The 72,089-nt window shown below is 40.2% G+C and overlaps 3 protein-coding genes and 1 long non-coding RNA gene across 4 annotated transcripts in view; 1 reads left to right on the top strand and 3 right to left on the bottom strand.

The window, feature by feature from the left end:
• Positions 1–13,862: 13,862 nt before the first annotated feature.
• On the bottom strand, positions 13,863–24,175 carry bmp16 (bone morphogenetic protein 16). The gene is made up of 3 exons (XM_040129909.1): positions 23,697–24,175; positions 17,896–18,269; positions 13,863–16,484 (listed from the first exon to the last, which is right to left on the bottom strand). The coding sequence occupies exons 2-3, from the start codon at positions 18,260–18,262 to the stop codon at positions 15,409–15,411; spliced, it is 1,443 nt and encodes a 480-aa protein (XP_039985843.1). The 5' UTR covers positions 18,263–18,269; positions 23,697–24,175; the 3' UTR covers positions 13,863–15,408.
• Positions 24,176–52,523: 28,348 nt separating this feature from the next.
• gemin7 (gem (nuclear organelle) associated protein 7) lies at positions 52,524–53,788 on the bottom strand. Its single transcript, XM_040129999.1, has one exon. The coding sequence runs from the start codon at positions 53,768–53,770 to the stop codon at positions 53,384–53,386; it is 387 nt and encodes a 128-aa protein (XP_039985933.1). The 5' UTR covers positions 53,771–53,788; the 3' UTR covers positions 52,524–53,383.
• Positions 53,789–56,495: 2,707 nt separating this feature from the next.
• On the bottom strand, positions 56,496–57,795 carry LOC120792507. Its single transcript, XR_005707824.1, has 3 exons — positions 57,687–57,795; positions 57,272–57,395; positions 56,496–56,623 (listed from the first exon to the last, which is right to left on the bottom strand). It is a non-coding gene; the product is annotated as an uncharacterized LOC120792507 (long non-coding RNA).
• Positions 57,796–68,377: 10,582 nt separating this feature from the next.
• si:ch211-195m9.3 overlaps positions 68,378–72,089 on the top strand; it is a 17,645-nt gene continuing 13,933 nt past the window's right edge. Inside the window, exons 1-6 of the mRNA XM_040131266.1 lie at positions 68,378–68,418; positions 69,196–69,332; positions 69,784–69,918; positions 70,165–70,353; positions 70,885–71,019; positions 71,880–72,068. Coding sequence (XP_039987200.1) covers positions 68,378–68,418; positions 69,196–69,332; positions 69,784–69,918; positions 70,165–70,353; positions 70,885–71,019; positions 71,880–72,068 — 826 coding nt within the window. The remainder of the gene's footprint in view (positions 68,419–69,195; positions 69,333–69,783; positions 69,919–70,164; positions 70,354–70,884; positions 71,020–71,879; positions 72,069–72,089) is intronic.

The following is a 72,089-nucleotide window of genomic DNA, read 5'->3' as shown; positions in this document are numbered from 1 at the left end:
GAAATGCTGTATCTCCACTGTCCATAGCCTCTGTGACAGAAATGTGCATAAAGGCAGTAACTGTCTGTTCATTGTCACAGTCACATTGAGTGCAGTTTAAAAGCTAGTTCCAATCAACTGTTGAGTAGGTCGGACTTTAGGACTTTTACCTCTGCTACACATCTGCTCTGATACTTAAAGATCATGAAGCTGCTTATTGGAATATCGCCTTTATCATCACGGCCTGTTAAGTAGCTCTTCTCTACATCTTCCCTGTTCTTGGTCATAATTTGCTTCCTCTTCTCCATCTGCCTTTTCCCGCTCTTCCGCGATTTCCTTTCCTCCTATCTGGGCCACACCATGCCTCAGGTCGGTCACCACCTGCCAGTCAATAAATACAAAAATGACTGGTTGCAGGATTCAGGCCCATGTGCTGACATTTCAAGGCTGTTGTAAAGGCTTTTGTTTGTTTGCGGACATGCCTATGTATGTTTGTGTGTTTTAGAGGGAAGAGCAGATGCTCTTGTAGCTGCAGGCTTGGTTTTCTCATTCTGGCTACAAACAGACCTGTGATTAATGTCATTGTGCTGTTGCTTTGGTCAAAGCAAGACTGGAAGAGGGATGAAGGAACAGAGGGATGGATGGAGGGGTCACTGGACAGAGCAAAGTGTCGATTGCTCAGTGTTGGCTTGGCAGGAACCTGAGATGTTAATTGGTGGTGACGGCTTAATCACTGCCGTTACACATTACCAATGTAAGTTTGGTGTTATTACAATGTTTACGCTTGAATAAATGACTCACTGAAATGTGCATTCTCAAAAGAAAGCGCAATCTGTTTGTTATCCATTCATTTTGGTGATCCATCATCATTCATTTGACTCACAATAGTCTTACAAAACGAAACCGAGGGCCACATTTGAGCATATGACAGTGGTACAATCATTTTTTAAAGGGCACATCATGCAATCAACAGGAAAACAATTGTAAAAAAAAGGAAAAAAAAAAAAAAAAAAGGAAAACTAGTGAAAAAGAAAGAAATAAATTCAAACAAAATTGGGGATAAAATAATTCTATGTCATTATCTGTTCAATTAGTCTATCATTTCAATTCTATCTAGCAGCTGTTTAATCCTCTTTGATTGACATGTAAATAGCCCATAGTCGACTGATTTTTATGAATGTTAAAACAAACAGAAGTAGTTGCACACTGGCCAGAAAATAATTTTCATGTCTGATTTGCTATGATTTGCCTTTTGCTGTATACTTTATAAGTCTGTATAATGGATATACTCACACTTCCTCCTGCTGTGGTTACCATTGTCTGTGATTTAATGGAGTCAACCCTCCCTGCCGTCAGTTCCTGAACAGCTTCCTAAATAAATTAATTCAAATGGAGTGTGAAGGATGTTTATATGACATGTTTTTTGTGTTTTCATGCTGTGGCCAAACCATACTCAGGATGTCTCTCTCTCTCTCTCTCCCAATAAAACATAATACTATTTCATATTAAGTAAGAATTTTGTAATGATTTTCACTCAGTTTTATTGCCAGGCATCTTCAAAACAAGTATAATATGGACACCTGCTATAGTGCTCATTGCTATTACAACAGACTTTGTTGATGTCCCGTAAGCGCTCAGATGGAAATGCTCCATGGCCTCTTGGCTGGCTTTTCCTCTTTTCCTTCCTACTAGCTGTTGTCGCAATCTGCCAAATGTGAGGTACATAGCATCCCCACATAACCACACACACTTTCACACACACATTCACACACCCCATATTGACTCATACAAAGTTTTGGGAATCCGTGGGACCATGTGGCGGCTTGTTTTTATTTAAGGGGGTAAATGCTTCCAGTAAACCAGTGATCTCGGCTGGACATCTGGTTGATGGTGAAATTGTCTGTATTGGTGGCTGGATTTTGAATTAAAGTGAAGTTTGTGTTTCAGTATGCCCAGAGAAAGGTAGATATTAAAAAAGGAGGGGGGGGGGGGGTACAACTATTAAAGTAATGAGAGGAGATTTAGCAGGCCATGACGAATAATGTGCTTCAACATTATTTTTAGAGTAGCCAGCTTAGCCCTGCCCCCTCAGTTACTGTTGCTAGGCATGTCAAACAGTAGAATTACAACTCTTAATTCTTAATAATTTTTATAACAATTGGCCTTTGATTTCAGGCAGAGATAGACAAAAGTCGAACATCAGTTTTGCAAGTTTAGCCTAGCTAGCGTTACCTCCATGAATTGGTTGAAGACACTAGGACTTACTCATTACATAGTACGCCAAGCACAGATTCACGTGCTTGGGAGTTGGAACCCGGCAAGTTAGACTTGGGCACATATGAAATCTTCGAACAGCTCACCTTTATGTAAAGGCCGTGCAGGTAAGAGCAGGTATGGGCTTAGGCGAGGGAGCGACGACAGCAGGCAGAGGAAGAAGGCACAAGGCCAAGTGGGTGTGGGGGAATCAGGTGACTGGAAAGGCGGGAAGGGCTGTGGTTACTGCAGGTCAGGTGGGAGTTGCAGCATATGAAATGACAACACAGTGAATGAATGGTGGGAAATCATACAGAGAATAAATGAATCACTGAATGAACTGTGACAAAAAATGGGTGTTTAATTATTTCCTCAGGCACCCAGAAACCAACCAGTACTACAGAGCTGAAATGATTAGTTGATCAATCGATTGATTGATTGATAGAAAGTTAACGGCACTATTTTTGATAACTGATTAATTGTTTCAACCACTGTTTGAGCCAAAATGGCAAAAAAAAATCACTGGTGCCAGCTTCTCAGATGTGAATATCTGTTGGTTTCTCAGTTTTCTATGATAACAAACTCAAAATCTGGGGGGTTTTGCTGGGCAGACAAAATTAGGTAATTTAAATATATTAACATGGGCTTCATGGGTTTAACAATCCATCAATTATTAAAGAAAATAACTATAAGGCCTGTTGGTAATGAAAGTAAGTTGGTTGCAGGCATACAGTTCTCCAATGATGGAATAATACAACTGTGCCAGAGATTTTCTGTGTGTTAATTACTTGACATACAGAAAATATTAAAGGAATTTGATAAAATGCAACTTTACAAAAAAGGAGCTCAACATAAACGAAGACAACAAAGGTCTTAATACTAGATTTTGATACAGAATCCCTCTACGGGACCAGGGTCGCAAGATAGAGGATAGAGGACTTGTTGTGATTGATATATTTCTTTAGTCAAGCATATTTCTGGCAGATTTGTGATTGATCATGAGATGCAGTCAAAACATGTGCTATTGTGCATTCAGTTTACATATATTTACTTATTTTTTTTAATTCAATTTGATTCGACAATCGCTGATCGTGGAGGGAATGGTCAACTCTTATACTCTAACTTATTACAATTATACTGCACTTTGTGTCATGTGTTTTTTATTTGTGTATAATGTTTTTTAATCATATAATAAGATATATTGTTGTGAATAAGGTGTACATTGAGTTACAACCTACGAAACTGTCCGTGTGAAAAGGTGGGGTGGTCACTAATGCACAAATTCTTCAATTCAGTTGTGGGTTCCTTGTCTTCCTTATGCAAGTACCACACACAGAGATTCAAAGGACTGGACATCAGTGATTTTTTTTTTTTTTAAGGAACAGTTTACATTTTAGAAAGCTTTTGGGCGTGCCAGTGAAGCTTTCTTGAGATATCATGCAGTTAGTTCATTGAAGAGTATATTAAGTTCAAATTTGTGGTTTGGGATTGGCATTCCTGTGGTCCCCTTGGGAGTCTCAGCTCATCTCTTCATTTTCAGACAGAATAATTGAGTCTCCATCAGCCCACCACCGAAGATTAGAGGGTATATATCAGTCTTTCCATCGCTTTGTCTTCATACCGTTCCCACCCTTCCTCCCTTTGGAGTTACAGCTAGTGCTGCTGGAAACAAGCTCAAAGCTAAACGGGAAAGGAACGAAGGAAACCCTTTTCCTCCAGACCAGGCCAATGCTTTCTTCCCAATTGGTGCATAATGGTGATGTGAACAGAGTTAGGAGGCATGTCGGCATATACTTTCGCTTGCAGGGAAGGATAGACTGGAAGAGGGTGTTTAATGTAACACACATTATCAAACCTTAAAAAAAAACAACCCTCTGGGATGGTGGGGGTGTTGATGCTGCAGCGCTTCATAGAAAGCACTGAGCTGACATACCAGTGTTTCATACTATTATTTCATCATCAGGCTCTTCTTCATGTGTGGGATTGAATTCCACTGTTGTTCAAGATATGGCTTTTTTTTTCATCTGTCACATCTGTTGTATTTGCATTATACTGACAAGCCTTTCTCTTATTTTATCCACCCAATTTATAACAATGAGGATAGGCTAAATAAAAGAAACACCTCTCTGTAAAATGTGATTCAGTTCAACGGCACCACAGACTATGTTGTCTAAAATGACCATGAAGTCACCTCTTTAAAACAGTTTCAACTCGACATTATGACATTATAACCTTCATGAATTTAAAGCACGACTGCATTATTCCTGCCAGTACCTAGGCGTACCTAATAAACTGGCATCTGAGTGTTTGTCACCCATTGATGGGGTGTTTTTCTCTAATGTGTTTGTAGTAGTTTTTAGATGACAGCGGAGTTCAGTGGCACAGAGGCATGAGTGAATCAGACACCCCTTCTCAGTCAGATAACTCTAATGTTCACTGGTTTCTCATCAGGGGATATGCTAATAAAAAAAAAAAAATTACTAATAAAAATAAAAACTAATGAAACTACACCAGCCTAACCCCTGAACTAAAGGTCAATAACAGAATGAAACAGAGCAGACAAACCACAAAAAAGAGGATGAAGGAGGAGGAGCAAGAGGTGAAGAGCAGGGGAGGGGAGGTGGAGGAAAGAAAATGTGAGATCAGGCCCAAATCTGTGGGGAAGCGGTAGCTTGGGCCGGACGAATTCACAGATGTTTTAAAGTGCTAATCTAATCTTTATGCCAGGCCTTCCCCCCTCCTCTCTCTTTTTTCTTTCCCCTCTCCCTCTGTCATTTTTTTTCCTTTTCCTCTTTTACTTTTTTTGGAGGGAGATTGGAAAGGCTGCAGCCTTTGTTAATGCATCTCAAGAGCATCATGTACTGCTGCTGCTCGGTTGATGGGGCCCAGTTATACGCCTGTTATCAGCCCTGTTTTCAGACTCTGACCAACGTGCAATTGCAATGAAAGAGTGTTGAACTGTGAAACAGTATAATGAAAAATGACCTTGCTCAAAGCTGCTTATAAGAAAGGATGACAGTGAGGTAAAGTAGCAAGAGGGAGGGTTGTGTTGTTTCTTTTTTTAATAATATCACCCAATATCATTCATCAAGTTCAATGACCTTCCTTTTTTTAAACTCTGACACTTTATTGGTCCACAGACTTTGTCTTTTATTTAAGCTCTACGAAAAGTGTGTTGCATTGGTATTTTACAGCTTCGATACAGGATGAAAAGGGATTACATTGACCTCTCATGTTAGTGAAACTAATAAATTTTAGGCCCCACTTTGAGTTTTTACTCATTTCCTCCCCTTGTTACCCTCTTCCTTGATTCTCCCTTTTGCTTTGTGCTCCTTCCTCCCTCTGGTTGCCCGACAAGGGGGAGACTTTGTGTCAGAAAGTGGCTACATTGAAATACACCGACACCTCCCTCAGATTCAGCGGATGTACTTGCACAGGAGCTAATCTCACTCTGCAGAATTTAACAGCAAACCTCCTCACCCGCCGGACGAGAAACGAAGAGGCTGCTGCCAGAAAAATCCCCTGGGTAACAAAACCTGGAAATCTAGCCAGAGATTAGAGATACATGTGGAAGTGTAAAAAGAAATAAAACACTGAATCATTTTTTTCCCACATGATGACATGAATCGTTATTTACCTATACGTTGACAGATCACATCCCCATTGTGATTTTCACTTTACTTTTCAACTTATTGTTTTACTTCTCATGGTGATTTGAGGGAATCAGTGGAGTCCTTGTTGTTGAGCTTTGGTGTTTGTTTCCTGTGATATCCCATGACAGAGCGTTGCTACCACAGGCTCCTGGTTGCCAACCACGTAGCGCTTTGAGTGTGCAATCATAAAATACGCCACGATGAGTCCGAGCTGGCAACCGCCACTGAACCTCCAATCACTCACGTCTTTCTGTCACTCTCTCTCCTTCACCCCTGCCCTTCTCTGTCTCCCTTTTCCTGTGTGTGCTGCTAAACATCTGGAGAAGAGAGGTATCCTCCAAGTAAACACACCAACAGCTGTCCACCAGCGCCTCTCTTTCCCCTCGCCATCTCTCTCTTCCTTCAATACTTGATTTCTCCTCCTAATATCTCTCTCTCCATTGCTTCAGAGGCTGTATGACAGTTTCCGCTTCAGTCACACTGTCCCCTCCTCTCTGTTTGCTTCTTGTCTATTTACTCATCAACAGGTAAACATCAGTGATAGATGCATTAATGCTTGCTGTTACCCTGCTGTTATGGGCCTGGTCTGATCGAGCGAGGAAATGGAGGACACAGACTGAGTGAGGATTACCATTAAACGCTGATAATTCTGACTACACTGAAATAGATTCCTGGACGTTTGACACAGCAGCAAAATTTAAGGGATAATTCCAATTTATTGCGACCTGAATCGAACTTTTGTACTTTTGCCATTTCATTTCAGTCGGTAACAATAACACTGTAGAACCCAAGTTAATTGCTGAGAGCTGGGAATACACCTACATTGTCAAAAATAATTCTGATGGGGCAAAAAACATTTTATAATGAACCGAAAATAACCTTTAGTGTTTGCTGTTCCAGGGGAGAACTAAGAGGCAGATTTTCCTGTGCGACAGACCCCACGGAGTCAAATCTCTGCCTCCATCCTCAGCATCTGTCTAAGTAAAACTAAACTTAAGAATATCAACTCCCTCTTGTCGACACCAGTGGTATACTTCCCTGAACACATGCCTCGAGTGTCGAAAGCGAATCCTAGGCGGTGAGAGAAGGCAGGAATAGCAGAAACGAGGGAAGGAATGAATGCAATTTCCATTCAAGCAGGGACAGTATCCGCATTGTGAAACACCTGTAAAAACACAATTTTTCATTCTTGAACTGTAAGGGAATGGGAGGAAAGGAGATGGAGGTGAGATGAAAACATAAATGAGGAGATGGAAAGATGACAAATGAGGAAGAGAAAGAGTGGATGCGTAGGACATACCTGCGGTTGATTCATTCACTGTTTAAGCTGCTATCACTTTTGATGAGGATGTTATCTGGTACTTACATATGTATTCAGTCCGAAACTACTGGAAAGGATGACTCTAGGACAACAGCTGGTCCTTATGCAACCTTTGGACCACTACATCAAACACACATGCACACAGAGTTGGAGAAAGTGGGACATACGTTCAGAGAGAAGGACAGACACAGCAGTCCTCTCTTGGCTTCAGGGGTCAGCGTTCTGGCTTCTGACATGCCTGCTTCCGGCGAGCCTGCCTGGCGTTTTGACATGCTGCACCTGCCTCACTCTCAGTTTCAGCCTGAGTCTGTCTTTGAAGCGCAGAGACGAAACCCAAAACCCTCACTATCTGTTTTATGTGTTCCAGACTGAAACCACCAACTCGGCAGCAGCGGCAGCAGCAGCACACAACTGGTAGATACATTCGCATCTGCTACAGTGATTTGGGATACTATCATTTTATTGTATGACACACTATACGTATCAAACTGCAATTTAGTGTACATAAGGGGTTAGCATGATTGAAAACTGTTTCTGATGTCCAAAAGTGAATCTTTTTCAGCCATTAAGGGTTTGTGACCCTGGCAGTATAAGTGGTGCTCCGGTCCTTCTGCTGCTGGTATATCACTGTCATTTTGGCTTTTATTTTTCAGGGCTTTTTAAAAAAACCTGCAGACACACACTGTTTGTAGCTATGCCTTTTTGCCAAACCCACAGATTTTCACAACTATAACTTATGGTCTCTCAGAAAACATGCAAAAAGAGGACATTTGTGACTTGTGGTGAAGCAGAATAGCCAAAAGCGTTTCCAATTTTCTACGCCTTCGTGTCTAAATATGCTTGTGTATTTTTATGTTTAAATTTATTTGTCTGGCAAGTAACTTCTGATTCTATTACTGCTAGTATTACAAAACATTCTTCAGGCAGGCACTGTATCATTAAAAGTTTCATATGTACAGTGGGTGGGCTACACCGTTGACCCAGCAGTTAAGCCCAGCAGTCCACCAAGGAGGCCTGCGGGGGACACCAGGGACAATGAGGCTGCCTTTTGTCTGTGGCTCACCCCAACTCTGTCAGAGTGGGTGGTAGAAAAGTGGCAGGCAAGTCCTAATGAACTCTCTCTACCCTGAGATTGTGTTGCAGTGAACCACAAATCAATCCCCCCGCCTGCCATCCATGTATGAAATAGCTCGCGTTCAACTGCTTTTGGTGATATATGATACTGAATATCTGGGACATGCTCCAAAGTTCAACTGTTGCACTGTTTGCTGACACACTTTAAAATATTGACAATACAGTTCGGGAGAGCGGGGTTTTTTCAGCCCGATTCTGACGGGGTTAACTACATCTCCCAAAGTGCATTTTGGCGAGAAACAGAGCAGAAATAACAGAGCTTAATATTCTGTTATGTGAGCGTCTAACGCCAGGCAGAGTAATATGGAGGACATCCTCAAAAAGGGAAAATGTAAATAGTAATTCAGAGCGGGGAAAAACACATCCAGTACTCTATCGAGTGGGGAAGTTGAATTAGCTATGGCCTTAGCTGTGCCATTTTCTGTTGTACATACTTAAATTTTGTTAAATGCACTGTGCTGCCTTAAAAATGTGAGTTCACCGAGCTTAAAAAGTATGTTAACATTATTTTCAAAAAATTTAAAGCTAACAGTGTTAAGTTGACTGAACTTGAAAAAGATTGATTTGAGTGTTTAGTTACAGGGACAGTCATTACAGGCAGACTTTTTTATGTCCTTTTACATATTCCCAGCTTAAAGAGTCAGTTTTCATTTGACTTGAAGAACTCACTGCTGCAGCTGTGAAGCCATTTTGTACCAGAATCAGTACAGAGGCAACACGTGTTGCTGCTCCTAGTGACTTTATTGAATTGTGAGTGTATGGATTGAGGAACTGAATTCAGTACTAACCGTCATCGTTTTTAACATTGTTTTCCTTATTATGAAAACAAACAACAATGACTTACCTACACATGTATTAAAGACACATAACAAGTTTACATCTTGGCTGTTTTCTTCAAGCTACAAAAATGGAGAATCTCTGGGGAGTTTTAACTGTCAAGCAATGCATGCTAAGAAGCCTGTCAGTATGCCAGCTATGTTTCTTTAAAAACTTAATTTAATGAGTCGAGTGAATTTTCTGCAGTTCATTCATTCAACTCATCATTTCAAGTCAAAAACCCTCACGTTAGAACATCTCATGCTTCTAATTCCTAAAACAGTCTGAAAATTCAAATTATATGTTCTAAATTTAATTAACTAGAAATTAACAAAACTTACATATATACATTAAGTTAACAGGAGAAATTCCACTAATTTCCTCTGTTATATTTTACAGTGTACCAGCACTCTGGTTGTAATTAACTAATATCCCTCAGACCGCCTCCGCTCCTTGTGGGAAGAACTCTCTGTAATGCGAGGCATTTGTACTCCCTCCTGCTCACCCCCTGCTTATCTGGGGTATATCACAGATAAATCCAGACACCTGGTCAGAAGTGTGGCCCTGACACAGGGAGTAATTCTCCACAGCTTCTCTACATGATTTAGGGAAGGTGTTCCCTGCACGGTTGACTGGGTCAAGGCCGCTGCTACTCAGCCTCAAACAGACTCCACACCAGTCAAGATAAGCCTGGTCATATCCCGTCTTTGTGCTCCACAACTTCACCTTTAAGAATTCATGACCAGAGCACCTGCGAGAGGAAGAAAAGACCTAACGTGTTTTGAACATAGATATGAGATAGAGGTGAGCGTTCGGCCTTGATGATGGGAGAGTTCAAGGTGTGATGAGCTGCCTGTTTCTCTCTGTTCCACTGCATGATGTACCCCAAAACACAAACAGAAGGCAACAATAAACTTATGTAAGCTACCTCTGAACCAATCACTACCATTTTAAAGAAGTAAGAATAGACGAAATCTGATCAGAAGTGTCCGTGATATTGTGCATAACAAAAAAACAATTCAACACATAGCAGCCTCCACACACCTTCAAACCCCTTAACATTCAGTTTCTTTTAATTTCCCCCTTCGAAGCCACTTTACTGTTGCAATAAATGCTCAAATCCACAGTCTGACAGTATCCACCATATATTCTTCATCAGCTTGTTACAGCCCTTGACTGAAGCTACTTACACTGAGTGAATGTTAAAACCCTATAATGTCCACTTTTTTTTTTAATGATTTCACCATTGCATCAAATAGAAATATTCTAGAAGTCTCGAGCATCATTCTATACACATCTCCCAATATTTTCAGCCTGAAATATTTGGTATCTTTGGAAACTTTGAAATCTTAAAATTTTAGAGTTTACAATGGCTGCAAGATGCGGCAGTCATTCCCCCGAAGGTGGGGAAACTGTGATTTCATACATCCCTATTTTTGCATCATTCCTCCCAGTGATAATATGGCAAAAAAGGGCATAAAATCCACGTGTCAGACAGTCATACAAGCCTTGAATAAATCCCCATATTGTCAAAGTAGATATGATCTGCAAGTTGTAACAAACTACAATTCTCCTTTAATGTAAATGACCAGAACAGAGATATTTTCAGTTTTTTTGTTTTTTTTTTACATATAATAGTGTATGAACTAAGAGGTAAGGGCTTATCAATAATTACTCATCTCATGAGATAAAAGCGATGATTTGTAAAGGGGATGCTGAAGGATGAAAGATAGAATAAAGAATGGGTTAAGTGGAAGAGCGAGCATGGGTCATGGAGGAAAAAGGTCAGAGGTTATTGCTCAACCAATAAGTGAACCACAACGTGTTACAGCCCATGAGACGAAATGTGCTTGGCGCTAAACCAGCCGAGGCACCATCTATGAACATGATAGATGACACATCTTATGTGCACATCTTCACCTACATCTTCTACCCTTTATTTTCTTTGCTTTTCTTTACACACAAACACATACACACACACACACACACACACGCACACACACACACACACACACACACACACACACACACACACACACACACACACACACACACACACACACACACACACACACACACACATAAAACCTTATTTTACTGTATTCGCGGGGACCTGTCTTTGACTTAATGTATTCCCTAACCTTAACCATCACAACTGAACACCTAACCCCAACATAAACCTATTTCTAACCAGAGTCCTATAAACTAAGGCTTAATTGAGGTCCAGCATTTTGGTACCCCCCCCAACACACACACACACACACACACACACACACAAAAACATACGTTCCTACCTTACATACGGTGCACTGTCGGTGTCGGACTACGCTGATAGTCTGAGAAATACTACATTTTTATTGATATCCAAATTTTTTATATATAGTATATACCAGCAAAACTGGTTTTGTAATTTTCTTTTAACAATTGTCTAGAAGGGACTTTGATAGAAAGACCCTGGCTAATGTATATCTATAAAACACGGGATTAATGGATAATTATATTGTTTTCATGATACAAAAATTTTGCTTTGACCAATATTCTGAAGATAATCAAGAGACACAGGGCCACGGAAGGCCCCAGGCTGCCTGTGCGGACAGTGCCGCTGCTGAGACATATGTAATAAAATTATACTTTACTATATATATACACTCTTCTCTCAAAACTCTCATCCATGTTGTGGCAAAATGTTTAGCCTCCTCCCCTTGGATTGGTTTTGCTCCAGGTACCGACAACAGGCAGGATTCAAACCAGACACTGCAGCACTGGCGTGTTAAGGTCACGAACAACCCCACCACGCCACCATGTCCCCTTTACACTGAGAGCTTCTCTCTGCACGCTTTTCAGTCTTCACTTTGGGTGTTGGACTTCAAACTTCACCGAGTCTCAGAAGAATCTAACTCGCAACCTCAAACCTTCCGAGCAAAACTCATTTCCTGTTTACATCTCAGATTTTAATTTTTTTATCAAAATAAATTTAAATAAATGTAGTATTTATTTATTAGTTATCTGATTTGGTGTGTAACAATCACTCCTGACTCTACAATCTCTAGCCCAGTGCTTCATTCTACCACATTTACAACATACCTCGTTTTCTGTGTGTGTGTGTTGGTTTGCGTCCTGTTTCGACTGGACTGCTTCTGTCACTGTCTGGTCAACACAGACTGTTCCACTGCAGGCTGTGGAGGTCCCCTCTTTGATAGACACACATCGGCCAAGGTCGCAGGTTACATCTTGACAATATTTAAAAGAAAATTACAAAACCAGCAAAGAAAAGAAAATGTAAAACACTTTCCTGGGCATAGTGGTCCACGCTGCCCAGATTTTCTTCCAGGTTTTGCGGTCAAAGCTCAATTGAATTGAAATGCATGAACTTCTATGATGCACATCCAGTTGCATTCTGACGTTAACAGGAGCCAGCACCGGTCACATTTGCAAGTTTGTTTCAGTTATTGTTTATGCTAAAACGACAACTTACAATTTAGATAAATGTGGCAAGACATTGCTAAGATTAAGTATGCTTGAAGTTCAAAATATTTAAACAAAGACTATGCAGGCAGTTCAACAAGATACCAGTACCAGTCCAGCACCGAGATAGTCATTCATCTATGACCACTTGCAAGTATCAAAGTATTAAAGGTGCCCCGTGGAATTTTCTTGGAAACAAACAAAAGTTATGTGCACGTTCAGTGTTGCTCACCAGCAAACATTTCCTTCCTCAAAAAACATTTGCAAGGATGATTTGTATAAAATATTGTACATCCTGTGTTTACATCACGTTTACTAACTAGCAGTCTTTTTTTCTTTCTTGGTGAATTACTGTGTTTCTTCAGTCAGTTTTTTTTTTCAGTCGGTGGCATACCTTGAAGCCTACAGCAGAAGGTCAATTGCACCGACTGCATGCTCGTGCGTATGCATGTGCGTCCTTGCGCGTGTGTATGTGTGTGTGTGTGTACGATACAAACAACGTGAGTACCCACTTGTAAAGACTTAAGCTCCATAGCTCTAATAATGTTCAAAAACTCCACAGGGTACCTTGAAAACTGGTAAGCACCAGTTCCTTTTAAGCACTTGTTTTTTCTTTGTACCTTGCACAAACAATTCACGCCTTGCGTCTGGTGTTCCCCTTACAGGCCGTGGGCTTCACTCACTGGTAAGCTGCAGTGACCTGGTCCATCCAATGGTAGCTGAGAGGGAAGGGTCTTTTCTTCTCAAACACGCAGGAATATGGAGGCCATAGACACCGTTGAGTTTGTTTGACCTCTGCATTTGCGAAAGAGGAATGGCAGAGGAATGACCGCTACCTTTTCTTTCTCTCTTTCAGTCTCTCTTGCTATCTGCCTCGATGTGATATCTGGGATCAGAAATGTGTGTGCGCTGTGCATGGGTGATAGAGTGAAGTGAAACAGTGATTCCCTGGTTTTGTCAGAGAAGATGTGCAGTGGAGAGAAGACATTTCCCCTTGCATTTAAACTTCGCTCTCAAACTCGCAGCTGTTTCAATGTGTGAATTTGAAGCTACTTTCTTAGCTACGATATCATATTCACAAACCTGTTAAGATCTGTGCTCTCTGTGGGAGCTCTGGCTTCCTTTTTTGTTCCTGAACATGGCAATAAATCAACTGTACGCTGAAGAAAAACTTATATATGTAAGGAGAAAATGGTTGATGTAAAGGAAAGGTCGTGACAGTTGGTGCTGTTTGCTTTGTTTATTAGAGGTATATTGTCAAACATTTTACAAGCTTTTGCTTAAATATTTCCATTTAGAAAGAAAAATACAACACTGAAAAACAATTACTAAGCTCAGCAGAGAACACTATTAAAGCCCCTGTTTGAAAGGCACTAAAGTCCCAGTTTTAATATCAGTCCTTCCTTTGTTTTCTTGACACATGCAGACACGGCTAGCAAAGACACTCGTTGTTACACACTTCAGTAGCTACAATACATAGAGCTTTCAACTGACTTGTTAGTTGAGCTTTTAAAGGCAACACCACTTACGTCTGCTATCATGTGTTGAACACCAAAATGTGTTTAATGACAAGGTGGGACGTTGAAGTAGCACAGACTGTTAATTCAATACACTGAACATTTGTACGGATGTAAAGCTACCATAACTTACTTCATGTGGACGGCAGGCTTTCAGTCTTCTGTATGCTTTGTTGAGTGCAGTTATCTTAAATATTTTCAAGATTAAATACACCATATTGCTGTTATTTAAATACATAATGTGTCATTTAAGTTAGAACTGCCATTCAGTGGAACTATGTATAATCACGAAACAACCGTCACCTGGATTTTCTTCACGTTTGCAAAATAATGTACAAAAAAAAGTCTCTTTTTTTTTTTAAATAATAGTGATAGTAGTACATTCAAACAATAGCATAATAGTTCCTCAGCATTATTGTTGTGGTTTTAAATAGCTTGTGATGTAGGAGTGCTTGTAAGGGACAGTCTGTCATTATGTTAACTGTCATAAAAACAGATGCACCCTACTTCTTAGTTTAAATACTGCAGAAACAACACTGTCACACGAAGTTTAGATGCCGTGCTGGTGCCATCATCATATTGCCAATGTTGCTGATCATCAGTACGTCCATCAGAAAGATACAGAATTGTGTAAACTCTGCTCCAGAGCTTAAAATGCATGTCCACGACTGCCTAATCTGACTGTTTACCATTTCGACTCCCCTCCACAACAGTTAAACACATGTGAATGTGTCCGTCAGACAATTGTATTAGAGTGAGATGAGTGGCAAACACTTGAATATAGAATAGACACCTTTTGATTTTAAAGCACTGGCTTCTCATGAGACAACGAGTAGCCTGTCAGTTGATGATTTACACAGCTACAACATCGCTAAATGGGAAAAAGCAAAAAGTATTTCCTGGCAATTTACCTGTGTTGACCATATTTCTGCTTGCACTTCTCCCTCTGCCTTATTGTCAAATAATTTATCCTGCTGTGTGGTAAATAATGTGTGTCTCCTCTCACTCTTTTCTTTATTTTTCTACGTCTGACACTTTTCTTGCTCCTGAAAATGACGATTTAGCTGCTATATCCATTCCCTTACCTCCCTCCTCTCCACTCATCCTTCTCATGCTGCCACATTTGTCTCTATCAGTCTCTCTAACTGTTTGCAGTTAGCTAGCTTCTACAGTCTCTTCTTCCCGCCATCTGCCTTTTCATGCTTCTGTCTTCTCACTCAATGCATCTCCATCCACGTCTGGATTTCTCTGTCATGAGTTTTCTAGCCCACTACCTGCAGCCACAGCCCTCCACCACCATGTCCTGGTAATTCTTCAGCACCACTCGGTCTTGAGGGTCCAGGTAGAGCAGGGCGATGGGGCTGAGGGAGGTGGGGACGCAGCAGGCCCGGGGCACTGCTCCATTCACTGAGTTTACCAGAGTTTGCACCATGGCGTGGCTAGAGGAGTTCATGTGGTCGGCCAGAGGAAAGCGACACTCTCCCAGGCAGAAGAAGGCGTCATAGCCACTGGGTGCAATGATCCACTTGTGCCAGCCCACATCGTTGAAATCTACATACAGAGGATGACGGCGGCATCTGTTACGAGAAAGGCGTTTCAGTTTCGCAGCACGACCACCATTTCTTTTCACCCTTCCACGTTCGCTCCAACTGACCCCACCTTTATCACCCCCCCAACCTGGCACTGTATAAACAGCTTTTTTGCCCATTACCCAGGCTTGGTCCCTATTGCGGCCCCTGCTGCTGCTCTTTGCCCTCTCTTTTGTCCCTTTTTTCCCTCTCATCCTCTGGCTGCTACCTGTGGTCCTCCTGCCATGTTTGACTAAAGGCTCTCCACGCCCGTCATGACTGTATGTAACCAAGAGGGGTCTCTCCTGGGCCCAGCTATGCTCGCCCTGACCCACAGACCTGCATACCCTCAGGTGTCCCTCTCTGTGCTTCTCTGCTTCCTCCTCGCTGGCAGCAGAAGAGAGGCTATGGTCAGGGAACGAGGAGGTGCTGTTCTCAGGTCTGACCTCCAGGAGGAAGCCCAGGCTGCCACTCCCAGCAAGAGCCTTATGGAGGAGCTCTGCACTTAGGCTAAAAGCCTCCCAGAAACCACTTCCTTTATGACTTTGGAGGCCAGTGGTGAGTAACCTTGTCTCCAACAGGGTGGGCTCCAGGTCCTCGTGGTGCTCAGAGAGGTATAGGTTTAGTCTGTGGGGCCCGGGGCCCAGGGAGGCTCTGTCACTGCGGAGGAGCCGAAGTTCAGCGGAGAGCAACCTCTCATCCTGAGGGATGGAGGAGATATTGAAGAAGATGCGCACCCTCTTATGATCCTCTGCTTTGGGACTGTTTCCTAGGGGCTCTAAGAAAAGACGAAGAGAGACAAGAGGGTATGGGACTTCATTGTAGTTTAATCTTATTTTATCTGACTGAAGTTGCATTAGTCACATTTGTAATTTGCCAGATCTTTCTTGCACAATCTCAAAAGCAGGAAAATTGCCAAACTATCTACCAGTATCAGCAAATAAATTAAGTTACCAGGATAGAAAGCTGTGGGGATAGCTCATGTTGACACTGTAAGTTCCAAGTTTTACCCTTTGCTAGAAGATATCACGTTCCCCAAGTAAATCGAACCACTACAAGCATTCATTTATACCAAGATGTGTTGGTACTTTAAATTTAAGGAAGGACCTCGTCCCTCCAAAAGCCTCATGTTTACTGCATGTCAAATAGTTTTGGTTTTTGATTAATTCCAAAATTGTTTGGTAATTACCACCACTAAAGTACAACATCAACTAATATCAACTTTTGAATCATTAGCTGATTTTGTGGGCATTTCTTGTAGAATTCCCTCTGTGCTGCACCCCAAAAAACCAGGGCTTATAGACAATTTACCCCTGAGGTGACCTTCAAATTAAGTGACTCCAGGTGTGTTCAGGTGTTCTCTGCTTTCAAAGGCTGATCACTTTCTCAGTTTGGAGCAAACAGTCCTGGCAAGCAGGCGTCTTCAGTCTTAGCTAGTTGCCAAGCTGCTGATAATAAGAGCATAAACTGATTTGAATGGAGGCAATAAATTGACTACAGAATTGCATTTTCTTGCCATGAATGCTGTAACTGGAGGCTCTTACGTGGTCCAATATTCCTACAGCATCATGCATTCAGTGATTCAACATCGGATTCAGGGACCTTGTATCAAAACCTAGTTTTAAGAGCTTCATCATTTTAGTTGTATTATCCTCACATAGTGCATATTCCTAATTAATAAATGTTTGATGAAATTGTCACAAACTGAAAAGAGATAAATATTATTCCAGAGCTGGGTGCATTGAAATTAATTGGAAACTTGGAGGCGACCTGGTACTTGTGCAGAGGTGGTGGATTCAGTGGGGGCCCAACAGCAAATGTTTGCCCCAGGGCGCCATAACAGGTAAATCCAGCCATGATCAGAAGTGCAGTGCAGAGTCCAGTGTGAGATATATCTACACATGCTCTCACACATATTTTGGAGGAAGACTTTAGGATTGTGACAACCCATCTATCTAAGAGGACTTGATCTTATTTAGCCTTTAAGTTGTTATATGGTGAATCACAACAAACAACTACTAGCTACTGTCGTAACTAAGATCTTTATACTTCATCTATGGCTGATAAAATAATTCTGTAGAATGCGTAAACAGCCTCAAAGGTCAAACTCAACTCAAACAGTTATGATCCAAATATTTTAATCCAATAAAATAGGTTGACAGTATGGCTTGATGTTTCAGTGAGCTTACCATTGTGGTGAAAGCTGCGTACGGTGTTGGCCTGCTGGATGTGCTGACTGGGGAAGCTAAATGAGGGGTCCTCCACTAGATGGTACTGCTGCTGGTGGAAGCGGTAAAGATCCAGGAGGTACCGGGGCACTGGCACTCCAGGCCGAGGGTCGGGCTGCGACTGCAGGCCCAGCCGGCTCAGGAGGAGACTCTGGATGGTCTGAGCCAGACTGGGCTCCAGGAGGGAACCGGCTGGTGGGTGCAACAAGGAAGTTGGCATGGGGGACACCCTGCCATGGTCAATCTTGCTGGTGTCTCCACCCTGGCGACCAGACGAGGCTTGAGGTAGCAGCAGGACCATGAGGAGCAGGAGGTTAGCAGGGAACATGGTGGACCTGGGGAGGGTAGAAGAAAGGATGGACAAAAAAGATTTTCTTGTCAAGGCAGATTGTACAGCACTTTTCTGTACTTATAAATGTTGCTGCTTTAAATTTTTGTGTTCGTGCATGATATATGTTTTATACAGGAAGAATGAAAAACATATAACAACATATAATGACACAATATGAAATTGGTTGAGAAAGCTGCAAAAGAGATAGTTCCTTCAAGATGCTCCAGGACTCTGTATATCATGCTTATGTCTTCTCCTTCCTGGACACACTAGTTTCTCATTAGTCTTCAGCCTTCTTGTGGCATATGTTCAAGAAGTTTACTGTTCACATAATCACATTAAGTTGTTTGCTTGTTACTCCTGGTGATAGAAACAGTGTTACTTTGTTTTTTCTCTGTTAATTTATAGCAAGCTTCTTATTCCCAAGGCCCATATATCTCCTAGGACACCTAGGTAATCAACTCGTCTCTTTCTGTAACTTAATCATGCTGTGTGTTTGTTTGCGAAAGAGATCATAATGCTGTGTATGAAAGACATCTAGTATTAATAAAAGGCTGTGGACTCCGGTGACATGTAATGGAGTTCTAGAGGCCTGCCAATGACAGATAACTAGATTTTTTTCCTTCTATCTCCTTTTCAAACCACTGGACAATGTGTATTAAAAAATTCAGTAGCTCTCTATAACTGTGCCTGTGTGAGTGAGTGAAGAAGACAGAAATCTTTTCATTCCAAGGGCTAATTAACTTTCCCCTAAATTACAGGTATATTCACTTAATATTGAATAGTTTTATCTGTTGGTGCCAAATCAGCCTTTTGGGTGTTTTTCAACTGATTGTAATAGAAAATACAGACCTAATGCAGTTTACATTGTTTTAAAAAATTACTCAGACAACATTTATAACTCAGATATAGTTGTTGTCTAATGTTGATCTTTGTAGTGGAACACCTTTTCAGTTCAGTCTGATATCAGGTTCAAAGCCTCTATTCTGAATTTTATTGGTGGTAAGATACTTTTGTTTACATTTGGATCAACTATGTCCAACAGTGTTAACGTTGCACTTTGGACTTCTGCAGGCCAGGATGATAACCGCTCTTCTAGAAGAATATGGACATTCCCTCTATAGGACAAAGGGACTGACAGCTTGTTTTGCTTTGGAGAGACTGGTGTATATTGTCAAGACATTTTGGAAAGTTACCGTTATGAATGGTATGAAAATTATGAGCCATGCACTGATGTTTTTTTTCCTTTGGAGCGTGTGTATATGCAATATGTTGATGTTAAAATTCAAATTAATTATCATTGAAACAATGTTGAAAAGCTTGTATTAACTGAGTTAAAGTGTGCCAATGTGTCTACAGGTGTGTGCCACTTGATTGCATGTACTGTAGAATGTGTGTGTGTGCAACGCAATGCCTTACCAAAATCAAGACACAACATATTCTTTAGTGTTTTGTGTGGAGAAACAGATTCAACACAGGATAATAATGGGCTGTTACTTAAGAAGTTAAAATAGACTTTAACTGTGCATGCAGTGATAATGCCATGCTCCCAGTAATCCATCCCTGCTCCATCACTCAGTTTGTTCTTAATAAAGATATGCTAAGATATTCAACTTTTGTGGTTTGTACATTGGTTCCTCTTTAACCTCGGTTGGTTACCTAAAAATCCCCTCTATGGGTTCTTATTATTTGCACCTATGAAGCAGAATTATTTCCGTATTCTGTCCCTGCCTGCATCATAAAGTCTGACCAAAGCCCCACAGATGCCACACCAGTGCTCGTTTAGCTAAACTTCACTGTGTAATGAAGAGAGTTATCCCCCTTTCAGATGACTTAAAAAAAGTGATCAGCTTATCTCCCTTCTAGGACTATTCTCAGTGCGGGAACATTACCACAGACAAGGGTCACACAATTACCACAATGACCTAGCTAACACCCTGCAACTCTGTAGTGCAGGTGTTAATAACTGAGCCACTAATTAGAAACCAGCAAGTTAAGGCCCTTCTTGACCTGAAGAGGTTGAGATGAGGCGTGAGAGGGTCAGAGCTAAGGAGTAAAACCTGTTGACCAGTCAGGGCCAGGACAATCTGAACTGCCAATGAACTGCACTTTTATACAATAGGGAAGAATAGAAAATAATCACGTAGCCATTGTCGCCCTGGTTGCCTGGAGAAGTATGAATGATCTTTTTTCAAAAGTAGGTGTATCTCGATTCCTGTCTGTCATGTTCACAAAGAAGAATTCTAAGTTTGCAGTTATGTCCCTCCTTGGTGGAGTTCTCACATATCTCTCTTCTCTATCTCTTTATCTTGTCTCTCTAAGGGACAGAGAATTGACTGGGCCCTCTACAGCGAGATAACAGAGGTGTTTATGGCTGAGTGAACACATAATGACACTGTAATGACTGCTAATCTTACCACAATTCCAGATAGGGGTTAAAAAGAGGTCACAGGTGTGAAGTGGTGTATATTTTTCTGTATGTCTGATTGGGTGTATGTGCGTTCTTCTTGTTGTAAGCGGTTCAAAGGGCAACCCTGGGAAAGCAAGCCACTTCCAAGCGTGGGATTGTTGGTAACCATCCATTACACTGTCGCAGCCCCACCCAGGGCTGTTTTACCTGAGGCACCGCAGCAGAGGACAATTACAGATTAGGCACTCTGCTGGAGAGTCTCTCTCCCATATACTGTGGAGGCTTGTAAAACTCTCCTGTACTTTCCTCACCTACAAGAACACCCAGGTGACTCTGAGGTTCAAAGGTTCAGTCGTCACACAGCAGGGTGTGTCTCAGCTTGTGCGAGGGCAGAGGAACACAGACGAAAAGAGAGAAATGGGGGCAAGCTTGCCCTATATCACTCTGACATACATACATACAGCCTCCCTCTCATCCCTGGGTGTCTGTATTATGACTGGTTTTATCTAATTTAAACCAGACAAAGAGGATCCAGGCCTAATTTAGCATCCTTATGTGTCATGTGCATCAGGGTGCCACCCAGCCTGATGTCGACTCATTTCAGTTATCCAGAAAAACTGACATTTTTATGATTATACCCCCCAGTTCCTCCTTATCTCTGACTTTTTTATTTCTTTCCTCTTTGTCATGAATCTGGAATGAACATGGACTAATGAAATGTTCCTGGGGGATAAAGCAGGAGAGCGGGATGATGAATGGGTCAGGGGTAAAGTGAGATGAAGGGTTAAGGCTCACTAGCAGAGTTTGTGCCTCTTTTTCCCTGTGTGCATGCATGCAGCTCAGCCTATTAGACATATTAGATGTGACCTGACCTCCTGAGCAGACAGTAGCGTGACCCCGGCGCGCGGCAGACGAGTGTCGTCGCCAGCCTGCCCCGTGTCTTTTTGAACTTGCTGATTAAAAGCTCTGACCTCTGGTGTCTTCTCTGTCTGCTTCTCGTTTTGTCTGTTTATTTCAAACCCTGCTCCCTTTCCCCTTCGTCCTTCCTCTTTGCATTCCTTGAACTTTGTCCTTTTGCCTTGTCCTCTATGCTGTCATACACTATGTGTTTTTGTGCTTCTCTGCATCACCTTCCCATTCCCTATCTCCCTCTCTCCCTTTCCTTCTCCCCCATAAATGTTGCTCTTTTTTCCTATGCCTTAAATGAATGGTGTTTTTGCGGAAGAGTGCGGCGGACTGTTGCCGGGCCAGAGGGCCGGAGTGTCACCGCAGTCGGCTGATTTATCCACCGCCGCTGTCTTCATGTTACGCCTGGTCCCTCAACTTTCCTTTCCTGTTGTTCTTCCCGTGTTTCTTTTCCCAAATTCCTCCTCTTGCTCTCCCTGATTTCTCTCTCCACCTTCCAGCTCTCATTTTTCTGTGCTGCCATCTCATTCTTTTAGAACATGATACATGCAGCGTACATGCCACGGGGTTTATTTTCTCGCTCTTAGCTTACTCAGATACTTGAAAATATGACATATCGGATAGCCTCATGAGCCCAAATGTGATGTACAGTGTACACATACACACCTGAGAACACTTCTTAGGGCACATCTGTGTTCACTGCCGCTCTTTTTCCACTGCAGCCCTTCCACTGTAACATATAAACTGAGCATGCATGGCATAGTCTGTATAATCAACTGTGGGGTTATGACTGCACAATATTCCCCATGCTTAACTGGTCATTAATGCACGACTTTGAGTTGTGGAGTTAATATATAATGGGGGTGGGGTGAAAAATGTCCAAAACAGTTGTGAGTGGAGTTGTGGTTCTGCTTTCTGAGGCGTGACAGATGAAATCACTAGAACTATATTCCAGGTAGGCTGTTGTGTGATTTTATTGGACTCTATTAGAACAGCACTCTAATTCATCCCAGATGGACCGATTAGCTGGCTAATGACCCAGACGTCAAATGTCCGTTTTCTGTTACACACACACACAAACATGCAGACACACACGTGTCTAAGCTAAGAACAGTATAGGGCCTCAACACATGCTAACTGCCACGCAGGGTGAGTGATAATGTACGCAAAAACACACGCCAAAACATATAACTGTGGAGAAACTGGGTTGTAAAGATGTAAGAGCAGCTGGAAATAGATTTAGACACACACACACACACACACACACACACACACACACACACACACACACACACACACACACACACACACACGCACACAGGTTCAGTTTACCGGACGTTCAGGCATGGAGTCAATCTGGTGCTTCCCTGATCAAACAACATAACTGTAATCTGCTCTGCTTGACTGATCAGGTATCACATCATCACACACACAGTAACACAGTGTGTTTTGGCTTTAGTCTCGCGTGTGAGCTTGAGCTTAACATCAACAGGTTGCCATGTATTTACAACTTATCTCTGTCATCCTCATGCTCCTGTTTTTCTCGTAATCTCTTTTGTCTCGGTCAGGGATGCCTGTAGGTCTAGGTATCACAAGTGCATTGTGGTTAACAGGAGGCCCCGCTGAGGCACAAAACTGCAAAAGCATCAGTGGAAATACTGACATATCTAACCTGTGACTACTGACAGCTCAGAGACTGCTCTTGTAGTGAGTCTGACAGCTAAACAGATGTGGAATACAGAACAAAAACGCACTCCTGCTTTTCACATTAAAGCTGCTGAGTGTTAACATTGAGGGCCAATTCAGACTGTGTGTGTTGCAGCGGTGGTGAGTTACGTTATACTCTTTGAACTCATAATGTACACATTATTCTTGGACAAGTTGCTTACCGGACAAGATTTTGATTGAGCAACACAGTGTGCCAGCGGTGTATGCATGTGCATGAGTGTGTGTGTGTGCGTTTTTCCCCAGGGTGACTAATGGTTTCAGCAGCGCAGTTCCTGTGGCCTGTGGCTTGACAGACAGATGTGTGTGTGTGTGTGTGTGTGTGTGTGTGTGTGTGTGTGTGTGTATGAGAGAGACTGTGTGTGAAAGGCATAAGGATGTAGTACTCACGTCCAGGTGTGGTGGGATGTATGCAGAGTCCATGGTTTATCCTTGAGCTCCAGTGTTACGATCCCTCTGCTCTCGCTCCCTCTCCTTTGGACAGAATGGACAAAGTGGACTATTTAACTCTTTTCCTTTCTTGCCTTCACTCTTTTCACCCCCTCAGAGCAGCCAGTGCCTGTCTCTCCTATGTCTCCTATGTAAATGGACTGTAGGTAAATCTGCTCGCTCCATATTTTTCTCCCCTCTCTGCTCCCTCACTCAGCTTCTCATCCTGCTGTCAGTGTCAGATAAGCAAACTCTTAAAAACATCCACCAGCTTCCCCTCTGCCTGCCTGCCTGACCTCTGCTAGTAGGCAACTCCCTTTCTCTGTCGCCTGCACTTCCACCCCTGCTTGTTTAAAACACACTGGCACTGCCAATGTGCATGGAAGCTGCAGGAGGAAAATTAGTTGTGTCTGTCTGTCTGTGCTGTATAACCGGCAACAACTCCCTCTTGTTACTAAACCTCCTTACTATGTGTCTCTCCCTTCCTCTCCACTCAGTTCCTCCCTTTTGTATCTCCTCCCCTTTTCCTCTCTCTCTTTCTCTCTCTCTCTCTCTCATACACACACATCCACACACACTTTTTTTTTTTGCTTTTTTTCTATGCTATACAAAGTGTCCAGCTGGTAAACTCAGTTTAACTCTAATTGACTTTCCTGGCCACTTAGATCCTCCCAAATAGTGATGTCACTAAGACTGGTCCCAGTACATTTAGAGGCTGCTCTCTCTCTCTCTCTCTCTCTCACACACACACACACACACACACACACACACACACACACACACACACACACACACACACACACACACACACACACACAAACAAACACCAAGCATGTCTTCAAAGATGCATGCACATGTACCTTTACACACACACAAATGTGCATACAATGGGGTCTAGAAAACCCTGAGGTCAGCACACAGAAGCAGAATAATTATTTTCCATATTTCCTCCTTTAACAAACTCACCTGCTGCTTTTCGTTGGCACCATTTTACGTTTCGGCCAACATGCTCGCAGACACTCGCTCCGTCATTATAAATACGAGGCCCCATGGCACTGAAGATGAGCAAACAGATTCAGTTACAAGACAAAGGTATGAATGGATGACTCATAAGAGCTGCCATGAAGTCACCACAGTTGAGTTTTGTGATTGGATGGAAGTAAACTTTGAGGTAAAAAAAAAAAAAAAGGAAAAAGCAGGCTGTACTTCTCCACTATGGGTTGAAACAAGGTGCATCTGTCCTTCCAGTGCTGGGTGGGGAGGGGGGTTGAATTTGTATTCATGGGCTGGGCCCATGAGAAAACGTCTCTTTAGGATGCATCGTCTCACATATTAGATCTCATCTGGAGAATCACTTGCCCACGTCACCCTGCTCCTCCCCTCTGTCCCCTCCACTTGCTCTTCCTGTCCGCTCTCGTACAAACACACAAAAACCTCATCCACAGACCTCATTCATCCCGAGGCTGAGTAATTGTCCCAGTGCAGAGCAACTTTAAACACAAACACACACTGGCTGTGCTCTCGAAACACACACGCACACACACACACACACACACACACACACACACACACAGACACACACTTGCCTGTGGAAAGGGTTTTTATCATTGCGGAGCTTTCCGTGACAGTCTCAGTGCTATCAGATTGAAGACGCTTTTGTCAATTCATTGTACAAACGTGAGAGAAAAGCATTTAACTGAACATTTTCATGGTAATTCAATGTCCTCATGTCAGCAAATGTCCACCATGAGTCCCTGAGTAAGTCACCTCCTGCAGCTCCAGCTGACTCTGACCTTTGACCCCTCTGAGGAAGGGTTTAAAAACAGAAATTTGCTTTTGGGGTTAGTTGAGAATCACTGTAGATACAAATCAAGTTCTTTTTGCCATTTGCTATCTCCAAACATAGCACACCATCAGCTTCGCTATCAGTCAGTGTATGTAGGTCTCAGACTCGCTCTTTTTCAATGTCATTTTGTTCTTGAGTCCGTGGTATAAGGAGATATTTCAGGACACAATGGCTCTGACTCACATGTACCTTATTATAACAGATATATTTCTATATTTTGGTAAATCTGTTTATTTGCTTTCTTGCAGAGAGGTAGATGAAAAGATACCACTCTCATATCTCATATCATACGCTAAATACTGAGCTTGAGCCTGTAGGCAATTAGTTTAGCTTAGCACCAAAAGTAGAGGCAGTGGGAAACCACTGGAAGCCACTGCACCCGGCTGTTGTTCACCAACAAGAATTTAAATGTGGGTTTGAATATTTCACACAGTTTTGCCATCTTATAGCTTCAATATGATTTCTTTTCCAACCTACAAAGCTACATAGGTGGACAGTGAAAAGTGTATGTTATAGGGTTAACAGGCCAAAAAATCACCCGCATAGTTCTTTAAAGTCCGAAACATAAAGGCAGTTGGTGTGTAAAAATGGACAAAGGCCATTCAGGGTTCAAACATCATAGCGGAGCCACAGCTCAGGCTTCACTAAGTGCCTTCTACAAATGAGCAGTAATTCCAGCCTCCAGGTTTCCCATCCTCTGGAAAAGCCGTCGGCTGCCTGTCCTGCTGACTTCCGACGGGGGTGGAGAGAAACTTTTAAAGTAATACCTCACCGCCTTCTTAACAAGCCATCCATCCGTCCTGCTTCCCAGTGTTCCCACCTCCATACTGCTCCATCCCTCCATGGACACAGAGAGTGAGGCCTTGTCAGAAGAGAGGATGAGGAAGAGGAGGAGTAGGAGGAGGTTGCTTTGACTGTTCAGCTACCTCTTTCCTTCCCTTTCCTCTTGCAGCACACTGTCAAACATAATTTACTCATTGATCAGCATGGGCATCAGTCATTCAGTGGTGGTGTGAAGAAGAGCAGCAAACCTGAATAGATGGTGACTTGACCTCATAGCAAATCAACTGCATGTTTGTGTGTGTAGTAAATATCCACATTACAAACAATCCAAATTATCTGTCCTCAGCTAAACATCTGCTTCCTCAACACTTGAAAAAAATGACTGCTGATACTCACTCAAAGGTAAATATTTGTGGAAATAAAGGCCATGAATTTTGTTCTTATGATAGAGTGTTCACGATTACCTGTCTTTATGTTCAAGTGTACAATCTACAGGAAAACATTAGCAAGCATATCAGGCAGGATAACAAGACAAAAAAAGGCTGGATCACTTCAGGCAGCACAACACACGACCTCAGAGGAACACTGACAGTATTCATGAGTAGTGCCTACTTTTTTCGTTTCCAGTAATTGCCATGTGCCCATCAAGACTGCAAGCAGTTGGAGGTTTATCAGAGCTCACTGTGAAATCCCGTCACTCAAAAAATACAAGTACTGTACATGGCACAAACCAGCTCAGATGATTTGTAGGAAAAAATAAATTGGATCAACCATACAGTATAACAGTTACAATCATATGACCGTAAAGAACACACATTCAGGAGTTCAGAGGAGGAAAATAATAATAATAATAATAATAAATTAATAAAGTAATTAAATGGAGTTATCTAAAAGCATGTGGGTCCACTGTACATAAAAGACACATAACACATTATTTTGAATAGTTTCTGTCTGATAAAATTTTGAATTGTGGAAAACATTTCTTCAAATCTAATATTTATGTTGACAGTGTCAGATACACAATATTAATCTTATCAATCTCACTGAGAAGAATAGATTGGTAGGTGTGGTGAGGTTCTGCCATCATTTTGTAGTGTTTGGAAAAGAATAGCAATATTCCACACTGAATCCAACATGTCATAAACTTATATCTGTGGATTTCAGTTGGTCTGAAAAACCAGCTTATAAGGATACTTCCGCCAACAACTGGACTGGTGTGCTGCAGTAGGCTGTGGTGCACTGTGGGACACACTTACCTCTGAATATCGCTATGATGTGGAATTAGGAAAAGTGCGCATTGAGTGCAGCTTGAGTGAACTGTGTGTTAGTATTTTTGGGAGCAGGTGTATTTTTATTTATGTTTTGGATATTACTGTTTCTGCTGATAAGACTTCTTTTAGCCACTGACTTAAAGCTGCACTTGTCAATATTTTTAAATCAACAATGAGTCAGATGATTGTTTGATGTGAAAGGGGTTGCTAGACATGATGAAACCAGAGAGGGTTATCACCCAACGCAGCAGCTTGCTATCGTCTCTACGGAGTAAATTATTTCATCTAATTTTTTGGGTTTTCTGGCCTGCAGCTTTACTGCAGCAGCTGTTTTCAGCAAAAAAAAAAAAAAAAGGTATAAAAACCCAACTATGTGTTACCTGCTCTGCACTAAATGGCAGACAGACAAGGTAGGCAAAAGTTTTTCAAACACGTTTGCCATATTAACTTCATAAGGACTGCCACAGCTTTTGAATCAAACACTGAGGCCCTGAAAAGACTGAGACTGTTAAAAATTGGTTGCTCTGTCCTTCACATAGAACAACAGCTGTGATAACCTTCAATTCATGTTGGCATGACAATGGATTTCAATTGTGAACATTTTTTACATCGTTCAAAAACGTCCATAGTAACTTTTCTAAAGCTCAAATGTGACCAAAAGAAGGAGGAGAAACTTGAAGCAGCTGCTATTTTCCTAAATTACATATGTATTTTGCGTTATGAGGTTGGTGTACAACATAAAATGATAAAATGCTGAATAATAATAATTTTTATCTGGACAGTTGAACGCATTCATGGCAGTTGGAAACTATTTTAAAGTCAAATGTTTTTCTACATAATCAAGCACAGCTATTAAATCTCTTAATGTAAATCAGTATGACTGGGAAAATCACTTCACTTTGAACCATGGAAACAGTTAAAATTAATGGATCTGATGATTTACTTTACAACTATTGGGTGTTGTGAGCATGTAAAGGTTTTGTTGTGTTGCAGGTGAACTGAACATGACAAATAGCACCGAGTGCCGTCACACAATTGTCAACATAATGTGAAGTGTTGTTTGGAGAACTTATGGAAACAATGAAGCTTAATGACTGGGTCATCTGTAGTCTTTTTCCAAAATCAAATTTTCCTGAGAGGAGCACGTCACAGAACAGAGTGAGTCATGAGGAAAAAAGCTCAACAGCCCGAAAAATAAGCAAAGATTGATGTTCAAACTCTTAACGTGATCGATGTGTCGCCATGAAATGGCCCGAATGATAAACATGAAGCGCGGGAGAGTCATTTCTGTGATAACCTTACATTTACCTTCATTGTGTTAGTGTAATGAAGTTAAATTATTCTAGATGCCTTCAATGTGCAACTAGGAAACTTTGTAGACTTCACAAAGAGAAAGATGCAAATTGTTGGTCGCTCATATTGTTTACCAAGTCTGGATTTCCTCCATTTTGTTTGCAGTGAAATGCTTCGCATTTTTGAATTTTTTGTTGACTTATAATTGTCAAAGAACTTAACAAACTGAACTTCGAACAGCTTGATAACCCACTGAGAAGAATGGAAATGACTGTAAGGCTTAGATGGGTCAGATGAATTATTTCTTTGTGAAGACTATTGACTCAAGACCCTGCAAGGAATGAAGCGCAAACAGCATATACATTAAAATAATGACAAAACAAAGACACCCAACAGGTATGATATAAAACATTTTTCAAGAAGGCATCTAATTTACATTTAAATTTTGGCTTATCTAGAGGTGTGGAACAGTCTAATAGAATCATCAAAAGTGTTCACTGGTCATTTAATCTGCCTTGAATGCAGCTTAGTTACCTCTAATGTAGTATACGATCTATAAAGCTGCCAGCATGTTTCGCTGGCCTGTGTTTTCTAAAATATACACTGACTATATGATCAGAGGGGCTGTGTCCAACCATTTCACACACACTTCACTGGTCTGGAGGTGAGAGAGGAGCCAGGAGCAACACTATGAATGTCTTCCAGGAGAGACTGTCTGAAAATGTGCATCGTTGTGCCTGTATTTAAACTTCAGTATATAAAGCCCCTCCTCTACGATGGCCGCCATTTCACTCCGCCTTCAAGAGCAGCCATTGGGAACAACTGTTAACACTTTTGATTTCCAATGTGGTTGGACAAAACGATGTAAAAAACTAGTTCTGTTCGAACATAAAATTGCCAACAGTTCCACTACTTTCATTTCACTAGTTCAGACCATTGGTTGCCATGCCGGCAATTTGTTCTGTGGTGATTCGCATAAAACAGCAGGCAGCCTAACCATTGCCATTCTACATTTTCCATGTTTGCTCACTCATCCAATCAGAAAGTCAGTACAGGTAAAACATCAAGCATAGGTCCAAGTGAAAACACTTAACTCGACATGATGAAATGAGGAGAGAGGATTTCTGACAAAACAATATGAAGATGTTATGCTTACAGTGATGGATTATTTCACTTAGACATTTTGTTTACTTTTTCATACTGTACAAAAATGAAGGGCAGCAGGTAGCTTCCTTCGATATCGCCTTATATGCTGATGATACTCCACTGCATGTAATGTTTTCAGAAATTAGTTTCCAGACACTGAATACTTCAAAATACCACTGTTGCTGCTACTGTATTAGCACCTCCCTTAATTTAATTTATACTATTTATAGTGGGGTCCAAAAGTCTGACACCAATTTTTCATTCACTTGAATGGGACAGTGCTAACCCTGACCATAGTCAACTGTACATACTGTTTTCCTTTACACTACATATCCCTACACACCTGGTTGTTGTTTATACATGTTTATACCATGACCACTTATTCTACTTTATATACTTATGGTCCTTCCATACTTTCTATATCACTCTGCATTTACACTACTGACATAACAGAGCTTCATTCATTTTTACTCCTTTTTTGCACTTTCTGTACATTGTTTTATCTTTATACATACTTATATGCACTTTTACCCCTGTTTTCACTATTTGTGCTAAAGTGCTGTACTGGTACCTACTGTGTACAATGACAGTAAAGCTGAATAAAATCTGACCACGCTGTTTTATTTGTTCTGTCAAACACTGGAATTTGTAGTAACGAGATGAACACAGCTGGATAATAAATATAAACAGATACTGTATATCTGCCAGAGCTGAAACAGTAAGAGTCACATCAACATGATGAGAAAAGTGTTAAGGCTGCTGGGTAGATTCTTCCAGTAAATACTTAGACGCTCTTTGCTGTCTTTAGACAGAGTGTGGGCTTTAGAGGGGAATGACACTGCAAAAAAAAGAAAAAAAGAAGAAGACGGATGATTTGTGAGTGTTGCGTGCTGGGAAAAGGACAAATGGATGTCAGAATGAAGAGAGAGCAGAGAAAGGAGAGGGAGACTAAGACAAAATTTCATTAGATGTTCACATGAAGAAATCCACTCCACTGAAATGGCCACACATCCTGCATGAATGTACACACAGACAAAGACACACACACACACACACACACACACACACACACACACACACACACACACACACACACACACACACACACACACACACACACACACACACACACACACACACACATACTGACAGACTATACACAGACACAGTCGCACAAACAGGGTCTGACGCTTTGCTTTTTTTTTTGTTGCTTTTTTTGCAGCGATAAGATTTCGTTCCTTCGCCCTGAGGTCAGTGTTTCTGGAGAGAAACGTTGGGAATAAATGTGTGTATGTTATTGTGTGTGTGTGCGTAAGAATGTGTTTGTCTGTTTCTCATGCTATCACCTCACACCCTCTCTCCTGCCCACTGAGTCACTTAAACTCAACCCTATCACTTAATGCCATTTCACGAGAAAGACAAACTGCTAAAAGGGACATTTTGGACTTAAACAATCAAAAAAAAAACTAAGAGTAAAAGCTATTTAGAAAATGTCTTTTGACCCAAACATGCTGTAAGGAGAGCTCCAGAGGTCTATTAAGTTGGTTAAGAGTAGCCTGTTGGGGTCTTAGATGGCAGCAGCACAGAGACAGAGGGGGAACTGCACCTTCTATGACTTGTTTTGGAATGATTGTACCATATAACATTAATCATGATGAATAATGTTATCTGAAGCAAGATAATTCAGAATAGGGTACTTTTCAGAATACAGCAGTAGCTTTGCTTTTGATCGCAATCACAACGCAGCTTCATTGTTGCCTTAATCATTGTGCTAAATTACACTTATTATACGTTTTCTATGAGGCACCTTTTCTACCAGCAGCACATTCCTTCCATCTCCTGTTTGTTTTTTGTTTCCATTTCAACCAATTTCTTATTATTAATCCCTATTAATATTATTTATTTATCATAATAATATCAGATTTTTTTTAATTTCACTTGTTAATTGCTACAGGAGAGATTTTCCACACATTTAATTCATTTCGTAAAACAGGGAAATCCTAAATGCTTTTGCAGAATAACTTTTTTTTGTTAAAAAAGAACAAACCATGTAGCCAGGGTAAGGTAAATCCACGTGTCTATTATATAACATTTATTTAATCAGGTGGTCTCACTGGGATCAAGATCTGTATCCCTGACCTGAGGACACATGATTAATATGGTGATCACTTGAGAGTTTACCACTACACTTCACTGTAAGTAGGACTAAGTAGCTTGATAAATGAGTCATATTCTGCACTTCTAGAGGAAAAGTTTTTTTGCTCCAGAATTGGGTCCTTAGAGCATTTCTTAAGTGGAATTTCCAGAAGTTTAATAAATAGCATTTACTGCACTCTAACTAAAACTAGGTCCTGTATGTGCAAAAACCTTCAGAAGTTGGAAACAAAGTCCTTTTAATTTTCTGACTTCACATGATAAAATTGTCAATACTCGAATCAGCTTTGTTTTTATTTGGTATATATTGGCTCATTATGTAAAACCAACTTAGTGCAATGAAGAAAAAAAAGGTGTAATGCTTTTTTTACTGGTCCATAATTTCCGAGTTATTTCTCAGTTATTTCCTAGAAATTTTCAGGAAAGAGCTACATTTTAATGCTAATTATGGGGAAATAGAGATAGTGTTCAACTGGTACATTTACAGTTTATTAATGCCAGTTAATTCTTAGTGTAACCTAGAGTCCTCTGGTCAATGCACAGCAGGTTAGCTAAATGTGCAGAAATGTCAAATTTCTCTACAGGCATGCATACAATTCAACATATATGGAAAAATAAGTAATCATGCTTTGTTATTATTCAAACCTATAAAACATATAAAAGTGTTATAGCTACTGCGGCGGAGAGGCAGGAAACTGTAAGATTATGGAAGGAAACGGGAATAACAATATACAGATAATCACTAACACATCACAACAACATAACAGTAAATCAAAAACCATGAATATGAGAGCAGATCAAAGGTAAATATCCATAAATGCAAATAAATTGAGGGATGAAAAGCAAATGGAAACAGGAAGTCTCATGGTTGCACTCCTCCTCCACAGTACATTTCATTCATATCATGTTTGCAGATGCCAAAGACAAGGTCATTGAAGAAGCAGCGATTGATCAAATGTGTATGTGTGTGTGCGTGTGTGTGTGTGTGTGTGTGTGTGTGTGTGTGTGTGTGTGTGTGTGTAGGTGTGTGTGTATGAGGGGGAGACAGAGTGTGAGAGGGAGAGAGAGAGAGAGAGAGAGAGAGAGAGAGAGAGAGAGAGAGAGAGAGTGAGAGGGAGAGAGAGAGAGAGAGAGAGAGAGAGAGAGAGAGAGAGTGTGAGAGGGAGAGAGAGACAGAGAGAGAGAGAGAGCACCCTATAAGCTGGTATGCATCCATTAAATCGCTCAAGGACGTTTAACAGGGATGGACTCGTCTTTCATTCAAAAACTCACCTACACACTCCAGAAACTACTACTGCTGCTGCACAAACTCATTCAGTAATCTGTTGCTCAGAGCGAGATGGTACCCAGGTTCACACAGACAGACACACACATGCACACTCACACTCACACACACACACACACACACACACACTGGTAGATCACTCTGTCTTTATCGGTGCAAACTGTAAAACTGTAACTTTGTGGGTTTATCTAAGGTGGACTAGGTTATCTCTTTTCTCTTTTTCCCCTTACTAACATCATTCAAATTCTTACAAACCATAAACTATAATTCTTATAACCATATTGTCAATATAGGAGAACTCAGCTGAAACATACAGTATGCTGTATAAACCACCCATAAACCAAGTCCTGTGAGGCCTTGTAATGTTCTGTAGTAGATGTTTACAGTCCCTGCACTTAGAGCAGCACCGTGATTAAGGAAAACATTTAATTAGGGTGTAACATTTGTAATTTCAGAGCTGTATTCTCATGCATGTCCCTATCAGCTGCACTGGTTAGCGGTGTGTCATTTGTTACATTGTGTCCAGCTGTCAAAACACAATCTTGGAGGTTATGTACCAAGAAAAGCAGAGTGACCAGAGTAACATAGTTGTTTGAATTTTGAACTTTGAATTTTTCCAAAAGGTGATTTTTCATTTTTGTAATTTTCATAAATAATGTATATTGTTCGAATCAATACCAGTAAGATAAGCCAAATACAAACTGTAACAGGCATGTGTGACAAAATAGTCCGAACTCAAGATCCATTTACTGGCTTTTTTTCTGAGCTTTCAACTGTATCTCATGGTTATGGTATTATATTCGCCGTTGAAAAGTGAGATGTGGTTGAAAGCTAAAAATGGACCCTGAGTTGAGATTATTTTGTCACACATGCTGATCTCAAGGTCAAGAATGACTTCCTGTACACATGTAACAGGCTGGAGATTAACATTTAATAAAGGCAAAATAAAAATCTTCAGTATCAGTAATGAGAACCTTGAATCTCAAACATGTAACTCAAACAAGTCAAAAACAGCCCTCTTGCATCGAGTAGTAGAAGCAGAGGAGAAATGCATTTTTCATTTCTTAAAAATGTTTTTATTCAACTGTGGGACCATTAAATATTTAATAAAAATGTAAAACAAAATCATTAAAAATGGTATTACAAAGTATTTACACAGCACCAAAACACTGAGCCAAAATGAAACCCCAAACTGGATAAAAATCTACAATATTTCTACAACTATAGTCAGTGATAAAATACACATACAGTAAATTACATTCACACAGATTACGTCTGTTTTCAACTCTGTCTGGTACAGGTGAGTGCTTTTGGCTTTCTGAGAATATTGAGGAGCTGCTTAACCCAATTTCAGCTCCTGCACCAGTTGATACACTATTAATATAGTCAGTGTATATTTTAGAAACCACATGCCAGCGAACACAGATGCCAGACTTGGTCTCCGCTGGCACCCACTCCTCTGTGAGGGTCAAATGCAGTTTAACTAAGACAGCCTTGATGAGCAATGTTAACCTATTATTCTGCTGCATGAATAAAGTGGATGATGTATCAAAGACACAAAAGCTAAAAATCTACTTTTTCACTTTTTATGAAGGGAAATATGAATTGAGAGGTTGACTAAGAACATCATAGTGGTCACTCGTAAGTGCTACAGTTTCTCCAATTTTGACTTGTCACACGCCAAATTTGCATCCAAATTCAGTGCAATTTCTAAACAAATTTCCTGAAAATTGGCAAAAGAAAATGTTAAATAATGTGCGTTTCCGGGTGATTTTAGGAGTGGCGTGCATAGAACTAAACAGTTGGAGGCACTAATTCTTCTGTCCAGTGCTGTTAAACCATTGCAGAGGAAGAGGGCGCAATCAGACGACATAATTAAACAGAGATCTTATGTTTTTTTGTCTTCCACTATTTTTTGTCTCTTTAGTGGAGCTTAAGTCACATGCTTCATGTACGTCATGTCCCTCCTCCTACTATAATTATGTCATAATCACAGGAGCATAATTGATTTTTTACAGGAGGGCAGTCTCTTAATCTGCTGAGCCTGTATCCATTGCACTTTGTCAAGTTTTTTTCATCATCTTTTATTGATACACCAACTTTCCAACTCTTTTTATTTCTTAATTGTTTTACTTTCTTACACATTTTTTATGCGCACTTTCCATATGTGGATAAAAGCACATGGTCAGAAATGCGCTCACAGAAGGAAAACATTAACAGTGGGTCTGTTCTATTGAAAGTGTCCCACTACGCCATGACACAGTGACCGTGAGCCAGCATGTATAATGCCAGCTGCCTGAAACTGAAAATCATTCATTTTATTATTTGTGTACCTGTACTTTTCCTGCTGTGACAGGTCAAGATGTGTTGAGTGAAAAAAAGCCTATCTTCTGAATATCAGCAGCACTGAAGGAGGAGCTCGGTGATGAAGATGTTGCACCATTAACAAATGCATGATAAAAAGAAATTACATACCTGCCCTGAAGATCATCCAAAAAGGGAAATTCAAGCCCGGTTTATCAAACCATTCAGACCATACCTTTGTTTGGTTTGTACTTTTTTTCCTGACATTTGTTTTTATTGATTTGCCAATACTTCAGTTTGAGCTGAAGTGAGAAGACAAACCAATAAAAATAAGCCGATATATATATAAGCCGAGGTTTACTGCAGTCTGCTCACCACTTTGCTCACGTTTCTATATGCTTTTGTGTCCTTTTGTATGAAAGATCTGTGTGTTCTTATGCTGCCACACAATTACAGTACATATATTATAGGTTTTGTTATGCATACGTGTGTGTGTGGTCAGCAATAACAGGAAGTTGGCCCTCCATGTTTACACAAACCTGCCCTGGTGATTGGCCATTTGACATAAATAAACAAATAGACGAGTGACCCACTCAACCCACGAGCAGCAGAGCTCTCCATGAAACTAAAAATAAGAAATGCTGAGCGCTCCGCGCCGTCAAACCCAAACAGGAACACCTGCAGCTTACCCATCTGCTGGGATGTTGTCATGACAACCAATTGCACTGCATGCAAACAGTTTATAGTAGGATGAGGATGGGTGGGAGAGATTTTGCAGATGCCTGAGGGCTTGAGTAAAGATAGTGGATGAGCTACAGCTGAACTGAAACATAGACTGTAAAATTAGAGAGACAGCAGAGGTTGAAATAAAGTCGAGGAGAGTGAGGAATGTGGGCAGAGGGAGATATAGGAGAGGATAGGGGGAATGTATGGTGATTAAAAGAAATGTGAATTTTGAAGAGTGTGAGAGAGAGAAGGAGCGCAGTCTGGGATGTGGTTTGAGTGGGAGTCAGTACTGGAGTCATTTGGTGGCTGTAGAGCACCAAGGCCACAAGACTGACCGAAGGAATGCATGTGTATATGAACAGCAAATCTAGCCTAAAATGTAACTAAAAAGCTAAATGTATGTGGTAAATGATGGCAAACCCTCTCCCTTTCCTTGGGGAAATGAAAGGGAGTTAAAGAAGGTATATTTCAAGAAAACCAGTGTGAATTCTGAAAGAATTATGCAAACGTTGGAGAAAAAGGACTGATTTTTACCAAAGCATCGAGTGACATTTGCTAAACCCTGTCCCTGAAAAGCAGTTGTCCAGTCATAGCTTAGCAACTGTGACTAGACTAGGCATGGCAGGCCTGTCAATATGCTGCTCCTAAGGCATGTAGTAAGATTTAAGACTCTGTATTTTTATCTTGCTGTTTATCTGCTCTAACATAAAATGCAAATGTTAACATGCACAGCTAACTAGCTTACTGCCTATAGTAGTAACCATGGGTTTCTAGTTGTCAGTACCAGTTTATGGTGCAATAAACTGTGTTTTCATTGTTACATCCTATTGTTACAATATGCAATATTTTGTTACTTACTTTGATGATCAGAGAGGTCGTGTCCTGTATATGGGAATGCATCCATGCACAGACTGATGCCTCTACTGCAAATACATTGACACTTTGAATTTAAGATGCAAAACTGATATATCCTCACAATAATAGGGCTGACAGGACAGAAGACATATTTTTGACTTTCCAGAGTAAACGGATCAGACTTTTACTTACAGTAAAATCAAAATACCAGAACAGCTCTGATGGGGCTCAGGACTGAGGCTGGCTGCGATGTAACAAATGATTTGACTGTGGCTTATAAAGTTGGAATCTGTTTGTGAAAGCTGACCTGTCTGAATTGCAGAACAGTACAGAATATAATTTGCCTTAATGATAATATTTAACGAAGTTATCGCTGTTGTGCCACGTACAGAAATGAGCACACCAGCTCTCTCGCTCTGGAGACGTTCTCATCATTCCTGCTGCTGTTTGATGTCTGCCTTATTTGGTTTGCGGGAGGTTCACACTTCTGCAACACCAGCCAGCCAACTTGCGAACTCTAGTGTTAGCGATTAGCCCATGCTAGCTAGCTACAGCTAATAAAATCTGCTAGTAACGGTTGTTGTTTCATCTGAGAAAATCCACAGTCGTTGGCTAGAAGTGAGAAGTTGTTTTTCCTTACTGCCTGTGTGAAATTGAAGAACCCTGGTTTCAAAATACTCATACTTTCATATGTAAGGTTCCTTATCACTGTGTGTCTGACATCAGTTGGGCATGTCAAGACATGTTAAATCATTTTTTGGCAGTAGATTTGATGTAAAATTTTGATTTATGTAGTATATACTCAACAAGTGCCTAGGTACAGTGCTGCAGCAGGGAAATCATCCACAAAATGACTAACTAAGATTCCCCAAAACACAACCTGTTTTAAAACAATGGCAACTCAAGGTCCATTTAATAGCTTTTCTGGAGCTTAAACTGTATCACGTGATCACATGAGTTTGTCCAGTCATCATGGAAATGAATCCGTTGACATGTAAGCACATTTAGGACCTCTCCACTGTGTTGGCGTAAAAGTTAAACATCAAAGTTCAGTGATGACCTCCAAATTACGTAATATGTGTGACACAGTTAAGAGCTCTGAAGAAAGCTAGTAAGTGGACCCTGAGTTGACATTGCTCTTTTCAAACCGCTATTTCCAATTTGATGAATGAACTTTGATGCTTAATGGTTTCACAGCAACTCGTTTCCTGGAAAAGACACACTGTAGATGCATTGTCTCACAGGCAAACCAATACGACACAGACCCTTCCTATCTAACACCGTTCTGCAATGCTTTGAGTGTGTAGCAGATGAACAGTTATTCATTCACATGCATTTCACAGAAGGGAGGATTTTGTATATGTGGGTTGACCCTGAGGGAGGCACAGGGCTTTAATTTCTGATGTCTTGTCCAGCACTGTTAGTAGGCTCCTCTGGGAGGTTAAAATGCCCCTCAGACATCTGTAGCACCTGCTCATATTTTTCTCCGAGACAGTGTGATAAAACACAAGTCTACTTTCATACATAAAATAAAAATGCAAGCTCACAACTCATGAAATAACAGTACGGACCAGCTGCATCTGGAGTCTCTCTGTGTGTGTGTGTGTGTGTGTGTGTGTGTGTGTGTGTGTGTGTGTGTGTGTGTGTGTGTGTGTGTGTGTGTGTGTGTGTGATTACATGACTTAACATACATTTTGTCTTTCTGAATATAAATACACATATACAGAGCACATATGTAAAAGAACATATGTCTGTTCTTTGTTGTAGCAGTGCATGCCTGTCTGAGTTTGTGTATTTCCCATGAAGAACATACTGTACATGTGTGTGAGTGTTATTTATGCATCTCCTCACTGTCTCTGAGTGTGTCAGCTCCAGATGGGCTGGGGTCAGAGCAGGGCTGCCCTCCCCGGTCTAGATGAGTCCAGGTGTGGCCTGCAGTGTCACGCCATGCAGGCCAGACTCTCCTTAGACCATGAAACAGGTCGTAGGGTCAGACACATTTCCAAATTCTGTCTGTTTGAGGAGAACAAAAAATGAAGGGAAAAAAATCATACATGTAACAAGCAACTGCATGAACCTCTGTATGTCTTGTAAATTGATATGCCCTGTTGATGCACTGCTCTGTGTTCGTTTGTGCTAAAATGAATGGACATCTCTGGCTTGAATAACATGATCAAGTGATTCATCTCTCTGTTACTATCTTTGGCAGGATATGGCCGTCTGTCCAGTCAGGACAGCTGTGTCCATTGATATCCTCAGCAAGGAGAATGGGACTGAGCTTAAGGACAGAGATCTGGCAATTTTACAACAGGAAAAGGGCACTCAAGTCTTAACATTCTCTGGCACAGCCAATGGAGAAGAGACTGAGACAGAAACAGATAAAGAGGGGTCTATGGGCTGAGAGAGATTATAAATAAAGATTTTGCATGCGCAGATGTGAGAGATGGATGGGGGAGTTTGGTGTTTGTTGGATTGAGGATTTTGGTTTTGGGGGCATCACAAGTCTGTGGTGGAGAACCTAAGGAGAAGGGGAAAGGGAAGATGTGCTCTACTTGTTATCTTGCCTCTCTGTTTACTCAGATTCCTACTCACAGATAGCATCAGCAAATAAGCTGCAGCCAAGTCGACGTGCTGTGGACCAAGCCAAAGCTGACCTTTTGGCTCTGTGAACACACACACACACACACATAACATATACACACACAGTCCTGCTGTTCTCTACATTCTGTCTGGTTATAAACACTGAGCATTGGCGGGGGCCAAAGAAAAACAACAGTCGGATTCTCAGTATGTTTAGTTAAATTGAAGAACGTAAACATAAAGTATATACTTTGTTTTGATTCCCTAGGTAAGAATTTGTTGTCATTATATGTAAAGATGACAAATATTAATCCTTATATATAGACTCTAACTCTAAACAAAAATTAAAAGAATAATATTCCGAGATAAAGGGGTGCCTATCTATGCAGATGGTTTTGGTTTTATTTGCCCAACGACTGAAGAAATAGTCTCTAACAAAACTGTTCACAGCATTTACAGGGACACTGATTCTGCTGCTGATGAAAACACCATAAAACCATAATTAATTTGCCATAAAGATGATTTTTCCATAATCTTAACCATAATGTGTTTGCCATGCACAGATATAAAGAAGAAATTTTACAACCATTGTCACTAAATGTAATCTGGGGTTTTGCAGAATCATCCAATATCAACTTTCAGACTGGTGATAGGGTTGAATTTTTCAAAGCTGTGAGCAGCACAAATAAAATCCCATTCACCTCCATTGTGTTGGGATGGTGGCCGAAATCTCAGAGTTGGACAAGTCAAGATGTGGGAAGATAGTACCAAACCTCTGTGTATGGCTTGATACCACTACCAACCCTATTGGCAGACAAGAGTACCACTTTTGGACACTTGGTTATTTATATCATATTTATTTTTATAGGGATAAATATACAACATGGACAAGTATACAACATTTTAGTTTTATTGAATTCCATTTTTTGTTTTTACATCAGTGAAAACATTTTTTAAATTCTCGCTTTCTGAAATATCTCTGCATGGCAAATATGGCATGCATAGGTCAAGATATTGGTTATGGCAAATTCCTGCATGAATCATGCTCTACACCGATCCATTGCCCTGATCTCTACACCCTTAATTTCAGCCCTGCTACATATAGGGTACACTACTTCCTGTGATAGTACTGATCATTGCCATTGGACGTAAATTGTGAGGTGCAGAATGGTCCAACATGTTTGTAACTCCTTGGTATCATGGGCTGCCACCAGATGTAAGTGAGGAATTCTTTGGCCCCGGACCTCAATTTCTTGCCTACTTTCGGTCCTCCATGTTTATGCATTGAATGAGTACTAATTGGGTGACTATACACTCACCAGGCACGTTATTAGAAACACTTTGTTCATCTGCTTATTCATTTAATTATCCAATCATCCAATCATGTGGCAGCAGTGCAATACATAAAACCTTGCAGATACAGGTCATGAGCTTCAGTTAATGTTCACATCAAACATCAGAATGGGGAAAAACTGACCTCAGTGACTCTGACTCGATTGACGTTCGTGCCAGACGGGCTGGGTTGAGTATTTCTTAAAATTCCAATCTCCGGGGATTTTCACACACAACAGTGTCTAGAATTTGCTCAGTAATATGTGTAAAAAAAAAAAACATCCAGTGAGCAGCAGTTCTGTGGACTAAACACCTTGTTGATGAGAGTTCAGAGGAGAATGGTCAGACTGATTGGAGCTGACAGAAAGGCTACGGTAACTCAGATACCCACTCTTTACAACTGTGGTGAGCAGAAAAGCTTCTCAGAGTGCACAACATGTCGAACCTTGAGGTGGATGGGCTACAACAGCGGAAGACCACATTGGTTTCCACTCCTGTCAGCCAACAACAGAAATCTGAGGCTGCAGTGGGTACAGGCTCACCAAAACTGGGCTGGAAAGAAGACTGGAAAAACAAAGCCTGGTCCACGCAGATGGTAGGGTCGGAATTTGGCGTCAACAGCACGAATCCATGGACCCAACATGCTTGTGTCAACAGTCCAGTCTGGTGGTGGTGGTGTAATGGTGTGGGGAATGTGTTCTTGGCAAACTTTGGGCCCCTTAATACCAATCAATCATGGTTTGAATACCACATCCTATCAGAGTATTGTTGCTGACCATGCGCATCCTTTTATGGCCACAATTTACCATCTTCTAATGGCTACTCCAGGCATGATAATGCACCATGTCAAAAGAGAAAAAGTCATCTCAAACTGGTTTCATGAACATGACAATGAGTTCAGTTTACTTCAGTGGCCTCCCCAGTCACCAGATCTGAATCCAGTAGAACATTTTTGGTAGAACAGGAGATTTGCAGCACGAATGTGGAGCTGATAAATCTACAGCAATGATTTGATGTAATCCCATCAACATGGACCAGAATCTCAAAGAAACATGTTTCCAACATCTTGTTGAATCCATGCCATGAAGAACTGAAGTTGTTTTGAGGGTAAAGGGAGGCCCTACCCAGTATAAGTATGGTGTTCCTAATAAAGTGCTTGGTGAGTGTATTATAACACTTCAATAGCTGTTTGATGAAACAAGGAAAACGTGGTGACATTTGGTATTACTACGTAGTTAATTATACTGTATCTTTTGCAAGCCCCCACTCCCCTTAACAACCATGTCCCTCATTCATATTCCACCTCTCCCTCTATTTCTTTATTCCCCTCTTTGTGAGACAGAGTGATGTGACAGTAGAGAACAGACAATGTCGGGTTACCCTGGTAATTTGGGAAGGAGGAAGTATCCTGGGTGAGCAGCATCCCTCCTCCCAGTGCAGTACGAGTCCCGCTGATGATTCACCAGCCTGCACGATGAAGGTTGGCGACCCCAATTTGAGTAAGGAAGGAGGAGGAGTGGGAGAAGAAGGTGGATGAGGAAGGGGGATAATAAGGAGGAGGGGATGGTGATGCCTATGCCAGTGGCACTTGCTAATAGGCAGATGTCCTTGTCCCTGACACAAGTAAATCATGTCTCTTGGGGGAAAGAATAAAAGAAAGAGAGGAGAAGAGGAAGGGAGGAAACAAGTAAAGTAGAGATTGAGATTTCCGTCTGGAGGACCGAGGCGTTGGGCTGGACGTGAGTGCGTGTCTAAGTGAAATTATAAGCAATTAGTTGGGCCTCTGAGCCCACTGTAGAAACGCTATTTTGATGAAGACAGAAAACAAGCAGGAGGGAAGCCAGAGAAGGTGAAATGACTCCGTTTAAGTGTTTTAAGCTGTTTAGGGTGAGTGGGCTGAGTTGTATTTAAACCAGAGAGGGAAACACGTGATCTGCAGAGATGGAGGAGTGGAGAGATGGAAAGGGGGAGAAAAGATGAGAGGCAGAGGTAGAGACATTCGGCAGAAGGGTGTTTGGCAATGGTGGCGTTGGTGGTTACTAAAGTAAAATTAGCAGTATTATAATTTAAAAATACTCAATAGTAAATGTTATCACAAGTAAAAGTCCTGCATTCAGACTTATAGTTGATTAAGCAAGTATAATCAGAAGAATGGACTTAAAGTATCAAAAATAAAAGAACTCATGTCCGATTATATAATAAATTAGAGTGATTGATTTTGTGTAAGAAACATTTTACTGTTGTAGCTGTTGAGGATTAAACTAAGTTTAACTACTGTATGTTAACTACGCTGTAATGTTGGGCTGTTTCATCTGGAGCAATTTATCGTATTGTATAAGCTCCTCTCATGTTTTGTATTTAACATAATTTTTTATAAATATAGTTGCCAGATGAAGAAATATAAGTAGCAGAAGATGGAAATACTCAAGTCAAGTACAAGTACTGCAAAATTGTACATAAGTACAGCGCTTGAGCAAATGTACTTAATTACATTCCCGCTGGTGTTCCACAGTCTCCGTTCATCCTTGTGGGAAGCACCTAAAGTTTGTTTCAGTCGCAGTCTGTCCCACAGTCTCAGCTAATGACCACAGGAAGATAAACTTTCACAAGTATGTGATCTTCCTCCTGATTAAATAGCTCTATACCAGACAACCACCCCCTCTGCCAGGGCAGCTTCCCCTCGTCAAACACCATCATCCAACCTCCCTCACAAACACCATAAGCACATATCTTGAAAAGCAACCTAGTCATTTAAGGTCACGGAAACATTTCTAAAGGAATTTTTTCTCAAAGGAGTGCTACCATATGTTTTCCCACATAAGATGCTGATAATAATAATATGATCCATTTTGAGAATGGGCACACACAGCAGAGGTCAAGATTGGATCTGTGCCTGCAGCCAGTTCCAACGGGAAACCGCTTTTCAAATACCACATGGCTACTTCCTATTTTTGTCTAATTAAAGGACTGTTGCACTGAAATGGAAAATGCTTGGACAAGAGGCCCTGACTGACCAGTTTCTGTACAACCTGTTTGAGAGTTGAGGAAGGAATTGATTTTAATGTTGAAAATAATGTCTGGTAATTCAAAATATGATGTGGGTTTTAATGAGCCTCACTCACTACTGGACACTAGATAAATTAAGATGAAATATTAATGGTCCACCTGTGGAAACCTGACTGTTGCACTGGTGAACATCAATAGAATACAGAAAAATTGAAAAACAGAAAAACAATACAAAATGAACGAATTAAACGTATGTGCAGAGTACATAAACTTAAGTCCAAACTTTAAAGACAAGAATAAGGGGAAAAGTATTTGAATTTTTTAGAACAGTATAACTAACCTGAGGCAACAAATCAAAGCAGAATCAGTATATTATAAATACATGAGAAAGATATGAAATATATGCACATACATATATATATAAAAAATACAAAATATGTAGAATAACTGCATCAACAATATTAAGTATACATTGTAAAGTATACAGCGAGTTTTTTGAAGGCTATAAAACACAAAATCTCTGTGAGGCTGACTTGGCACAGTGTTGCTTTGAAGAAATGCTAATGTCAAAATGCAAACATGCTCACAGCTTACTAACATGTTCACGTTTAGCAGGTATAAGGTGTACCATGTTCGCCATGTTAGTTTAGTGTGTTAACATGCGCACATCTGAGAGTAGCACCAAACACGAAGTACAACTGAGGCTGATGGGAATGTCATGAGTTTTACAGGCATGTGGTCGTAAACAAAAGAATGGGACAAATTAAAGAGAAAAGTTAAGGGATCACAAAAGTTATACATCCTGAGAGTGACATGAATGTTTCAAATTTCATGACAATCCATCCAGTAGTTGTTGAGATATTTTGCTCAAAGCCACAATTATCAAATTCATAGTAGAGCTAGAGGAAAATTCAAGGGATCACCAAAGTTATTAAGCTCCCTCCTCTGGAGACCATGAATGTCTGTGCAAAATTTATTGGCAATCCATCCAGCAGCTGTTAAAATATTTCATTCTGAACATGTGTTGGATCAACCGACCAACACTCCATCCTACCAGTAGAGTAACTTAAAACAAACCATTCCTTATTCACTAGTTTGGCAAAACACAAAATCTTAAAGATAAACATTTGCCAAACTTTCACATTGTAATATTCACAAACCAGTCAGCAAAATATCAGCAATATAGTGTCTTTGGGTCTTCAGCATCACAGACACTAATTAGCAGCATCTTCCTGTGTTTACTCCTGTGGGAAAGGGAGTGGACCACGATGGAGTCTACAGACTTATAGATAAATGAAGATAACTTTGATCTTACTCTAATTATTGCTTCCCTTCTCCTCCCACCTCCTCATATGTCTTCCTGTCTAGACCTGAGTTGTGCATCTGTGTACCCTTTCCCATATGATGCTGTGGCAACATCTTGATTACACACACAACTCCTATGTCTCTTCAAATTGGACATTTACAGTAGCATTTTGCAACTTCACAGGTCATAACGTTGTGACTGACATACACAGTATTTGACAGAGTAATGAAAACCAGTGCTTATAAAACCAGTTTTCAAACGGTTCTCAGCTTCAAGCAAAAGCAAACCAGCTGAACATGCTGCTGAATCCATGTTACAGTCACCCTAAAATAAAATAAAATAAAATAAAACAAATAAAATATAATGTTTCAGTGCCTAAGGGTTTGTTTATGTTTGGGGCCCAGGCCGCTGCTCAGTGGGGTCCAGCTGGCATGCTCGCCTGCTGGCCTCTTTATCTCCCTGGCCACTTGAGTCGGGGAAGTGAGGCTGCCACACAGTGCCTGGCCCTCACAATCACTGGAGCTCCTCCAACATTCCCCCACGGTGGCAACTCAAACAAACCTGGGGACTGACTGTGACTCAGCCATTCCTCTCGTGACTGCCTGTCTGGCTGCCTCGACAACACCTCCACTGAGCACTCAACAGTAAATATCACCATGTAGTCATACTTGGAGAACTGTATTCATTACTGATTGTACTGTAGGCACTGAGGTAAATGGGGCTTGTTCTGGTTATTATTATTAATCATAATAATAGTAATAATAATAATGATGAGAATGATAGTGACAATGTCTCTACATAATGAAGAGATAAAAATGATTATAAAAAAACATGACTAAAGCTCCAAAAACACTGCCTCATTCACTCATTCACTTTTCCCTATACAATACACACTACATAGTTTACAGTACTCCATAGTGAGTAGTAAATTGAAACTCAGACCCCTATGAACCATGATCATCGAAGCGTCATCACTGATATGTGTACAATTGCATGACTGTAATTTTCATATCAACCATTGTATTGCGGGAGTTTTAGCAGTTTTCGTTACACTTCACACTCAGGGTTCGGACACAGTAACTGTAATGCACTACAGAGTAAACAGAGGGTGATATCGGAGTCTAGAACCACACATGTGGCTCTGTGAGCTAAATGCCAACATCAGTATGACAACGTGCTCACAAGGACAATGCTAACATGCTGTTGCAGGTATATGGGAATGGTTTTGCAGGTATTTGGTCATAAAACAAAGTACTGGACAAACTTCGATCAATTTTGACCCGATGATTGCATTAGGTGAAAAGTCAGGGGACAATTTTTGTGCCAACGCATCTAGAACATATTGAGATATTTAATAGGATAATTAGAAAAGGTGACACTACAGGAAAAATCAGTCAACCCTGTCTCCTAGAAATTACGTTTGTATACATAATATGTTTTGTAGGAAGCATAATTGTTGGCTGGATTATTTTCAGAGGCAACATATTTTTTGAATAAAGGAAGCTGTGATTATGGTGCATGGCGGTCATACAAAGCCCACAACTTACACACCAGAGACTGGGGTTTGCATCCAGAGTCCCATCTGTGGTTAGGCTTAGGAAACAAAAGCACTTTGGCTAAGGTTAGGGAAACATCGTGGAGACGGGGTTGAGTCATATGGTTCATCACCTGGGGATCATGAATGTCTGCACAAAATTAGACTACATTCCATCCGATATTAGTTGAGATATTTCAGACTGGACCGCTGCAATCCCCTGAGCCACGTTGCTAGCAAGGCTAAAAATAAGATGCACAGAAGGCACAGAAAAGAAAGAAAAAAACAAGTTCAAAGTAAGTTACATTAAATTAAAGCTGGCAATAAGCGACATAAGACAAGTCTACAAGATGTTATTTAAAGGTAAAGTTAAAAATAGTCAGAGTATCAGTAGACAACCTACAGAGCCATTCTGTCACTGATTTACTTTTACTTTGTAATGAGCCATCCAGCCAGGAATGAGAGGCAGTTTCACTGGCTCGTCAGCTGGCTGTGTGAATTCCCCATCTCACCGCTTGACTCATGTTCATGAATTCTTGCCTTGTTGTGCTCCCCGTGTGACAACTTAGAGGCAAACACGTTAATCGATGTCTTCTTTTGTGTTAACAGATGTGAAATCAGTCTGCAACAAAGCTTAAGGTTCATCATGTGAATCATCATCATCTCCTCTGAAACGTCCATCATGAACCATGCTAAAAATACATGATCATGAGGTCACTGCCCAATTATTTTAGTCTGCTGGCAGGAGTTTTGGGCAAAAGGGTGATTAAGTGGTTTTGTAAGTTATCAGACACTTGCCAGGAAGTGTGAGAGGGCCACAAACAGGAAGGAGCGGAATGTGCTTCCTGTTGGCCAGCGGTATTATACAGGGCAGATTCCTTGTACCATCATGACTGACGCACTGACACACCAACACACACACACACAAATACAAATGGATACCAAGAGGCTGGAATGTTTTTCCACTGAAATCAGGGAGAAGCAGACTGTCAGGAAAGACAAACAGTAAGGCTAGATAACACTGAGACAGTGTGTCCCCATGTGCTGCAACAAATAGGAGAGCATGGATCCAACTCCATTTTTAAGAAGAGATATTGGTGACATTTTAGCTCTTACAGTGCAATTTAGTTCTATGAAGTAGGTTCTAATAAAATACTTAGGGGTTCCTACTGCTGCTTAAATGTAGGTACAGTGGAAGAAAACATGACCACGGGAGTAACAACTGGACATTTTAGAGGAAAGGAGAAATAAATTATACTCCAAGTAATTTTGTTAATACTGGGAACCTAAGGGGTACTGGGGAAAAAAATTAAATTTGGGGAAAATGGTGTTAACAACATTATTCATACTGTGTAATTAAAGAGGAAAAATGGCAGAACAGTCAACACAGAACACCCACACATTATTTTACAGCCTGTACATCTGGTACTTACTGTGTAACGTTCAAGTTTCACCTGGTATGTATGAGAAAATACAATATAAAAGAGCAGTGCTCAATTTTTACAGGTGTGCCATCAGCACCGACACGCCGGGATTTTATTGATATGTCTTCTACTTCACTGTAGGATTTGGAATAAGGACAAGTCGAGACATGGGTATATGTATTTTTGAAAGTTTGCATCTAGCCGGCATATTCATCTAGCACTGCAGCAGCTTATAGTAGGTATGCTGGAATAGAAAACATATGTATTTTCTCAAGTGTTCAACTATAAGAAGTTCATATTGTCATCCTAGGTGGAAAACTTAAACATAATAAAGTAATCTAATGATATAACATACAGATGTAGGTGGATCAAGATGTAATATCGGGTGTTAACTGTTCTCCCCTTTTTACTCTTTAATTACACAATAAGAACAAGGTTGTAAGCTCTTTTCCCAAACCTGGGTTTCGTTCACAGTACGGTACCCTCTAGGTATCCATCATTTACAAAAATATTATAATTAAAAATTCCCAGTTGTTACTACCTTGTTACCTAGTTTGTTTTTCTTGCATTGTGCCTACATTTCATCTATACGCGTGCTATATCTATATATGAGAATCTATATGAATGAGGACAAACACCAAAAATCCGTACTACAACAACCAGCACATGTTTAGGAAATAGGAGTAGCTGATAACTGTTTCAGACAGTGAAAATTACATTTTTAATGTGTGTGCTGAAAACATTATTTAAATTCATAGATTTTTATGGTCAGCAGTATTTCTCTGCAATATTTGAAAAAACACAAGTCCAGAATAATCAACTCAAAGCCAAACTTCCTATTGTATCTTTAAAGTTAAAGGATTTTGGAGGTTGGAGCAAGCACACATTGGAAACTGTATCTAAGAATCTGCGGAAAGTATTTTAATTTTGAACATGGTCACGAGGTATGAAAACTTGAACGCTAGAAATAAAAATAAGAGTAAATGTAGCTAGTAAAATTATAGAAAAGTCTGAGATGCCACCGAGTGAGAAATGAGAATTAACTATGTAGGACAAAGCCTTCAAGACTGTGAGTGGGCCTTCAAAACTTTTATTCTCAAACACTGTAGGTGTTACTGAGAAATACAAGAGACACCAAAAATGTGTACAAGTTATTTCTGGAAAATGCAATAACTAATTTTGAATGCAAAGCCTAATTAAATAAATAAGTAAGTCTGACACCCTGCCCCTCTCTGCTTTTTGCTCTTTTAATTTTTTCTAACTGTATTAATGTCTTTTAAAAGTAAAGTTGTTTATAGATGCTAGTCTCAATGTATGTGTTCAAAACGTACAATATTTGCCTCAGAGCATTGAGTGAAGTAAAAAGCATAAATTGGCATGAATGGAAATGCATGCTCTATGTACTGTATATGTTCCTGCAGACGTTATGGACACTCACAGAGGTGAGAGTGAGAACAAAGGGAGTTGAGGGGTGCTGGTCATAGCACAGCATGCCTGTGTATATGAAATTAACATTGGTTGTCCTTGAGGGCTTCCTGATCGAATCACACAGGCCCGGTGACGTCATGCGAGGGTTTTAAGTCATATTTCGGATTAGGGAGGGCTAGAGACAGGGAGAGAGAGAGAGAGCGAGAGAGAGGGAGGATGAGTCACTGCCTCACAGATGACTGTCTACACTGAGTGGTCAGATAATTCAGGTACAAAAAGAGACACGGGCACAGCACGACGGCCTAATGGCACTCAAATAAAATGACTTATTGGGAACTCGCAAAATACACCTTTTAGGAAGATTAAATAGTATTGATGCCCCCTCCTCGTCCTCCCCATGAGGCTGGTGCTAAACAATGATGAATCCTGCTCTTCTGTATTATATTTATGACCAAGAATTTAAATAACTAATATCTGTGCTGCCATCAGATGCGAGCTCAGTCTTGGCTCTGTAAGAAGAAAACAGATTAAGGAAAAAATGATCTGATGTGCCCCTGATCCATCTAATACCACAGGACATTTGAAGGCCTATTACCTTAATTCAGGTTACATTTTTTGGATCTGTGACTGAAAACATCAAAATTAATTTATTGTTCATTCTGGTGTTTACTGGTTCAGATATTACTGAAGTTCTGTATTCGTGGATGGATTACCGAATGGGCCTACTGGGAACAGGCCAATACAGGGTCAGGGATCTTCACTCTGTCTGAAATGTTGGAAAGTCAATCAAGAGCTCACACGCAGAAAGACGTGAAATCACCGCACAGGGAAGCAAAACGACTTCACAGAAACACAAAATGACGACAAACGATGCTTTCAGTTTGAGTGTGTTGCTCCTCTGTAGGCCCACTGTCTCAGAATCCATCCTTGACTGAATTGTAGATTTCAAGTTAAATACTTACACACATCCCTTTTTATGGCCAAAATCACTGGATTAGTGCTTGAAGGATTACATAGTATTAGAGATTATTAATAACTTTCCAAAAAAAATCTTAAGCAAGTCAACATCCAGTTAAGATTTCTTTGTCAAACTACTGTTTTCAATGTCGAGAATTGAATTTCATGCTGATCATAAATAATCTTTTATATTTAAAAGCTCAATTAATTGAACAAAGTAAATATACTATATGTCTAATATACAGAAATGTGATTGATTTATTATTTATCTTTTACTCAAGGAGCTTTTTCCAGAGAATAAGAAAGAGTCTAAGTCCATCAGGACCTCGGATGTAACTTTTGATCATTCTTTACATGTGTTTTGCCTAAAGTAGCAGTGAAAATGATAACATTTTAGAGTACAGTTACACCAACAATGGACGGAGGCATTGTTGCAGTCTTATGTTTTTGATTTTATATTAAAACCATCATCAGGAGCAGGTACAGGAGCCAGGAAACAACAGTGTGCCAGCTGACTAATAAGCTAATTAATTAATCAGTTCATTTAGCAGATATTGTCATAGGCCTAAACTTTGCTTAAGATATTACATCAACACATATTAACAGCCAATGCTTTAAATGTATGTACAACATTAGAGCTGCAAGTAAAAGTTATTTCAATTATCGATTCATCAGCACAATGATTTTTGCGATTAATCGTTTGGTCTATAAGACATCGGAAAACTGTTAACAATGACCAACATAATATCCTATCAAATATCATTTTGTCTGACCAACAGTCCCAAACACAAAAGAAAACAGCCAATTCTCAAATTTGAAAATAAACAAACATCACCTTTTTGCTTGACAAATGACAATTATTTGATTATCAAAATAGCTGCAGATTAATTTTCTGTAGATCGACTAATCGATTAATCATCTAATCATTGCAGCTCTACATGACATTGCAACAAGTCTGCTCCCGATAATGATTGTAAACTAAAACTTAAAGCTTGAAACAGCAAATAAGCGTCAGAAGCTATGTTGGCCAGAAACACTTGAGCCTGGGGGGACACTGAAACAATGTAAAAGGAGGACATTTAGGATTCATTCAAGTATGTAAGTTAGGCCCTGCAGCAACAGTCAGACCCCTGCATCACTTTAATGAGACAATCAGGTAACTTTAATTTAGCTTTTTCTTTTTTTTCCAACTGGTCCAAAACTGGAAAAAGGTCAATTTGCTATCATGTAAGACAAAGAAGGAATTATATGTTTGAAACCACTTTTCAAGTAAATAAAGATTAATTTACTGTCAATTGATTAATCGATTAACTGCCTAATTGTTGCATTTCTAATGTGAACCTGATGGAGTTTGATGAAATACACACTACACAGGTCATACTGTTGACAGTGTACTGCTGACTATCCTAGAAGAGTTATGGAAAAACATCTCGGAGCAATGCATAGAAGGGAAGTGGAAAACTTCTTTCAAAATTATGAAATGTGATATAGTTTAAAAAGGATTTGATGGTTTGGGGGTTACACATATCAGTTACAATTTAGCAACATCAGACCCTCGTCTTCTCATGTGTTTTTATTTGCAAAAACAACTCTGGTATGCTTCTAACAAAATCTTCATCACTTTTCCAAATACAAAATGGACATTCAAATACAAAAGTAGGTAACTCCAAAAAAAACCAAAATAATAATAATAATTTTAATGAGGCAAGATAAACTTCTCAACTCGAGCACCAAAACAGTAATAACATCTCACAAAAGGAAGATAGCAGTTTTGACAATCTACAGAAAGCTTTATGGTGCAGAGCAGAAATGGGATAGATTGTGATACAAAGCTAGATACTGTGTAATATTTTGAAATTTTGCTTTGGTTGTTTGATTTCCTGGTCTTAAAGGCTGCATTACAATTAAGTTCTACAACTTTCGGATTTATTAGACTGTTAGAGCTGAAAGAAATAAACACATGACTATCTGCTCAGCCATCATAAACATTACTAAGTTATTTCTCAAGATGTTCTTGTGGGTAAACATATTCCGAAAGCACCAGTGATCCGCTGCAAAGTATCATCACATTACCATTAATTTGGGCAATACTTTGTCAAAAAATCAGCTAATATTCAACTCTCACAATAGCATCATCCAATCCCGGTGCAAACTTTTTTTTTGGTTTTGATGTCTACTTTGCAACACAGGAATAGGACTCCCTCTTGTGGTGATGCTCAGTCACAAATCAGTTTAATCCGATGAATACAGACAGGACTGAAATAGCAATGCACAACCAAAAATGTAAAACAGTTTTATAAACTATCTCAGAGAGCGTGAAAACAGATCCTATTTGCTGTAACAAATGAGATTTCCAAGTGCCTCTTATCCAAAATGACATGTTCCATTTTTTATACAGGAAAGAAAATCTTCAGGTGTTCATGCATCAAAAGTAAATGAAATCACATCCTGACACCTGATCAGTGCCTCTTTCTGCACCCCGATGGGTGTGTGCAAGTCCGAAACCTGAAAGTTCAGCACGTCGATGTCAGACGCTCCAAACGTGGCCTCCACATTCACCTTCTCATACATGTGAAACTGAACCTTCTTGTTGGTCATGGAGAGCAGACACCGGAGGAAACTCTCTCTCAGCACGGTTCGTGCATGCTGCTCTCTCTGCAGCTCTTTAGGGTCTGCCTCTGAAGCAGCTGAAGTGGAAATGGAGGTGCGACAGAGAGCGATGAAACGGGGCGATTTGGGGTCAAATCCACGGCTGTTGGGGTCGGGTCCTTTAGGCAGGCGGAGCACAGACACCAGCATTGCCATGTCGAGTCTTTCTCCCAACACCTTTGAAAGGAAAACAAAAATCGTTAACTTGGCAATATTAATACTGGAAAGAAAAAGTACATTTTTAAACATCAGTTTAGGGTATATTCACACAGATAACTAAGAAGTGTAAATTACTGGGAAAAAAATGAAAATAAGCCTTTTGTTTTCTGCGAACTGATTAATCAATTACAAATGATTAATGTATCATTCCTCATAATTGATTACAATCTCAACAAATAATAAATAATATATATATTAAGTAGCTACATCACTATAATCAGATAATCTTTCTTTCAGTAAGGTAACCATTAGACTGCACACAGTAACGGATATGTAACTGGTATCTGAGCTTTGCGTTGTAAATCATTTTACGTGTATATACTGATGTAACTGATGTCGACTTCAGATCCACAGCCTTCAGTAAAGTCACATGTCTCTCTCTCTCTCTCTCTCTCTCCTTGATCACGTTAAATATTTTCTGATGAAAACGTAATGTTGAAATGTCATAATTGTACTTAAAAAAAAATGTCTTTTGGGAGCATCTATTCAGTGTGCGGTCGCCTTTTTTTCTTGATATTGTTTTTTTCTTTTGCTTACCCACCTAATATCATTTCAGTCCTTATCAAGCAAAAGTGCAAAAGAGTTACCGTATCTTTCTTCTCAAATGTGAGGTTTTTCTGTTTTATATCATTGTAAATCATATATCGTTGAGTTTTGGACTGCAGGTCACACAAAAACAACATGAAGATACGTTTTTTTAACTTTTGTCGGACATTTTTCACCCTATTCCTGCGATTAACTGATTTAAATCATTAGTCTGAAAAATAGTTGACAGGTTAATCGATATGAAAACAATAATTTGATGTAGCCTCGTGAAATATAGGTCTGTTTCACGACAATGTTCACGAGCAGAACTGATATAAACTCGTTAAACAGTATACAGAAAACACTGTTGGGTGGAAATATTTTAAGGTAGCAATCACCGAACGTATTTTTCTATTGAGTGTTTCACTTTCTATTTTTATACTGTTTGTTGCACATTGTTAAATTGAAGTTCATATTATAATAGTAGTCTGTTACATGCAATGGGGAGGTTTTAAGCATCAGCTCCACAGTGTGAAGAGTTAACACAGTGATAGTACTGACCTGTAACAGAAAGAATGCATTGTTCACAGTTTGCACTCACATCCCACAGTCCCTCAGAGAAGATGAAACACTCAAGAGTTTACTGATATGCGCGCACGCACAGAGCGGCCTTGAACGCAGGTACCAGAGGTGGCAGGACAGCCCCCCCCCCCGCCCGTTGGGAAGAAAGAGATAGGTAAACAAAGAGGCAGGGCTTATTCTCTTACAGGTCGCTGTCTCCCGGGATTGGATGTGGTCGGGTGCTGTGCACCCACTAGGGAGAGCTAAGTCTAAACCACGGCCCCTCCCCACCTCTAGTTCACCAATCACATTCATATTCAATAGGATATGATTGCGTGTAAGTTTCATTTTGGGTCCCTTTATTCTCGGCGATTGGTTGCAAGCTATTTTTTTTAAATTATACAATTTGAACTAAAATGTTAAACGGTATTTTGAGTCTGTCCTCTCTCTCAAATCAAAGAACACGCCGACAACACTGATAACTGATAAAGCCTTGTGTGCTTTGATGTTTGGACATCTTGATACTCTTTTGTGGTTGCGTTATATGCCTATAATGCGGCATAATGTAACGTGTAAGTCACAATAAGCTTGACATGACTATATTGTATTTATAAAACACAGTTGAATCAGCTATAACTTGAACAGCCGAACAGTAGATGGGAACAGATAATCTGCGATAAATTTGATATTTAAGCATATCTGCCCACAATGCATCAGGTAGGGTCGCCCTACAAAGCAAATATTTATTTTACGAGTGAAACTGTGTTTACTTTTAGCTAAAAAGTTAGCAACTTGGTGATAGCACGATGTGTTTGCTCAGATAACTCTGACAAAAGCTGGTATAACTTCAACACGGTATAACGACAAAAACGCGTTTTTCTTCCTCAAATCAGTGGCTAATACAGTGTCCCATCAAAGATGCACTAAACCCCCTGCGGATAAATTATACACCTACCAACTCCGTCCTCCGGCATTAGCAGTAGCATGCAGGGCGACGTCTTTTTCTTCGATCGATATATTGGCGGATGGCAAACGTTTCACATTTATTATGGTGCCCCCAAGTGGCCAAAAAGTCAAATAACATTACTTCAGCAGCTCTATTAAAACTGCCAGAGTTTGGACATGACAATTGGATTTACTGAAGACAGTCAGTCTGTTGTATTACTGCAGAGCAGAAGGACATGGACACTGTATGTGAACAAGTAAACATTGTCTTTTCGAAATTAACTCACGATAGACAAGAACAACACCTGTAACCATGATAACTGTACACAGCAAAGATGGTAGTCTAGTTTATTCTATAAATACTTAGAAGTAAAAAGTGCATGAAAAAATGTGAATACAGCTTCATTTTTGTTGGCTAAAACTAACAAAAATAAAAATGACTAGAATTTGACAAAACTAATATACATCTTCATTAAAAGGTGCCAAAATTAACACTGAAACATAGGTATAGTGGTTCTGGTATTCTGCATTCTGGCAAACTGTAATGGTTACTGGGAACACCAAAGTGTAGCCTTCTTAAAAATATTGTGCTGGAATGTACTGTGCTCTAGATTTGAGTGAGTACCAGGTCTTCCTCGGAGAATCTCACGTCTCTTCTATGACAGTCCAGGAAGACTGAAGGGAGCAACGTCAGTCCAGATTTCTTTCAGTCTTATCCATCTGCCTGTCACAATGCAGGGGGGTGTGGGTGTGTGTGGTCTAAAACAGGAGAGAAATCCTCAATACTAATGTAATGAACAAGAAATACAAGCCCAAATACTGATCAGGGAATAAACAAAGATAAAGCAACTAACTCACAGTAGTTAGCTGTTGATGAACAGCTGAATTAATCTGTCATCCAAAATACTGACTGTGCAACATGAAGGCTAGCGATTTCCATGTAGCTTAATTATTAAAGTGGCAATGTGTAAGAATTGACCAAATGTCGAATACATACTCCAAACAAATAGGGGGCAAAATATTACCAGAAAGTTGGGCCCCTCTTATAAGAAACGAGGAAATCCACTTTGTGATTCGATTTGATTGGATTGGGAAATAATGTTTTCCACACAGTCTTACCTTGAAAACCGATAATGTAACTGGTATGTTGTTGTCTTTGGCTATTGTTTGACTCACAACGATGATTTGCCACCCAGTCTGCCCAGTCAGAGACTGGGAAGATGGAGTGGTGGCAGGAGTAGGGGACGAGTCACGAGAGGCGGAGGAACACGAGGGAGAGGGAGAGCAGAGAGAGCAGCAGCACCAGTAGCTGAGCTTGATCAAAGAGTGGAGGAATGTCGCCGAGAGAGGACGGCAGCATCACCGTTTGCGTACAGCCTAGTGCACTTACTACTCCTTCATACTCACATGTTGGACCGAGGGCAGACTGGATGATACAGTGACTCACTGTCGCCCCTTGAGGTACAAAGTGGTATTATGAGACGGGGCGTGCTGGGCTAGCCGGTTAGCGTGCTAACTTCGGTAGATATCGCTGCAAAACAATACATAGATTTCTTTGACATGACATCAAAACTGTTATTTCTTTGAATTCTTTTGACAATCCTAGTTAATTTTTGAATGTCTTAAACTAAAATACTCATATTACACCTTTAAACCTAGCAAGGCTCTTTAGCCATAGCTGATATTAGCATAACTAACTACCAAGTGGCAACAGGCAATACAGGGCTAACTTAAAACAAACCATCTCCTTAACTTAAACACAACCACATTACAGTCTCTTTAACAGTTAATCTACTATTTAATTCAGTAGTATTCCACTTACTTTCAGTCATCTATGCACACAGAATAAGGTTTACTTGGGTAGAGTCCCTTCACAATGACCGACTGGGGAGACTGGATGTCCAGACCCTCCCTGGGCTTGCGTAGCTATGGTGATTAATTGACTTGTTAACGAGCACAGCTAGAGCCTTTTCTACAGTGACCTTGTTCTACAAGGCCTTGTTCGTTGCGGTTGCATGATTTGACACTTTTGACTTTAAAAGGTATATACTGTGTCAAGTATTCTGTGTAGTAAACAGTACTACACTGGAGGTACTTTTATGCTATTGTGTCTTCCTTTATGCTTGTAGAATCAAAATATGTATATTTACCCAGCTCCCTGGAATAGCAATGTTGTGGTCACGTTCAGTATTGCAGTAATATGTGACACACACCAGCCGCAAAAAGACTTTTTCCCATACACGATCATTGATAAAGGAACAGCTGTAAAACAATGAACCTTTATCTCTGAGCGTCACAGACACAATGAAATGACTTAGTATTATTGGAACTTGATCTGTCAAATAATTTCATGTCATTCTTTTGTGTAGGGAGCCAGCAGGTAGCACTTGTGGGACGCCATCTTTGGAACACGGTGTCAGGTTCTCTTCATATGTAGTATTTAGAGTATTTTGACTAGTGTTCCTGTGCTCTAGGGCTCAAAGTGAAAACCTACATCTTCACTCCCTTAGCTTTTAGGATGACACACTCACCACAAGGTTAAGACAGTGGACGGTGCCATAGTTACTCATGGTGTCCACTGAAGGGCAGTGTGTACTCAGGATTAACACTTTATAAACCAACTGTCTTTCTCTCCCTCACGTCTTATGCGGCCACTTAATGACTGACGAATCAGCATCCAGAATCTTTATTTGCACTCAGTAAGTATTTGCTGTTGCTGATTGCCTTTAAGTACAGATAATTTCACAGGACTGCCTTTGTAGTTTATTTGATGGTGTTGATGATGTGAAGAGGATGAAGGAGACTCCGCTGACACTGTCTTGATTGCATATAAAGGTTTATTCCAAAGAAGAACAGCGTCAAGTCAAGCATCTGCAGCCCTGCTTGTGAGAGGGTGCGAAGCCAATGAACCACTCTGAAATTCAGCCTTAGTCACCGACTCTTAAATAGGACAGTTGTTTTCCTAAAAACTGTCCCTCACATATGGTTTTAGTTACAAAGCATTATCTGCCTTTGGGAACTGCAAGATCCCTTCTGAGGACCTTTGACCTATGGCCTCTGAGCGATATCTCTATTTTCACACATGGTTTATATTCTACATATATGACCATACACCTCACCTTCAACCAGCTATCCAGCTGGTCAGTTTTTCTATGCACCCCCTTCGTTTAAAAGTCTTAGAAGTGGGACTGCCAGGTTCTTTCACAGCACTTATCCGAAGGTTTATCCCATCCTTAACTAATAGAACACCAAATGTATTTATTCTCGTCCACAGGAGACTGTCATGATATTTTCACCAGGTACGCATCATCGTTTTTATATGATTTTATTGACCCGATTTTATTGATTCATTTTCAGCATTTATGTAGGTGTGGTAAGACAGACATTGATTTGTCCTAGATATACGATAGAATGCACATCTTCGTACAATAATGGGCAAACTACTAGATTAAAGGCATAAATGTTGGACTGCTCCTTTAATAGCCACACGAGCATTCTGGTGCCAGGCCATTTGCATACATCTAACTTAAACGCACTCATTATTGAGTACCGACGCTGAAATGTTGCTTAACCTGCAGTGACTTTCTTTATGCACCTGACACTACAAACAAAGTAGCATATGACAGAGTCAAAAGCTCAACAACTAATCCACCAAAATGCCATATGCATAAGATCCCATTTTAGATACTGGCCAGTCTAAAGACCTGAAGTGCTCTGGCTGGTTAATGCCTTTGGTGGTGTTAACACCTGGCATCATAGCACGTGCAATGCCAGGTGCTTTGATTATATAGACTTTATGGATTTTTTTGACGGGCACCGGCCCACCAATGCAGCCACTGCAGGCTTGTAGCCATCATTTGATGAATCAACGACTCATATGATGGATGTTGGATGAGAGGTAAAACATCTTCAAGAATCACGAGCAAATCCAATTGCCTTTGTATACCAGACAGAAATCGCTTAGGAAGGGGCCATGTTGATCCGCAGCTGCGGTTGATAGGCATATACAAGTACACAATAAACACCCACTTGAATCATTTTTTTGTGCTACCAGCCTATATATGGAAAATGTTGACTATTGCAGCTGCTCCTAGAAAAACAACCGTTGATTCACTCAACTCACTCAGCGAAGCATATAATTTTGTTTTCAACAAGAAAAAATACTCTGAATAGTGACTGTTCTTTTTTCTTCTGCCTGTTATTAAGAAAAATTTAAAAACACAAATATCCTTGTACAAACAAGCATGGATATTGAGACATCAAGGGACAGCATCTGGAAAGCTCTCTACTGGATTTCCTATCTGTCAGGGAGAGTCCTGTGTTTAAAGGGGATGTAAGTGGTGAATGTGACTGGCCATGCTTTTCACAAGTATTAACACGGCCCCCTATGATGTAGGATCATGTATTCTTTCCCGAAGCCACCTAATTTCCAAGCGCGCAGCTTTTGACTGTGCTCTGCACCACTCCACCGGGATCACGAAAATCCGGCCAAAGAACTTCACTTAACCCCTTTCAGTGGAAAAAAAACATCTAGTAACTCAGCTAGGTACTTCTAAACCAAATCTTCGAAATGTTAATGCCTGACAATTCAGATGATATTTCTGGGAGTCAGACTTAAAATGTGTGATACAGATTGTAATCTGGACGTTATGTGGGTGTTTAACCTTTACCTTCTCATGCTCCGTCTTGTGGGCTGACTCATTTCCTAAACTCTCTCAGCATCATCCTTGCACTAAGATTAGGCATAAATTCTGCCTTTAAAATTACAGAATACAAAACATTACATTTTATTCGGACGTCATGAATTTCTTTTATCATTCCTTCTAACATTGGAAATTTGGGAGATCTGGTCTCTTCTGGAGGAACTAAGCCCTCCCTGCCTCCCCCTAAAATGCAAACACTGCCCAAAAGCCATAGGTTTACTACTTGTCACTTGGGATTTGGTCAAATGTAGAGGGGTCCTGTATCAAAATCTATTTTCAAGACCTCAACTTTTTTAGTTTGAAAAAACAAAAGGTCCACTCCCAAATAATTACGGTACAGTCTTCATCAGTGGATGGAGTATATGGAGATGGATCTGTTGGAATGTGATCAATAGCTGTTATGGTTTAATATTCACTGATGACGACCATGTAATATAGTTGAAAGCACAAGTGGAAGTTAGTAAGTGGACCTTGAGTTAGGGTTGTTTTGCCGTAACATATGGCTGCTATTTATATTTATAATGCTTGTAGTTTTTGGACATTTTATTAAATATTTTGATAATACAAAATCGGTTAATTTGCATTTATGTATGAAGATATTCTAAATTCTGTACTTAAAATTCAGGGGTGCAAATAATTTCAAGCAGGACTGTATATAGAATTGACATTAGAAGGCTGTTTTTCAAATTAATCTGCTGAAGGAGGAGAATTTCTCTGTGCTCACTTTCAATTTTAGTTTAAGAGGTGCACATTTGAGCGCCACTTTTGACCATGCAATAATTCAGGAAGCCAGTTCTGGTATAGTAAGCAAACCCTCAGTGCACATACACAGGGGATGAAGTTATCACTGAAGAACATTGTGTCTACATTTTACCCCTCGAGGGCCACTTTTTAAAAATTTTACTGGTGTTCACACATATGATACAATTTTCAAAACCTATAAAATCTGGCCTATTTGAATATGTATGCTGCTGTAATACTACATGATATTAAAAACACTTATAAAACCACAACGACAAAAAGATTAAAATGCGCTCTTACAGTGCATATTCCTAAGTTGCATGGACACATTAACCTAATAGGTTCATTTGACCAAAAAAATCCTCCTCAGTTAATTACACTGTTACCCTCAGTTAACTTGTGGCTGAGAATACTTCCTGAGGAAAGCATTGTTTGTGTTAAGTCTGCCAAAAATAATACAGTGCTGGGTTAGGAAACTTAGTATGTAACAAACTGAAACCATGTGTTTGAGACCTGGTTTTAAAGATTTATGTCTTCAGCGGAAACAAATAGGCTTAGGGCTGGGTGTCACATACAGGCTTGGGGAAGGCAAAAAGTATTCACTGACACATTGTTTATTTTGGTCCTTTAGTGAGATGTGATGACAATAAAAAAAAATTGCCAGCCTTATCAATTCATTTGCACTCTATTAAATATGATCTGATTGTACACTTCATAGTGTCTGTGTTATTTCTCACTGCTAACAGGTTGGGCATTCTTTTGTAGCCAGATATCAGTCAGAAACCGAGGCCGGGATCAAAGCTCGAACCATGCCAGTGCGAGACTTGGGGCAAGGGGGTCACAATCAGGTGAATAAATTGTGTTTTTAAATAATGAAACAGTTTGAAGGGATACTTTCATGTTGATAAAGTCGTGACATTTTAAAGCCATTAGGCCTTTAAGCAGACTTCAAAAGTCTATCATGATAATCTTTCTCTATGTTGTTTTTCAGGGATGGTTGTGGAAGTAACGGTCTAAAAGATGAATATTTATATTTTTTTTTAAACTTAAATCAGATGAACTTAAGTCAGACTGCCTGCTCTCAGTTTGAGACCTTTAAATCCAAACCCAAAACTCATCTTTTCGCCAGTAACTGCTGTTTTTTGATTATTTCAGGCCTTTTACCTCCTACCATCTTCCTTCTGGGCGGGTTGGTGTTAGTATAGTCCATGTTTTAGATTACTGTAAACCTTCTGAAAACCACTGCATCTTTTTAAATCTCTGTTTGTTTGTTTCCCCGGAAACACAGACATTTCCAAGCAGTGTGTATATATCTCTCTCTCCCTATTTTTATCTCCCAGTCCTCTCTTTTATTTCAGGCTCTCTGTGCTGGACCATCAGCGCAATAGTAGCCCAGTGGGAAACTATAGGCAATAAGATTTTGTTGAAAACTACTGTATAGTCTAAATGGCGTTTGTTTAATGATTAGTGGTAGTTAAAAGGGTCAGCAGGTTTCGATGCCACTGGGCCTCATCAAGCCTTCTGCAAGAAAAAATATACGATACAGAAAAGACTGCATGTTTTTGATATATACTGCTACTTTAAATTAATACCTTATTTCATATGATGCAATTTTACAATTTTCAAAACCTATAAAATCTGGCCTATTTGAATATGTATGCTGCTGTAATACTACATGATATTAAAAACACTTATAAAACCACAACGACAAAAAGATTAAAATGCGCTCTTACAGTGCATATTCCTAAGTTGCATGGACACATTAACCTAATAGGTTCATTTGACCAAAAAAATCCTCCTCAGTTAATCACACTGTTACCCTCAGTGAACTTGTGGCTGAGAATACTTCCTGAGGAAAGCATTGTTTGTGTTAAGTCTGCCAAAAATAATACAGTGCTGGGTTAGGAAACTTAGTATGTAACAAACTGAAACCATGTGTTTGAGACCTGGTTTTAAAGATTTATGTCTTCAGCGGAAACAAATAGGCTTAGGGCTGGGTGTCATATACAGGCTTGGGGAAGGCAAAAAGTATTCACTGACACATTGTTTATTTTGGTCCTTTAGTGAGATGTGATGACAATAAAAAAAAATTGCCAGCCTTATCAATTCATTTGCACTCTATTAAATATGATCTGATTGTACACTTCATAGTGTCTGTGTTATTTCTCACTGCTAACAGGTTGGGCATTCTTTTGTAGCCAGATATCAGTCAGAAACCGAGGCCGGGATCAAAGCTCGAACCATGCCAGTGCGAGACTTGGGGCAAGGGGGTCACAATCAGGTGAATAAATTGTGTTTTTAAATAATGAAACAGTTTGAAGGGATACTTTCATGTTGATAAAGTCGTGACATTTTAAAGCCATTAGGCCTTTAAGCAGACTTCAAAAGTCTATCATGATAATCTTTCTCTATGTTGTTTTTCAGGGATGGTTGTGGAAGTAACGGTCTAAAAGATGAATATTTATATTTTTTTTTAAACTTAAATCAGATGAACTTAAGTCAGACTGCCTGCTCTCAGTTTGAGACCTTTAAATCCAAACCCAAAACTCATCTTTTCGCCAGTAACTGCTGTTTTTTGATTATTTCAGGCCTTTTACCTCCTACCATCTTCCTTCTGGGCGGGTTGGTGTTAGTATAGTCCATGTTTTAGATTACTGTAAACCTTCTGAAAACCACTGCATCTTTTTAAATCTCTGTTTGTTTGTTTCCCCGGAAACACAGACATTTCCAAGCAGTGTGTATATATCTCTCTCTCTCCCTATTTTTATCTCCCAGTCCTCTCTTTTATTTCAGGCTCTCTGTGCTGGACCATCAGCGCAATAGTAGCCCAGTGGGAAACTATAGGCAATAAGATTTTGTTGAAAACTACTGTATAGTCTAAATGGCGTTTGTTTAATGATTAGTGGTAGTTAAAAGGGTCAGCAGGTTTCGATGCCACTGGGCCTCATCAAGCCTTCTGCAAGAAAAAATATACGATACAGAAAAGACTGCATGTTTTTGATATATACTGCTACTTTAAATTAATACCTTATTTCATATGATGCAATTTTACAATTTTCAAAACCTATAAAATCTGGCCTATTTGAATATGTATGCTGCTGTAATACTACATGATATTAAAAACACTTATAAAACCACAACGACAAAAAGATTAAAATGCGCTCTTACAGTGCATATTCCTAAGTTGCATGGACACATTAACCTAATAGGTTCATTTGACCAAAAAAATCCTCCTCAGTTAATTACACTGTTACCCTCAGTGAACTTGTGGCTGAGAATACTTCCTGAGGAAAGCATTGTTTGTGTTAAGTCTGCCAAAAATAATACAGTGCTGGGTTAGGAAACTTAGTATGTAACAAACTGAAACCATGTGTTTGAGACCTGGTTTTAAAGATTTATGTCTTCAGCGGAAACAAATAGGCTTAGGGCTGGGTGTCACATACAGGCTTGGGGAAGGCAAAAAGTATTCACTGACACATTGTTTATTTTGGTCCTTTAGTGAGATGTGATGACAATAAAAAAAAATTGCCAGCCTTATCAATTCATTTGCACTCTATTAAATATGATCTGATTGTACACTTCATAGTGTCTGTGTTATTTCTCACTGCTAACAGGTTGGGCATTCTTTTGTAGCCAGATATCAGTCAGAAACCGAGGCCGGGATCAAAGCTCGAACCATGCCAGTGCGAGACTTGGGGCAAGGGGGTCACAATCAGGTGAATAAATTGTGTTTTTAAATAATGAAACAGTTTGAAGGGATACTTTCATGTTGATAAAGTCGTGACATTTTAAAGCCATTAGGCCTTTAAGCAGACTTCAAAAGTCTATCATGATAATCTTTCTCTATGTTGTTTTTCAGGGATGGTTGTGGAAGTAACGGTCTAAAAGATGAATATTCATATATTTTTTAAAACTTAAATCAGATGAACTTAAGTCAGACTGCCTGCTCTCAGTTTGAGACCTTTAAATCCAAACCCAAAACTCATCTTTTCGCCAGTAACTGCTGTTTTTTGATTATTTCAGGCCTTTTACCTCCTACCATCTTCCTTCTGGGCGGGTTGGTGTTAGTATAGTCCATGTTTTAGATTACTGTAAACCTTCTGAAAACCACTGCATCTTTTTAAATCTCTGTTTGTTTGTTTCCCCGGAAACACAGACATTTCCAAGCAGTGTGTATATATATCTCTCTCTCTCCCTATTTTTATCTCCCAGTCCTCTCTTTTATTTCAGGCTCTCTGTGCTGGACCATCAGCGCAATAGTAGCCCAGTGGGAAACTATAGGCAATAAGATTTTGTTGAAAACTACTGTATAGTCTAAATGGCGTTTGTTTAATGATTAGTGGTAGTTAAAAGGGTCAGCAGGTTTCGATGCCACTGGGCCTCATCAAGCCTTCTGCAAGAAAAAATATACGATACAGAAAAGACTGCATGTTTTTGATATATACTGCTACTTTAAATTAATACCTTATTTCAAAGTTCAACAACACTGAACTTTCATGTTTTGGATTATGGATATGATATGATATGATTTTATTATTATTATAATAACGACTTTTAGAGTCATTATTATCATTATTATTTGTAGCCTAGTAGTAGTAGACGAGCTTTATTGTTATTTCACTTTTTAGGAGTAGTATTTTAATTTATTTTATTTTTTAATAAGAATAAAGACTAAACTATTGTGTATGTAAAAAAATTCTCTTACACATTAGCCCATAATTACCTACCCTGATATTAAAGGGTGTCCTTTTTTTCGTTGAAACACTGAACTGCTGTGAGGGAGTTAAATACACAAAAATACATACAACATAAATGAACAATCGATATCAGTTCGTTTTCAAATAACCGCTAATGTATGGTTTATTTCGGGGGACAATTTCAGATGAACCTTTCTTTTCTTGTAGTGCTGGGGCTGAAGCGAGCAGCTCCACGCTGAGCACACATACTGTACCCGTCTATATCAATTATCGACAAACACATTGGACTTGAGTTTGACGCCCTGTGGGCTTGGTGCGCACGGTACACGGCATGATGCCGGGAGAAATGGGCATCCTTCAATGTGAAGGCCAAAGGCACGCTGACGCTGAGCCGTGGAGAAAGGGCAGGCCCCGGAGTTCTGACGCCTCCTTTGAGTCAGCAGCAAGACTACCAGCTTGTGGATCACTGCAATCTTGCTTTTTCAGATAATCCTTTTTGAATGAGATCTAGAATTATTCATTTTCAACGATGCAGTGGCTGGGAAAATTACAACTTTTTTCCGATTTCATAACCGTCCAGAAACCTCTTTAGGGAGGGATGTTTACCGGAAAAACGCACCACGGGAAACCTAAAAACCCAGAATAAACAGTTTATAATACTGCAGACATTACTGACGCCCCCCCCCCCCCCCCCCCCCATAAAAAAGTCGAAATTTGTTACTTGTACGGATGCTCTGGTCTCTTCCTGAGTACCAGCTAAGCCACCCCACCACCACCCCAACCTTGGCTTCCCAGACAATCGAGCATTGCATACAGCTGCTGCTGACTTCACCAAATTCCTCATTAACCACAAGAAGTGAGTTTGTGAAACTAACAATATGTCTGTTCCAATATCAGTGCCTCAACAGACAGCACCACTGGAACGGCGCGGAGGTAACGCAAAGAAACTTGGTAATTTCTTGAAAAATTCTGAAATGCTTTATAGTACTGCCCACAATTTAGAGTGTAATTTCACAGCATATAAGGAATTAGGTAAGTATTAATGAGTCATCTGACAGGTGAACGGCTGGCCGTAGAGGCTCAGCAGTGTCATGTGCGCAGGTCGTGAGTCTGGTGGACACCAGATATGCAATAAGATAAAACATCCGAGAGGGGATGAATTGGTCACAATATGGGATTTAAAAAGAAAAAAAAAACAAGGAAAAAATTTGATCTTTAAGATCAACCAATGACTAACATTATTCCCGTGTGATAATGAAGAGGTATTATTCCATTAATCAAATCTACATTGTACGTAGTCGCTTCATCCTTTAACAAATATATGTTAGATCTCTGTAGAAATACATTTTTCTTCTATTTGTTACGAGTTTGTGATTTCAATGAGTTTTCTACCTACCTAATCTCGTGAAAACACCAATCCATGAAGATTTCTTTTATCGGCTACTGGGTACACATGACGTTGACTTCAAAGGTGTACAGTTTCATATTTTTAAGCAGTATCACGGAGGAGGCGTGACTAACTGGTAATATTAGACTTATCTCTTTGCATCTCACTCTCTGGTGCAACTGTTGGATGCTCTAAAAGGCTGCCTGATGTCTCTGCTCTGGGCTCTCAGATTGGGTAAACTATTGGCGCACGCGTTTGTGGAAACAAATGATTGTTGATTCACATTATTAACAGTGTGTGTGTATATATATATATATATATAGACATTGGTTTTCTGTTTACATTTCTTTCAGTCCAGATGGTCTGCTGCTTAACCAATATGTTTGGTAAGTACACTAGGGCTGACTCTTTTCCCTTGGTTAATTGACCACATGGGACCACTTCATCATTGAGTCACCATCTTCAAAGCGTGTTCTTATTTCGGTTGTATTTGTTCTGTTTTTCCACGTCCTCGTTTATCTTAAAAACCGGGCCTTTGCATGACCCGAGTCAGGCATCACTGGATGGAGATGTAGAAGGTCGTCTTACGTGGCGCGCCTCAAGTTCGTCAAAAACCCATTTATCCCCTTTCCTGATTTTCTTTTTCTCTCGCTCCTTGGGGAGGCTGTGGTGCCTATGGCTGAGTCCAACCTTGCCATGACCTCAGCAGTGCACTGCAGGTATCGTGGCTCAGTCCAAAGTTCGAGATAGATACAAGGCTTGTGCCCCTGGAGAGGCACTTGGTTTGAGTCCCGTTTTTCCGCTGGAAATTGCCCCCGCTGTAGCCAGCCTTGGACTGCCAGGCACTGCTTAACAGTTACATGTGTTTTGATGGTCATGTTATTGAATTCCACACGGGAAGAGACAGTTTTGACTATAGTTGCATCAAAAGATTTTACCCGACGACTCACTGTGGAACTTCAATGTTTTTTTGACAGAGTCAGCCATGAGCACCGACACAGGTTCTAAGGAAGATTGCAACTACCGGTAAGTGCCGTCCTGAGTTTTCCAACACTTTCCGCTGTGTGTGTGCGTGTGTGCGTGTGTGTGTGTGTGTGTTTGAACCCTAGGCAGTGAAAGCGTTTCTGAAAAGTGAATCCTTCACAATATAGGGCTATGGGGAGGGAGGGAATACATCATGTAATGCAATACAACTTTACCACATTCTTGATCCCTAAAGGGATGCTTCATGGATAATTAAACATTAAATGATTAATGAAACCGTCCCATTTCTGTTGTGCCACCCTCATCGTAGCATCCCTACTGGTGAGCCCCTGAGTCAGCACGAAAACAATAATAACTTCTTACAGTCCGAGTGACCCAGCATCTCCCACCTTCTGTTCTTCTTCTTGTATTGCACAGGTTGTCGCTGCTGGACAGCACATGTTCAGTCATGTTGAAAATCTGGCTTCCACCGATTATTCAACAGTTGCCGGGCTCCTGCCGCAACCTTAAAATGTCATGTATTAGGTCATGTTTTTTCCTCTGTAATATGGTCACATTCACAGCAAGGGTGGAAAAGTGTGTATGTAGCAGCAAACACTGTGCATACAGTACATGCTCTATATTATAGGTACCCTTGTAACCGCTGTAGTTTTCAAAGTGTTTTCACAAAATCCATCAGGGGGCACTATATAAAAAGGATAATAGTGAAATGTACATTGACATGGCAGCTATTTTTCAAAACATATATACTGTGATGTCTATGAAATACTAATAACTGTGAGTGACAATAGCCTGGATTATGTTACATGTGTCTTGCAGAAAAATCTGTATGGGAATAGGTTACGACACCCATGAGTCTGTGTGCTGTGACAATCGAATTCGGGCAGGTCGAAAACTGGCTTTCAACCCTGCTGTGGCCACTTGTTGTAAAGTAGGACATGGATGCACATTAACAGGTAATGACCACACATTTGTGTAAAACCAGCAAGAAATGGGAATGTTGGTTTTGTGAGCTTTCAAAAAAGGGGAAGGGAGCTGTTAAATGTGGTGAAAAGTGAGAGAATTTAATAAAATAAATAAAAGCACTTAATAGCGCAAAAAACAGAAAAAGGTTTCCAGTGGAAGCTACCCAACTTGTTTCAACCTTGGTGCTATTTCTCAGGCATCATTAAGAAATCTCTGACTGCTGAATTCGGTTTCCTGGTGAAAGAGGTTCATGATAGATGAGTAGTTATAAATTGGATGAATACACAGGTGTACAGGTTTTCCTAATAAAGTGTAATAAAGTGCTTGGTGATTATGTTTACACACACACACACACACACACATATATATATATATATATATATATGTCTGTGTTTGTGTGTTTGTGTGTGTGTGTGTGTGTGTGTGTTTTTATTTTTACAGCTACTGCTACACACGGTCTAAGTGAAAGGGTGTCAGCTTGCTGTGGATTTAAAGCCTACAACCCACTCGATGAATTATGCTGTCAGGCAACCATTGTAGCCAAACCTGTGCCAAAGGCCCAATGTTGTGGTGAAGGTGAGTAGAGCTACACACAATTGATGGATGTAAAACATCATATAAACATCCAGTATACGATTAGAAAATACAATTACAGTTTTTTTTAGGTTCCGTTATTCTAATTTATACTATTCCCACTAAAAATTCTCAATTCTGATTGCCAGGTGTCTACTTGTGGTCTGTAGGATATGCATGCTTATCATCTGAGTTACATCTGAAGTAAAGGTGATACAGTTTAAAGAATCGTCACGATCTTTTCCACAGAGGCTTTTGATGAAGACAAGCAGCTGTGTTGTGGTCCGAATCATGACAAGAGGATCCTGACGAGGACATCCCGTCTCCACCGTTGCTGTGGTCGTGACCAGTATTACACTGTGACTCATTGCTGCTGCTCGATGAATGATGTTCTTCAGATAAAACCCATTCATTCAAGTTGCTGTGTAGAGGACACAGGTGCAACTGAAGGGTAACTCTTAAGGCCCCTATACACTGTGTGATAGACTGACTGAACAATGGATACCTGAATATAAATAGAAAAAAAATATGCAAGCAGAAAGACGTCAATGAACACCATCTGCACTGCTGTCATGTTTTGAAAATTATTAAGAAAACAACTTTGGCTTATGTGCTGGCGCTGTTTTTTCTAACTTAATTAAAAATGTTGCTTATACTAGATACAATACTGTGTATACATGCCTGTGTAGTATTTGCATGTATACTTTAAATACATGTTGCATTGGAGAGCGTATTCTGTCATTTCATGCTGCATTCTGATTGGTTTGTTTATAGATGTTACATTGCGAGAATTTGTAATTTTCCATTTACAATTCAAAACCAAAAATTTTCCCACTCCTCTCATGATCGCCAGCTTTCCCCTTTGACACGAAAGCAACACAGTGTGTGGGGGCCTTGCCATGCATCTCCTATTTTCATGGAAATGATAGAAACGGTTCCTGTATGTTGACGTGATCTTTGCCTTTACAGCTCAGATCCCAAAGGGTCTAAGGCAAAGTGTGTCACCTCTCCGCGGACTGCATGCCCAACACCCACAAAGTAAACAGAACTTTCAGTCAACTATTGCAGCCAAAATTGCACCAAAGGCCAAATACTGTGATAAAGGTGAGTAGAACTGCTATATATCATAAAACAAGCCTTTACATTTCAGTGAAACAGAGCAGTATTTCAAAGAAGTTTTTTTGTAATTTTGCCTCTGTTTACCACTACGATTGATCTGAAACAAAGCCTTCAAGATGTAACTGAAGTGTAGACTTTTAGCTTTAATTCAAGGGGTTTAACAAAAATATTGCATTCACCATTTAGGAATTACAGCCATTTTTATACATAGCCCCTGATTTTCATTGGCTCAAAAGTAATTGGACAATTGACTGACAATCAGTTTCATGGGCAGGTGTGGCCCGTCCTCTCGTTATTTGATGGCAAATGAAGCAGATAGAAGGTCTGGATTTGATTCCAAGTCTTGAATTTACATTTGGTAGCTGTTCATGGAAACTCTCGGTGTAGATGCATAGTAAGGAGGCCATTATTAGGCTGAAAAAAAACAAAACAAAAGTATCAGACAGATGGCAGGAACTTTAGAGGTGGCGAAGTCAACAATCTGATACATTCTTAAAAAGAAGAAATACTCTGGTGAGCTCAGCAACACCAAAAGAAGACCACTGAAGACAACTCAAGTGGATGATCGCAGAATTCTTTCCTTGTTGAAGAAAACACCTTCACAACACCTAGCCAGGTTAAGAACACTCCTGAGGAGGTAGTTGTATCATTGTCTACAATCAAGAGATGCCTTTCATGAATGTAAATACAGTTGGTTTACCACAAGGTGCAAGCCACTGCTAACACTCAAGATCAGAAAGACCAGATTAGACTTTGCCAGAAAACATCTAAAAATGCTTATCATCTGAGTTACATCTGAAGTAAAGGTGATACAGTTTAAAGAATCGTCACGATCTTTTCCACAGAGGCTTTTGATGAAGACAAGCAGCTGTGTTGTGGTCCGAATCATGACAAGAGGATCCTGACGAGGACATCCCGTCTCCACCGTTGCTGTGGTCGTGACCAGTATTACACTGTGACTCATTGCTGCTGCTCGATGAATGATGTTCTTCAGATAAAACCCATTCATTCAAGTTGCTGTGTAGAGGACACAGGTGCAACTGAAGGGTAACTCT

Source organism: Xiphias gladius, chromosome 7, assembly GCF_016859285.1.
Source record: "Xiphias gladius isolate SHS-SW01 ecotype Sanya breed wild chromosome 7, ASM1685928v1, whole genome shotgun sequence".
In the NCBI taxonomy this organism is placed as follows: Eukaryota; Metazoa; Chordata; class Actinopteri; order Istiophoriformes; family Xiphiidae; genus Xiphias; species Xiphias gladius.
This window is presented reverse-complemented; position numbering and strand designations above follow the sequence as displayed.

Excerpts from the sequence above, each read along its gene's own strand:
- bmp16 (XM_040129909.1), bottom strand. The coding sequence starts at position 18,262 with ATGTTCCCTGCTAACCTCCTGCTCCTCATGGTCCTGCTGCTACCTCAA. Across the intron at positions 16,485-17,895 it reads ACGCAGCTTTCACCACAATG|AGCCCCTAGGAAACAGTCCC; the intron begins GTAAGCTCACTG and ends GTCTTTTCTTAG.
- gemin7 (XM_040129999.1), bottom strand. The coding sequence starts at position 53,770 with ATGGCAATGCTGGTGTCTGTGCTCCGCCTGCCTAAAGGACCCGACCCC.